This window comes from Apium graveolens, chromosome 8, assembly GCF_009905375.1.
Source record: "Apium graveolens cultivar Ventura chromosome 8, ASM990537v1, whole genome shotgun sequence".
NCBI classification, from domain to species: domain Eukaryota; kingdom Viridiplantae; phylum Streptophyta; class Magnoliopsida; order Apiales; family Apiaceae; genus Apium; species Apium graveolens.
In genome coordinates, this window is record NC_133654.1 from 61,531,085 (window position 1) to 61,589,465 (window position 58,381).

The 58,381-nt window shown below is 35.1% G+C and overlaps 3 protein-coding genes across 3 annotated transcripts; 1 reads left to right on the forward strand and 2 right to left on the reverse strand.

Moving 5' to 3' along the window:
• Window positions 1–11,639: 11,639 nt before the first annotated feature.
• Window positions 11,640–13,394, reverse strand: LOC141679628 (uncharacterized). The gene is made up of 4 exons (XM_074486079.1): window positions 13,042–13,394; window positions 12,644–12,744; window positions 12,410–12,511; window positions 11,640–12,013 (listed from the first exon to the last, which is right to left on the reverse strand). Exons 1-4 carry the CDS (start codon window positions 13,392–13,394, stop codon window positions 11,640–11,642), a joined length of 930 nt encoding a protein of 309 aa, XP_074342180.1.
• A 29,808-nt stretch (window positions 13,395–43,202) lies between these two features.
• LOC141678265 (uncharacterized protein At2g34460, chloroplastic) lies at window positions 43,203–47,120 on the reverse strand. The gene is made up of 5 exons (XM_074484543.1): window positions 46,954–47,120; window positions 46,641–46,835; window positions 45,236–45,355; window positions 43,832–44,104; window positions 43,203–43,720 (listed from the first exon to the last, which is right to left on the reverse strand). The coding sequence occupies exons 1-5, from the start codon at window positions 47,056–47,058 to the stop codon at window positions 43,556–43,558; spliced, it is 858 nt and encodes a 285-aa protein (XP_074340644.1). The 5' UTR covers window positions 47,059–47,120; the 3' UTR covers window positions 43,203–43,555.
• Window positions 47,121–48,579: 1,459 nt separating this feature from the next.
• On the forward strand, window positions 48,580–48,930 carry LOC141679629 (uncharacterized). The gene has a single exon (XM_074486080.1). It carries the CDS (start codon window positions 48,580–48,582, stop codon window positions 48,928–48,930), a length of 351 nt encoding a protein of 116 aa, XP_074342181.1.
• Window positions 48,931–58,381: the final 9,451 nt, after the last annotated feature.

The window sequence follows — 58,381 nt, forward strand, 5'->3', positions numbered from 1 at the left end:
GGTTACTATTCCTAAAGGTCTTTTACTGACGTCAAAAATTTGGGTTCTTACAGATGTACTCACCTCTCCGACCTTATTCTTAGGGCTTCTTTAATATTCACCTTGTCCCTCACTAGGCTCACTTCCTTTCACACTCCCTTCTTGGTTTTTAGTGGATTTTACAACTAGTTTCTTTTGAGTGAAACTAGAGGGGGCTTTCTTTGACTTGGATTTGAAAACTTTTGATTTTGTAGCTTGGGTAGGCACTTCTTTGATCACTGACAGTGGCGGATCCAGAAAGTTTCATACTAGGGGGCACAAAAAAATTGAACAAACATATTAACACCAAAATATAAAATAAAATGTACTAGTTCAGTAAGAAAAACATGGGTCATGGCTTAAACATACAATAATCACAACGCGACTCTTTTAGTCTTCATTTCTTGAAATTGTTTGATAATTTCTTCGGTCGAGACCTATTCAAATATTTCCTTCTCAATATAAGTAAATAAACAATCATTCATCCAACGATCTCCCATTCGGTTTCGTAATGATTATTTGACAATTTTCATTATTGAAAAGGCTCTCTCAACGGTAACGGTAGCAACCGGCAAAGTTAAAGCCAACTTTAAAAGATTAAACACCAACGGATATACTAGATCTTTTTTGGTTTCAACCATTTTCTGAGCAAATCCATTGATACCATTCACCTCAATAAAATTTGTATGACTTTTACATCAAAGATATAATTGAGAAGTTGATTTTCTAGTATTATGAGATCAGGTGTAGAAAAATCAGCAGGATAGAACTCGGCAAATCGGATGAGCTTGTTCTTATCAAAGGCGGAAAAATAATTTGATGGACTGAGACATGACATACACAAAAATAACTATGTACTTATCAATTAAATTATATTTAGCCTGTAGGAAGAGGGATTCACATTCACGAATTTGGGATTTTATTTAAGAAACTAGGTTTTTGGAATTCAAAATTAAAGTACACAAACAAAGTCATAAACATAATAATTAACAAATAATTCGGAAGCACGGAGAAAGTTACATATGAATATATGATATCCAGATGCTCATCTTTTACAATCTTTATCTTCTTCTTGTTTTTGAGTTTTAACCCCAAAGTCATACCCAAATTGATTTCCTGTGTTCACGTGTTTGCCTCGGAGACATTATCTATCACTTTTTTAATAAAAGATACGGTGGCAATACAGATTTTTATGTACAGAAAAGTAAAAAAAATATTAAAATACTATGTGGGCACGTGACCCCAGGGGCCTTTCTGTATATCCACCTCTGGTCACTGACACAGGTGTCATGGCCATAGTTGTTGGCAAAGAAGCAGGTGGTTGAGAAGTAGTAGGGACAGAAATATTTACCTCACTTACCTGAGGTTGTTCCATGATTGGCATGTAAACCGGGGGAACCTCACTGAGATGGTTTGCCCTGTTCAAGTCAGCAATAACCCTTCTTTCTTGAACCCGACAATCAAGCTTGTTGGTTGGGTTCTCAATAATAAGATCTTCAAAAACAAAGTTAGCCAGTAACATAAAGAATCTAGCATAATATATGTTTTTAGATCTTTTCTTAATGTCTCCTAACTTAAAACCTAATTCAAACAAAACATACTCATTAAAGTTATGATACTTATCACTAAGCAGCATATATAACATGTTTACAAGTGAGTAAGTCACAACATCAAAATTACTAATTTTTCCAAAAAATACTTTAATAAAAGAATCACGGGGAAAGCTCCACTCCTTTCTGAGATCTTTTCTCCTAACATCACCTAGCTTGGTGGGGTCAAGAGCATAGCCTATTGAACTGATCATAGAACTCACATATGTGTCTGTGTGTAGAGTTAGTATATTATTCTCAGGCAATTGAAAACAGGCACGAATTATATCACCTTTTATGCAGTAATTTGAACCTTTGAGAGAAAAGGTAATGGTTTTGTCACTTGAGTTGTCAACAGCAGTGGTCCATATCTCTTCAACCACTTCACAGTAGATAACAGGAGACTCTAGCATAACATACTTCATTTTGTAACTTTGAATGAAATCCATCACTTTATGGTAATCTCCAGAAGCAGCAATCTCCTTATTTACTAATGCAACGAAGTTGTTCTTTTCATACACGAACCCGGATTGGGATATGATCTTGACTACTGGTGCCATTGCTGAGAATGAGAATAGTTTGCAGAGAGAAAAAGATTTTTCTTTGGAGAAGAAAGAGTTATGGAAATTGCTTGAGAAAGATAAAAGTAAAGAATAAAAATGAAATTAGCTTATATACTTTCTCAGAAATAAACTGTCAAAAAGTAAAAAGTAAAATAAAGTAACCAATCAAATTAGCCCAAAATAGCCGTTTAAAAATAGAGAAAATTGTCAAAATTCTAAGATTATCCGTTGAAATATACATACAGGCTGTAAGTAAATTCGACGGATAATGCTCAAAATTAACGGCTAAGATTGAGTGCAATTCGATGGATAATGATAAAAGTATCCAGAGTAATAATTGATACTTCGACGGATGATATAATTCAACAGATATTCATTCTCAACGGATAATGAACATCCGCCGAGATACAAATTCTGACTTAGCCAAAATTTATCTGAGACAAGAAATATCAACTTCTACTCTGGCTGCATTTCAATTTATTTAGACATTAGAATATATTAAGAGTAATTAAGCATACCTAACTCACTTACCAACCTAATGAAGGTGGATTCATCAAGTGGCTTGGTAAAGATGTCTGCAAGTTGTTTTTCACTTGGTACAAAATAAAGTTCCACGGTACCATTCTTAACATGCTCTCTAATGAAGTGGTACTTGATGTCAATATGCTTGGTCCTTGATTGATGTACTGGATTTTCAGTGCTTGCAATGGCACTTGTGTTATCATATAAAATAGGAATCTTATTCACCTGTAGACCATAGTCCAACAGTTGATTTTTCATCCATAAAATATGTGCATAACAACTACCAGTAGCAATATATTCATCTTCAGCTGTAGAAGTGGAAACTGAATTTTGCTTTTTACTGAACCAGGATACTAGCTTATTTCCTAGAAATTGACAGGTTCTTGTTGTACTTTTTCTATCAATTTTACAACCTGCATAATCTGCATCTGAATAACTAGTTATATCAAAACCAGAATCTCTAGGATACCAAATGCCAAGTTTTGGTGTTCCTTTGAGATATCTGAAAATTCTCTTAATAGCTATTAAATGAGATTCTCTAGGATCAGCCTGAAATCTAGCACAAAGACAAGTAGCAAACATTATATTTCACCTACTGGCTGTTAAATATAAAAGTGAACCAACCATGCCTCTATAGTTTGAAATATCCACAAACTTTTCAATAGTGTTTAATTCAAGTTTAGTTGCAGTGGTCATGGGAGTTTTTGCAGATTTACAATCCATTAAGTCAAACTTCTTCAAGAGATCATAAACATATTTGGTTTGACTAATGAATATACCGTCACTAACTTGCTTAACTTGTACACTAAGAAAGTAAGTTAGTTCTCCCATCATGCTCATTTCATATTTACTTTGCATCAATTTGGAAAACTTTTTGCAAAAAATTTCATCTATAGAGCCAAATATAATATCATCTACATTAATTTGAACAAATATACTAGAGCCATTAACATTTCTATAGAATAAGGTTTTATCAACAGTACCTCTTATGAAATGATTTTCTAAGAGGAATTTTGACAAAGTATCATACCAGGCTCTAGGTGGTTACTTCAGTCCATAAAGTGCCTTCAAAAGATAGTAGACATATTCTGGAAAATTTGGATCTTCAAAACCAGGAGGCTGACTGACATAGACTTCCTCCTCTAAATCTCCATTCAGAAAGGCAATTTTGACATCCATTTGATAGACCTTGAAATTGGCATGGGTTGCATAGGCTAAGAAAATTCTGATGGCTTCAAGTTTTGCAACAGGAGCAAAAGTTTCATCAAAATTAATTCCTTCTTATTGACAATAGCCCTTAGCAACCAATCTAGCTTTGTTTCTAACTACTATGTCATTTTCATCCATCTTGTTTCTGAATACCCACTTGGTGTCAATAGGATTCTTTCCTTTAGGCTTGGGTACCAGCTTCCATACTTTATTCCTTTCAAATTGGTTTAGCTCCTCCTACATAGCCTAAACCCAATCAGGATCCAACAGAGCTTCCTCTACCTTTTTAGGCTCTTCTTGATATAGATATTCCTCTTGAGTTGTTTTTCTTGTTTGCACTCTTGAGGATGCATCACCAATAATTAATTCAAATGGATGATCTCCAGTCCATTTTCTATATTGTGGTAGATTAGCTCTAAATTAAGAGGCATCATCGTTGTCTTGATGTGTGACAGAGTTTTGATTAGAAGAAACTCCCCCTGAGTTTGTGGATCTTTGACTTGTAGTTGGGGTCCTTTCTGATTGTGATCTGTATTGGCCCTCAATTCCTATTGATGGTTCAACGGATGTTGAGTTTTGCCTTTCGACGGATGATGCAGATTGTCTTTCAACGGATGATGCACTTGGTCTTTTGACGGATGTTGAATTGTGTGCTTCATTAGTTGTAGATTTTTCTGCATTATCCTTAGATATTGGTTCTTGATCACCTTTATCATCACTATCATCACAAATTATCTCATCATTATCAAATTTGAGGCTTTCATGGAAATCTCCATCTTGCAGTCCTTCAATCTTTTTATCATCAAACACAACATGTAAAGATTCCATAACAATGTTGGTTCTGAGATTGTAGACTCTGTATGCTTTTCTAACTGCATATCCAACAAAAATTCCCTCATCAGCTTTGGCATCAAACTTTCCATATTGATCAGTTTGATCCCCTTAAGATATAGCATTTACAGCCAAAGACATGAAGAAAGTTCAATGTTGGCTTCCTGTTCTTGAACAATTGGTAGGGTGTCATGCATTTTACTTGATTAACCAAAGAAATATTCTGAGTGTAGCATGCAGTATTTACAGTTTTCGCCCAAAAATATGTTGGTAATTTTGATTCTTCCAGCATTGTTCTTGCAGTTTCAATAAGAGATATGTTTTTCCTTTCCACCACTCTATTTTGTTGTGGAGTTCTTGCTGCTGAAAACTCATGCATGATCCCATTCTCTTCACAAAATAAACTCATCATAGAATTCTTGAACTCAGTTCCATTATCACTCCTGATTCTTCTTACTTTGAAATCAGGATGATTGTTAACTTGTCTTATGTGATTGATAATGATTTCACTAGCTTCATCTTTGGACTCTAGAAAATATGTCCAAGAGAACTTTGAGAAATCATCCACAATTACTAGACAGTATCTTTTCCTTGAGATGGACAATACATTGACTGGTCCAAATAAGTCCATGTTCAGTAGTTATAAAGGTTCTTCAATTGTTGAATCAAGCTTCTTTCTGAATGATGCCTTAATCTGCTTTCCTTACTGACATGCATCACACAGTCCATTCTTTGAGAATTCCACTTGAGGAATACCTCTTACCAAATCTTTTCTGACCAGTTTATTCATAGTCTTGAAGTTAAGGTGGGACAGCTTCTTGTGCCATATCCAACTTTCATCTTGACTTGCCTTGCCTTGCTAAATAGAAAAGTGACATATTCTGCATATGATGAGTTGAAGTCAGCTAAGTACACATTTTATTTTCTTACTCCAGTAAGAACCACTTTGTTGCTTTTCTTGTTGATCACAACACAGGCTTCAGAATTGAATGTTATTGAGTTGCCCTTATCACAAAGTTGGCTGATACTCAACAAATTATTCTTGAGTCCATCCACTAGGGCAACTTCCTCAATGATGTTATTATCCTTTGAAATCAAGCCATATCCCACAGTATAACCCTTTCTGTCATCACCAAAAGTGATACTTGGGCCAGCTCTCTCCTTGAACTCAGTGAGCAGGGTAGAATCTCCAGTCATGTGCCTTGAGTACCCACTATCGAAATACCAAAGATTCTTTATGTTTCCCTGCTTACAACAAAATCAAATCAAGTTGATTTTGGTACCCAAGTTTCCTTGGTTCCTGTTTTGTTAGCCTTTTTCTTAGGTTTATTAGGCTTGTCCTCATTTGACTTAGACATTTGAAGTTCATCCTTAGTCAATTGAGTAGAGCCCTTAAAACCATTCATCATTGCAGAATTATCATGCACAAGCTGGTTAACATGGAAAGGCATATTATGTGCAAACATGTTATTCCAGTATGGCATGCTAAATGACATTTGTGGCGTACTAAATGTTGCATAGTAAGGGTGTTGTGCAAATGGCATATTAGCAAACTGTGCATTCAAATTATGTGCAAGCATAACATTCACAGGCATTGTAGGCATACTGGGATATGAAGGAGGTGCAGACCTGGAAGCAGGCATAGCAAGTTTGTAATTAACAGACAAATAATTAACACTACCACACTTAACACGGATTTTTCTTGGTGCATATTTATCAGGCGTGTAGTTGTTATGTTTGTTAATTCCTACTTTCTCATTTCTATTATTATTTCCTTTTAGACTCTACTTTCACTTCAATTCTTTCTAATCTGTCATTTAATTAGCTTAATGGACAGATGCCCTACATTGACTCTTTTGTTCTGTTTCACTTGACTTGTTTCTCCTGGAATAAAGTTCTTAGAAACTGATCCATATTTTTCATTTAATTTAGCTAGCTTGGCTTTGCTGACTGGTTTGCTTTCACTCAACGGATGTGGCTCATTGTCTTTCGACGGATAATCCTTTTGAATATTCGACGGATAATGTTCATCATCCATCGAATCCACATCCGTTAAAAGTCCTTCAACCAAATTAGAATTAAGTTTCTCCTTGCTCTTTTTCCAGGCTGCATCACAGAAGGATTCTATACCTTGAACTTTAGTAATTTGAGCATGGACATCTCTAGATGATTTCCATGCCTTAATTACTTCATGTTCTCATTCAAGCTGCTTTCTTAAAATATCATCTTTCTTTAATGATTCAGTCAATTCATCTTTGGCAATCTTGCACTCTATTTTCAATTTTTCAAACTCAACAAATTGAGTTTCTAACACAATATTTCTTTCACTTAAAAATAGATTGTTCTCTTTAAGTTTAGTGTTTTCTTCAGTGAGAGACTTGAGTATAACACGCAGATGATATAATTCAGTAGACATGTCATTTATGGCATCATTACACTCAGCTTTAGATAAATGTGCTAGATTAGTGATGATTACCTGATTACTTGATGAATTGACCTTTGTTTCATCTGATTTGGCCATAAGTGCTAGATTGACGTAGCTTGTATCTTCATCCTCTTCTAATACATCTGCAGCCCAGTCATTTTCATGTCTGATGAAAGCCCTTTCCTTTTGTTTGAGCAACTCAAAATATTTATGTTTATAATCAACAGGCTCAAACTTTTTTTTACTAGAATAAGACTTTCTGCATTCCCTAGCAAAATGACCTGCCAAGCCACACTTGAAACAATTGAATTTAGACTTATCAACCATGTTTCTGTTTGACTTGGCTGCTCCGAAATTCTTCTTAAATTTGAGCTTGGCAAATCTCCTGGATATAAAAGCAAGATGCTCATCTATGTCATCCATGTTATCTTGACTAAGATTGTCTTCATGTTCACCTACTAGCCCTTTTCCCTTGCCTTCACAAACTCTAGGGTTTGGTGCAGATTCAACAGCTTCAACCCTTATCTCCTTCTCCTTTCCTTGCTCGCCAACTAATGCAATGGAACCTCCTTTATTTCTTCCTTTCTCCAGCATCTCATCTTGCTCTATTTCAAGCTCATAGGTCTTTATGATCCCATATAGTCTATCCAAGGTGAACTCTATGTAATCTTGAGAATTTCTCAATGAAACTGTCATAGGCTTCCATTCCTTTGGCGGAGATCTAAGGAATTTGAGGTTTGAGTCCTTAGTTTGATAGACCCTTCCATGCAACTTCAGAGCATTCAGTAATTTTTGAAATCTACTGAAACTGTCAGTGAGTGACTCACTCTCTTCACTATAGAAATGCTCATATTGTTGAATCAATAGTTGTATTTTGTTTTCCCTTACCTGCTCAGTTCCATCACAAATAACTTGTATTGTGTCTCATACCTCCTTGGCAGTTTTGCAGTTAATGATGTTATCAAACATGTCACCATCAACACCATTAAACAAAATGTTCATGGCCTTCTTATCCTTATGAACTTGTTCAATATCTGGATCAGACCATTCTGCTCTAGGCTTTGGGACAGATGTTTCATTTCCCGTAGCAGCTCTCATAGGGAGATGTGGACCTTTCTCAATACAGTCCACATATGCTTCATCTTGAGATAGGAGATGCAGGTGCATTTTCACCTTCCAATGGTGATAGTTGTCTTTGTCCAGAAATGGAATCTTTACTCCAACATCTTTTCTGCTCATCTTGTTAGTTATTGTTATCTTTAAACTCTTTGCTCTTCAAGAGCTTGCTCTAATACCAATTATTATTCCCAAACAATCTAAACAAGAATTACAGAAGGGGGGTTGAATGTAATTTTGGCTTCTTTTTAATTTTAAGAATAGTTCTTCAATAAATATATAACTGTGTTTGATTTAGCAGTGATTTAGAATGAAAGAAGTATAGAAATCAAAACACAAAGTATTTAAATACAAGTACTTAAAAACTTTCTGGTGGATTGAACTTTTCCGCTATAGATATATATTAATATGAGAACTCTGTGATGCAATGTTTGCACACAGCTGCTTACAAGTTGAATACACAAAGAACAGAGAAATTCTTTACAGATGTAGTTTTTTCTATTATCTGGTAATTGCTTACTTACTTGGATAATTTTCAACTTGCTACACTTGGTTTACATATATCACCAAGTTACATGATAAGAAGATAAACAAATAAGACAAAATGTTTCTAGTCTAACTTCATGCTGCTTCACTTCCCTTTCCAGCATCTTTGAATATCTTCAGTTTAGCATGGAAATGGAAATGTTTCTTTGTTCTCTAAAACCTGAATTAGGCTACCACATTCCATTTGCATACAACCAACACATGTGACTGTCAAGTCACTATCAACTACTCTTTTGAATTTGATCATCCGTTGAAACTCAGGTTGATCATCCGTTGAAACTCAGGTTGATCATCCGTCAAGACTTAAGTTGATCATCCGTTGAAACTTTGTGAATTATCTGTAGAGACTGTCTTCTTGGAAGTTGACTCTATTTAATTTATACAAGATTACAAGGCATCTAATATTTATAATTAACCAACATATCTTGCATATCAATCTAGTAGTCAACATGACTTAAACATTCTACAACATCTAGTTCACTAAGCTATTTAAGTATGCAGAAATGTGCTACTAGTCTTATTGTTACATAAGCTACTCTTTCAACGGATGTTGAATTGATCGTTCGTTGAAAGCTACAAATTCACTTAAATAAAATCTACTAAGTGTTTAGTTCAAGTTATCATCAAGTACACAACATATTCCTAAAAATTCACAACAAGCAATGAAATCCATGATTTCCCCTAGTTTAAAAACTAGCGTTCCTACGTCATTACGAGAATAGCGAAAATTCTAAATATAACCAAGTGATTAAATTCTAACAAACAAACAAGTATGATCATGATCTAGTTCAAAAGCAACCTATAAGACTTGTGAAAAGACTTCATTTCTGGGCATGCAAATCAATTCATTAGGACTTAATCATCCCTCTATTCGACATCACTACACTCAAATTAACATCAACCAATCAATCATAAATAGCTCAACCTAAGGGATCATGTTATATGCATGCAAATGAAACTAAATGGACTCACATACAAACACGAACAAATATGCAAAATAAAAATGCAAATAACTATATGAAAAATCTTGTAAAAATATGAATGAACTACACTAAACATGCAATATGAATCTATATGGACACAACACACACTAATCCTTACATTATCACCCCCAAAATTAAAATTATCAATATCCTCATTGAAGGTAATAATAAGTATACAAGGCATACCTAGTCGTCAGTAGGATCACCCTCCTCGGGGGGAGAATCAGGCGGCGGATACACTGTGTTAGCTCCAAAACTGGCCAATCAACCTCGACACTTTTGTTTTTTAAATGACAATACTACAGAAACGTGTGGGTTGCCTCCCACGAAGCGCTTGTTTTACGTCTTTAGCTTGACGTGAAACTTCAAAATCAAGTTGTCGCAAGAACGGCGCTCACCACCTCACGGTTCGCTGTATCCCCATAATAATGCTTCAACCTCTGACCATTTACTTTGAACGCTTAGTCCGTATGCTTATCAAAAATTTCCACGGCTCCATATAGAAACACAGTTTTGACAATGAATGGACCTGACCACCTCGACTTAAGCTTTCCTGGAAAAAGTCGGAGACGAGAGTTGAACAATAGAACTTGCTGACCAGGCATAAATGTCTTGTGCACTAACCTCCTATCATTCCATCTCTTGACCTTCTTCTTGTATAACTTATTATTTTCATAAGCCTGTTGACGAAATTCGTCGAGTTCATTAAGTTGGAGCATTCTCTTTTCTCCAGTAGCTTCCATGTCAAGATTCAGCTTCTTTAAAGCCCAATATGCTTTATGTTCTAGCTCTGCATGCAAATGACACGCCTTACCATACACCAACTGGAAAGGAGACATGCCTAGAGGAGTCTTGAATGCTGTTCAATAGGCCCAAACAGCTTCATCGAGTTTCAAAGACCAATCCTTCCTTGCAGGACTCACAACCTTCTCCAAGATGCGTTTGATCTCTCGGTTAGAGACTTCAGCTTTCCCATTAGTTTGAGGATGGTTGGCTATGGCAACACGATGATTCACGTTATATCTTTCCATTAATGTAGTGAACTTGCGATTGCAAAAATGTGATGCCTCAGCACTGATTATGACTCTTGGACTACCGAAACGTGTGAATATCTGCTTATGAAGAAAATTTAGCACCACCTTAGCATCGTTGGTTGGCAAAGCTTTAACCTCAAGCCATTTGGACACATAATCCACCGCCAAAAGAATATACTGATTGCTGCATGATGAGACAAATGGCCCCATGAATTCGATTCCCCAAATATCAAAAATCTCAACTTCAAGAAGAACATTGAGAGGCATCTCTTCTCTCTTGGACATATTTCCAACTCGTTGGCAGCGATCACATCTCAACACGAACTGATGAGTATCTTTAAATAATATTGGCCATAAAAATCCCGCTTGAAGAATACGGGTAGTTGTCTTCTCTCCACCATAACCACCATACACAGTGGTGTGACAATCTCGCATAATACCCTTTGTCTCACTATACGAAATGTATCTCCTGATAATTTGATCTGCTCCCTGCCTGAACAAGAACGGCTCATCCCATCGATACTACTTCACCTCATGTAGAAACTTCTTCCTTTGAGCATAAGAAAGTTCTGGGGGAATGACATTACTCACAAGATAGTTCATAATGTCTGCAAACCATGGTTATTCTTCTTGCACCAAAAAAAGTTGCTCATCGGGAAAAGATTCATTGATTAACGTGTATCCTGTGAAGCCTTACCTTGATCTTCCAGTCGTGAGATATGATCCGCTACTTGATTTTTTGTACCTTTCCTGTCTTTAATTTCTAACTCGAACTCCTAAAGCAATAGAATCCATCAAATCAATCAAGGTTTTAAATCTTTCTTCGAAACCAGATATCGAATAGCAGTGTGATCAGTGAAAACTGTCACTTTTATCCCAAGCAAGTAAGATCGAAATTTCTTGAGACCGTAGACAGTTGCCAAAAGCTCCTTCTTTATAGTAGAGTAATTCAGCTGAGCACTATTAAGGGTTTTACTAGCATAGTAAACCATATGGAATATGTTCTTCTTCCTCTGGCCAAGAACAGCTCCAACTGTAAAATTACTAGCATCACACATCATCTTGAAGGGCCCATCCCAATCAGGTGCAGTAATAACATGTGCTGTAGTCAAACTCTTTTTCAAGCTCTCAAAAATAGCTAGATATTCTTCATCGAATTTGAAAGGGACATCTTTTTCTAACAGATTGCACAAGGGTTTAGAGATTTTTGAGAAGTCTTTGATGAATCGCCGATAAAAACCCGCATGACCAAGAAAACTGCGGATTCCTTTAACTGAAATTGGTGGAGGAAGATTTTCAATGACCCCCACCTTGACCTTATCCACTACAAGACCTTTTCTAGATACCTTGTGCCCAAGAATGATACCCTGTTACACCATAAAGTGATATTTTTCCCAATTGAGCACCAGATTGGTCTGAACACATCTTTTCAGCACCAAACCAAGATTATGCAATCACTAATCATAAGAAGTGAAGTCCCGAACATATAAAAGTCATCCATGAACACCTCCACATTAGTACCAATTATCTGAGAATATGGCCATCATGCATCTCTGAAAAGTAGCAGGTGCACCACAAAGTCCGAAAGAAACTCGACGAAAAGCGAAAGTGCCAAAAGGACAAGTAAAAGTGGTCTTCTCTTGATCTTCCGGGATAATGCAAATTTGATTATAGCCTGAATACCCATCCATAAGACAATAATACTCATGACCACCCAACTTGTCAAGCATTTGATCAATGAATGGAAGCGGGAAGTGATCCTTCCGGGTGGCTTTATTCAGCTTCCGATAATCCGTGCATACTTTACATCCTGTGACTATCTGAGTAGGAATGAGCTTATTCTTTTCATTAGCAACAACTATAATGCCTTCTTTCTTAGGCACACACTGCATCGGGCTCACCCACGAACTATCAGAATTAGGATAGATGATCCATGCATCCAGCCATTTAAGAATTTCTTTCTTCACTACCTCCTTCATGATAGGATTGAGCCTTCTTTGTTGTTCAACGGTTGGTTTACTTCCCTTCTCAAGCAGAATATTATGCATGCAATAAGAAGGGCTGATTCCCTTGATATCTGCTATAGTCCATCCAATTGTTGATTTAAACTCTCTCAGAATTTGCAAGAGCTTGTCTTTGTCACTACCTGAAAGGTCAGATGCAATAATAACAGGTAAAGTAGATGCATCGTCTAAAAAAGCATACCTCAACTGATCAGGCAATGGTTTGAACTCAAGTGTTGGAGCTTCCTCAATAGATGGTTTGAGACGCTTCTGAGAATTTTTAAGCTCTGATAATCCAAGAGATTCAAATGGCAAATCCAATCTCCTTTTCCACGGAGAAGCATTCAAATACTGCAGCTGCTCTACCCCCTCTTCATCTTCATTATCAGATTCCCCTGTTAAGGCTCTCTCTAAGACGTCATTCCTTAGCATTTGATCAAGCTTCGAAGTCACTACAGAGTCGACCAACTCTACTTTAAAGCACTCATATTCATCATTAGGGAATTTCATGGCATTGAAGACATTAAAGGTAACGTCCTGATCATGAACTCTCATGGTAAGCTCGCCCTTTTGCACATCGATTAAAGTTCAGCCAGTAGCTAAGAATGGTCTCTCCAAGATAATGGAAATCTCTTTATCTTCCTCGAAGTCCAGAATGACAAAATCGGCATAGAAGATGAGTTTATCCACCTTAACCAAGACATCCTCCATTAATCCTCGCGGATAAGTGATGAAACGGTCAGCCAGTTGCAAGGACATGTTTACCAGTTTTGGATCAGGCAGACCAAGTTTCTTGATAACGGACAAGGGCATCAGATTGATGCTAGCTCCCAAGTCACACAAAAACTTGTCGGAAGATAGATTGCCAATGGTACACGATATCGTGAAGCTTCATGGATCTTTAAGCTTGGGAGGAAGTTTTTGTTGCAACACAACACTCCACTCTTCCATTAGAGCAACAGTTTCCAACTCCTCAAGTTTTAGCTTCCGAGATAAAATACCCTTCATGAACTTAGCATAGCTCAGCATTTGTTCTAGAGCTTCCGCAAAAGGTATGTTAATGTGGAACTTCTTGAAAACCTCCAAAAACTTGGCAAACTACTTGTCAAACTTCTACTTCTGAAGCCTTTTGGGATATGGAAGAGGGGGATAAACTTGTTTATCCCCTGTATTATCCTTAGGAGTAGTGTTTTCAACAATATTCTTCTTCGTTCCCGCTTCGAACCCCTTCTGTACAACTGAATCAGCAAAAATTTCATTTTCTAGACATTGAGAGGGCGCAGGCACGCTCCATATGGGCACGGGGGCGCTGCCCTTCTGGAGAAAAAATTCAGAATCTTCGTTTTGATGATTTTGGGGGCTCGCAACCTTTCCAGACCTCAGGGTTATTGCCTTAAGCTATTCCTTGACTTTCCTCTTTCCTGGATTAGTTTTCGTATCACTTGGAAGAGTTCCTTGTGGTAGGTTCAATACGGCATTAGCAATTTGCCCTATTTGATTCTCCAGAGTCTTGATCGAAATCGCTTGGCTTTTTGCACATAAGCCTTAACTCCTCCAATTTAGATTTTTCATTCGAGGATGGACCGGCACCTCGGTGAGATTGTTGTTGCATCCCCTGTGGCTGAAATTGCTACCTTGGTGCAAACTGTTATTGAAAACCAGGAGGATTGAATTGCTTATTTCAAAACTGCTGGTATGGTTATTGTGGCTGTTGCATACCACCCTGATTATTGCTCCAGCTGAAGTTAGGATGGTTGCGGTTGTTATGATGATAAGTAGTAGGATCAGGTTGTTGCGACCTCTAAAAGTTGCTCACAAACTGAGATGATTCACTAGATATAGCACATTGCTCCGTCACATGCGAACCTGTACAAAGCTCACAAACACTAGTTATCTGATGAACACCATAGTTGGTCAGAGAATCGACCTTCATAGTCAACGCCTTTAGCTGCGCAATGATAGCCGTAGTTGTATCCACTTCCAGAATTCCTGCTACCTTGCCTTGTGGTAGCCTCTGAGTTGGATTCTGATATTCATTCGCAGCCATCATCTCAATTAGCTCATAAGCTTCCTCATAGTTCGTAGCCCATAAGGCTCCACCTGATGCTGCATCGAGCATTAGTCTTGACTGTTCTCCCAAACCATTATCAAAGCAATCGATCACCATCCAGTCAGGCATTCCATAATGAGAACACTTCCTAAGCATCTCATTATAGCGACTCCAAGCTTCACATAAAGATTCACCCGATTGATGCGTGAATTGAGTAACTTTTCCATAGGGAAGAATTTAGTAAGGAATTTATGAGCAAGATCTTTCCATGTCGTAATAGAACCTGGTGGTAGAGAGTGCAACCAGCTTTTAGCTTTATCCCTCGGAGAGAATGGGAAAAGTCTCAATTTCACAGCATCTTCAGAAATATTATTGAACTTGAAGGTGTCGCAGATCTCGATGAAATCCCTAATGTGCATATTGGGATCTTCCGTTGGAGCACCCCCAAACTGTACTGAATTTTATACCATCTGAATTGTGACAGGCTTCATCTCAAAGGTATTGGCTGTGATAGATGGCCTGACAATGCTAGATTGAATGTCATTAATTTTTGGTTGAGAATAATCCATCAACACTTTCGTTGCTGCTACTGGTTCTCCCATTGCAATAATTACTTCTTCTTCAACTTTTTCAACTTCTTCAAAAACTTCTTTTTCCTCTTCTTCAACTTCGTCTAGTATTTCCTTATGAGATTGAGAATATTTTCGCATACACGCTCTCTAGAGTACCTGAAACACATGAACAAATATACCTTGTAAGAGAGAGAATCCGAGTCAGTGAACTTTAACGACCATTGATGACAAGCACATAAACTAAATTTAACACCGATCCCCGGCAGTGGCGCCTAAAAATTGTTCGCAATAAAATACACGCAAAAATACGCGCAAGCGTACACGATCACAAGTAGTATAAGATTTAAGTCAATTTCGTTCCCACAAAGACTGGTTTAGGTTAAGTTTATATTATGCACTTATGCAACAATGTATGATTATCCTTCACAGCTAAGACAAGTAACAAATTTGAGTTGATTAACTACTTAAGAGATTATACTAGCATGCATTAACTAAGAGATTAAAAGTGAATTACTTATATGAGAATAAAACATGGGATTCTAACTTCATTAAATACTTCATTCAAAGTTTATGTCTTTATCAATAGAATACGATGGTGATGATAACTAATCATACAACAGGAAATTAGTATACGCTATCTTTTGATATACGTATACCCTACTACTGAGGATCCACAATCAAGATAATCCAAATAGACACCAATTATGCTTAGACCCTATATGTCTATAGAATTTAAAATGTTAGATATATTTGATAATGTCATGGCTAATATGTTTTATGTTTAGATTTCAGATCTTATTTGAACAGGACAAATCAGTACTTAACTGATCAGTACTTATACTGGACGTCAGGACTTAAGGGATATCAGTACTTATGTTATCAGGAGATAAACATCAGGAGATAGATATCAGAACTTAAGTGCTGAAGGACGATCAGATAAGGACAGCAGCTGATTAAAGTTAAGAAGATCAAGATAAACATAAGAAGAGATATGCATGAAGAAGGAATTCTATAAAGAATGGAATACTTGGAAGAAAAGATATCTGATTGATATATATTAGGAAGCAGAATTATATTCCATATCAATTAGCGATTATCTTGTAACTGTGTAATATATAAACACAGACATAGGGTTTACACTAAAAGTGTTATTATTATCGAGAATATTATTTACTTAACCCTAGCAGCTCTCGTGATATTTTGTTCATCACTGAGAGATAACAGTTCCAGATTGTAACAGAGTTTATTGTTTCAATAAAATTTGTTTTCTGTTACTTAAGTTTTTGAAGTTCGATTTGATTGTAATAAACACTGTATTCACCCCCTCTACATAGATAGTGTGACCTAACAAGTGGTATCAGAGCCTTCTATAAACACACATACAGTTAAAGATCCAAACACAATCATGTCTGACACAGAAACTCCAACTAAGCCTACCAAAACTGAGGAATCATCAAAGACATCAATTCAGAGTCGATATGAGACTATCAGAGTTCCCATATTGAGACCATCTGAATATCCCATATGGAAGGTAAGGATGACCATGTTTCTGGAAGCAACAGATCCAGAATATCTTGATAGAATCAAGGAAGGGCCTCACAAACCTACCAAGCTCGCTGTTGTAGTTGCAGGTGAAGCAGCAATGACTGTACCAAAGGAAAAAAGTGATTACACTGCTGAAGATATAGCATCTATTGCTAAGGATGCCAAGGTACGACACTTACTGCATAGTGCCATTGATAATGTAATGTCAAACAGGGTAATCAACTGCAAGACTGCCAAGGAGATATGGGATGCACTGGAGACAAGGTGTCAAGGAACTGAAACAGTTAAGAAGAACAGGAAGACAATACTCACTCAAGAGTATGAACATTTTGACTCAAAATCTAATGAGTCATTGAATGATTTATATAATAGATTTGTCAAACTTTTGAATGATTTGTCATTGGTTGATAAAGAGTATGATCTTGAAGATACCAACCTAAAATTCCTGTTAGCTCTTCCTGAATGCTGGGATTTGAAGGCAACAACAATAAGAGACAACTACAATCTTGATGAAACAACTCTTGATGAAATCTATGGAATGCTCAAGACTCATGAACTTGAGATGGAACAAAGAAGCAAGAGGAAAGGAGGAAAGTCAAGGACAGTTGCTCTCAAGGCTGAAGAGGAATCCCCCAAAGCACCTTCCTCAAAGAAAGACAAGGGTAAAGCTCTTTTCATAAAGTCTGATACTGAGTCATCAAGTTCTGAGAATGATGATAACTCAGATTCTGAAAGCTTGCCTGAGACTGATGTTGATGAGGAGATGATGAAGCTGTGTGCTCTTATGGTGAAAGGAATCACAAAGATTGCATACAGGAAGTTCAGGAAGGGAAAGAAGTTTTCCAGGAAAGGCATAAGTTCTGATAAGAAGAATTTCAGAAGATCTGAAGGAAGAGGAGGAAAGTCTGACAGAGGAGATTACACCAATGTTAAATGTTATAATTGTGGTGAGAAAGGCCACATATCTCCTGATTGCAAGAAGATGAAGAGTGACAAAGGCAAAGCTCTTGTCACAAAGCAGAAAAGCTGGACAGACACCTCAGACTCTGAAAGTGAGGAGAACTATGCATTGATGGCAAATGCTGATAAATCAAGTTCTGAGAGCAGTTCTGAAGCTGCTGAAACAAAGGTACCTCAGACTACTTATGCTTTTCATACTGATGATATTAATGAGTTGAGAAGATATCTTAAAACCATGTTTGTTAGTTATAGAGATCAAACTTTAACATGTGAAAGATTAACTTCTGAAAATCTTGCTTTTAGGAAAAGAAATGATTTCTTAGAAAAAGAGTTAGTCATGTTCCATCAAACTCAGAAGGATAGAGATGATGCTTTTTATGTTAGGGATGAAGTGCTAAAAATGAATGAATCTCTAAAAACTGAGTTAGAAAAGGAGAGAGAGATTATTAGGACTTGGACTAACTCTGGCAAAACAACTCAAAATTTGCTGAGCAGTGGAAACTGGAAAGAGGGCTTAGGTTATGGAGAAAATAAAAATGAAAAAGGAACTGTAGAAATTAAGCCTGTTGATAAGCAAAAGCCGAAGTTAAAACCTGTTAAGTTTGTAACTGAAAAATCTGAAAATGAGAAATCAGAAGTTAAAAAGGAATTAGCTTCTGACAAACTAAAACAGGAAAAGACAGCTGAAGTTAACATAGGCTTAATGACAAAGAAGCAGCTTAAGCATAAGCTGAAAGATGTTAAGAATGCAAACAAGGTAAAATCACCTAGGAAAAACAGGAATGGAAAGGAAGGTGTGAATAAAAACAATAACTATAAATCTGTTCCTGATGCTCCTAGGAAAGCATGTCATAACTGTGGAAGTTCTAACCATCTGTCTTCTTTTTGCAGGAAAAATAAGAATATTAACTCCTTATCCTCAAAATCAGGAGTTAAGAGTCAGTCTGTTAGATACAAACCACAAAATCCTTGTTTTCATTGTGGTAGTTTATGGCATTCCATTTATACTTGTAAGGAATATCATAGTTTGTACTATGATTATTATCAAATAAAACCTTCTTTAAAGAAAGTTTCTGTTGTTCCTTCTAGTGTAAGTTCTGATTCAAAGTCTGGTAGTATAAGTTCTGATAAGAAAACTGTTAACATAAAATCTGATGCTAAATCCGCTGCAAATGTTAACAAACTTAAAAAGGCCAAAGGATCCAAGCAAGTCTGGGTCCTTAAAACTAATAATTAGTGGTCTTTTTTATTGCAGGGCAACAGGAAAAATATTTTAGTTCTGGACAGTGGATGTTCAGGACATATGACTGGAAATAAGGCCCTGCTATCAGACTTTGTGGAGAAAGCTGGCCCAAGTGTTTCTTATGGAGATGGCAACATTGGAAAAACCTTGGGATATGGCAATATCAATCTTGAGAATGTCATCATTAAAGATGTAGCTCTGGTCTCAGGACTTAAACACAACTTACTGAGTATAAGTCAAATCTGTGACAGAGGTTATCATGTTGATTTCTTTGCAGAACATTGTGAAATAGTTAGTAAATCTAAAGGAAAAGTTGTTCTGAAGGGATTCAGGCGTGGTAACATTTATGAAGCTAAGCTTTCAACAAGTTCTGATGGTTCTGCAATCTGTTTAGTGAGTAGAGCCTCAATTGAAGAAAGCTGGAATTGGCACAAGAAACTCTCTCATTTAAACTTCAACAAGATAAATGAACTGATCAAGAAAGATCTTGTGAGAGGACTGCCAAAATCAGTGTTTGCTCCTGATGGTCTTTGTGACTCATGTCAGAAGGCCAAACAAAGAAAATCTTCATTCAAGAGCAAGACTGAATCATCAATTCTTGAGCCTTATTATCTACTTCATGTTGATCTATTTGGTCCAGTGAATGTCATGTCTATTGCAAAGAAGAAATATGCATTGGTCATAGTAGATGAGTTCACCAGATACACATGGGTGTATTTCTTGCACACAAAAAATGAAACTGCATCTATCCTGATTGATCATGTCAAACATCTGGATAAATTGATCAAAGATTCTGTGAAAATTTTGAGGAGTGAGGAGTGATAATGGCACTGAATTCAAGAATCTGATAATGGAAGAGTTCTGCAAAAATCATGGAATAAAGCAGGAATTTTCTGCTCCTGGAACTCCACAGCAAAATGGAGTTGTTGAAAGGAAGAATAGAACTCTCATTGAAGCTGCACAAACAATGCTTGAAGAAGCAAAGGTTCCAACCTATTTCTGGGCTGAAGCTGTGCAGACTGCTTGTTTTACTCAAAATGCAACACTCATTAACAAGCATGGAAAAACACCATATGAGATGGTGAAGAACAAGAAGCCAAATCTGAAATACTTTCATGTATTTGGATGTAAGTGTTTTGTTCTCAAGACTCATCCTGAACAGCTATCCAAGTTTGATCTAAAAGCTGATGAGGGAATCTTTGTTGGATATCCACTTTCCACAAAAGCCTTCAGAGTCTATAATTTGAGAACAAAAGTGGTCATGGAATCTATCAATGTCTCTTTTGATGACAAGAAGATCACTGGACTTGAATATTGCATTGATCATGATCAGCTAAGATTTGAAAATGAAGATTCATATTCTGATACCTTAAGTCCTGACAGTCTAAGTCCTGATACTGTAAACTCTGATGGATTAAACTCTGATATTATTGAAACTGTGGTGACTACGTCAAAGGAAGATGCACCAATACAGGGGGAGCATACTCAAGATATTATCACATCTCAAGAAGCATCAGAACACACAACTGGCTCTTCAAGTTCTGATTCGTCAAGTTCTGATAAGCCAAGTACTGACAGTGCTGAAAATCTAAATGCTGAAGGATCCAACTCGGAGAGCATAGTTTCAGGGGGAGCATCAGAAAATGAAAACGAAGACAGCATGAATCATGGGGGAGCATCCAGTTCTAGAGAAAACCTTCCATCTGCAAGGAAGTGGATAAAATCACATACACCTGATTTGATAATTGGAAATCCTGATGCAGGTGTCAGAACTAGAACAGGTACTTCTAATGAATGTCTTTACAATTCTTTTCTCTCTCAGTCTGAGCCAAAGAAAGTGGAAGAAGCTCTTCAAGATGCTGATTGGGTGCAAGCAATGCAGGAAGAGTTGAATGAATTTGAAAGAAACAAAGTCTGGACCTTAGTGCCAAGACCTAAGAATAGATCTGTTGTTGGTACAAAATGGGTATTCAGAAATAAAACTGATAGTGATGGCATAATTATAAGGAACAAGGCAAGGCTGGTTGCAAAAGGATATTCTCAACAGGAAGGAATTGACTATGATGAAACATTTGCACCAGTTGCTAGGTTAGAAGCCATAAGGATATTCATGGCTTATGCTGCTCACAAAAAGTTTATTGTCTTTCAAATGGATGTGAAAAGTGCTTTTCTCAATGGAGAATTGGAGGAGGAAGTATATGTTGAACAACCTCCAGGCTTTGTAGATCTCAAACATTCAGATTATGTCTACAGGCTTGATAAAGCACTTTATGGACTTAAGCAAGTTCCTAGAGCATGGTATGAGACTTTAGCTCAGTTTCTTCTGGAAAGTGGATTCAACAGAGGAACTATTGACAAAACACTGTTCTATCTCAACCATGGCAAGGACTTACTTTTGGTCCAGATTTATGTTGATGATATCATTTTTGGGTCTCCAAATGACAAACTTTGCAAAAAGTTTGCCAAACTAATGCAGTCAAGATATCAGATGAGTATGATGGGAGAACTTAGTTATTTTCTGGGCCTTCAAGTCAAGCAGAGTGAAGAAGGCACTTTTATTTGTCAATCTAAGTACACCAGAAACTTGCTGAAGAAATTTGGAATGCAAGACTGTTCAAGTGCATCCACTCCCATGGCCACTGCAACAAAACTGGATAAGGATACTGGTAATTCAGTAGATATTACTGATTACAGAGGTATGATTGGCTCACTTCTCTATCTAACTGCTAGTAGACCAGATATCATGTTTGCTACCTGTCTTTGTGCAAGATTTCAAGCAGATCCAAGAGAACCTCACTTAACAGCTGTAAAAAGAATCTTTAAGTATCTTAAAGGAACAGCTGATCTAGGATTATGGTATCCTAGAGAATCAGATTTTAAATTAATAGGTTACTCAGATGCAGATTTTGATACGCATTGATAAATCCTGATAAATATTCTGTTGATCGTCTAAATTGTGTCTGACTTTAAGTTCTGATAATGTTTTATCAGTACTTACTTAACTGATTGATATTATTCATTCTCACACAGTTTTTGTAATATCCCATATTTTCAAATATTATTATTATAATTATTTGGAATTATTTATGTGATTTTACGTGAATTTTGGTGAATTATCTGATAAGTGGAATTGATGTTTGGATGTTTATATGTGATATTATTTGAGTATTTGAATTATTATATGTCCAGAATAAAATATAGATAATTGTGATATTTTTCTGGTAATTTTTGGACTGTTAGATTATTTTATATTAATTTATGAATTATTAATTATTTTATGAATAATTACCAAAATTATTTTATAAAGCCGGGAATCATCCGACTTCAATCGTTTTTGCGTTTTTACAACCCGAAACTCTTTCGAAAACTCCTTCCTAACCTAATCTGGTAATTCCGGACATTTTCCGTGTTTTGACTTTTTCGATCCGGATTACGGTGTGACCCGTGCGCGGCCCGGCGCAATATTTTCGATACGATAGTTATTTCGGTAATCAATAAAACCCGTATTCTCGAAAGACGGGATATTTTTACGTTATTCTCGTATATAATATTTTATAAAAAGCTCGGTTTTGATAATTATCCAATTTTGGTATTGAAACGGATCGTTATTGCAGTTACTTAGCGGCTAAGCAACTAATTTAATGATCCAAAATGATCCAAAACGATCCAGAACGATCCAATATTCCATAAATATAAATAGCCTATTTCTTATTTCGTTTATTCCGTTTATTCATTTGCAACCAGTTAAAACACCGTAAATACAGAGAAAAACCCGAGAAAACCGATACGTTCCCGAGAATCAAACACACGAATGAAGGCGTTATCGAACTCCGATTCGGGCGTGCAGCATATCAAAACGAAGCTCTCGGAATCCTCTATCTGAATCAATCATCAGTTTTCATCCAGAAATCACAGTAATTTTCTTATTTATTTATTTATATTCGAATTATTTGATAATTAAATTATGAATTTTTGTTCTTGATGTTGTTGATGTGATTTGATGCTTCCATGTTGTAGAGCATGTTTTTCTGGTCAATTTGGTATATTATATGTCAAAAATAGAGTTCAGTATCATGTAGTAATTAAGGTTTTAATTTCTGAAAATTTCTTTGAATATGTGTTCTTGGTGTTCTTGAAAAGTTCTGAGAATCAAACCCAAATTTGAGGATGATGCAGACTTCAGAATTTGAAGTATGAGTAACCAAAATGTTCAGATTTTCATGCTCTTTCTGTTTATGCCATCAAATCATTCAAACGATTAGTAATGTTCAAAATTCGATTCTAGGGTTCTTGACCCGAATTGGGGGTTTCTTGTTCTTGAATCGTCTGATGATTTGGATGAGTAAATAAGCTTTATTATCGAATTTGCAATCAAATGGTATATCCAATCGATGATTATAACCCCTGAAAGTGATAGATCGAGTTCATGGGTTTTAGAATATTTATTTTTGGATTTTCTGAATCAATCACTGATTGTTTGTTGATTATGAATATATAGATTGATTGTATGTTTTACAAGCATCATTTTCGTATATATATCATCGAGTTTGAGTTCCGATTCTTCAGAATTGTGTTTTCGCCGGACATGGCCGACGTTTCAAAAGGTTTTCGCCGGAATCGATGATTCCGGGATGTGGGATAATTCAGGTTGCTAATTATCACTTCCTGGACTGATTTCCAACCTGTTCGCGTGAAAAACAGAATCAAACGGAGTCAAGTTGAGCCCCGTCGGAGCTTCGCCGGAATCCTGGTTTTCGCCGGAATCTGGTGAATTTCCGGTAGGGTTCATTGTTTTTCATGACCCATAAACCCGTTTCTTTGACCCAGTTATGACCCGTGTTTGATCTGGAAATCCCCCAAACCCGTTTCCAATTTATGTTTCTGCAATTTTATTTTTATAAATAATTCAAAAATTTTGTTTTAATTTCTAAAATTCATTATTTATTTCTGAAAATTATTTTTAACGCTAAAATAAATTTTAATTATTTAATTAATTAATTTTAGTTGATAAGTAATTATTTAATTAGTCAATTAATTTAAATATTAGTTGATTAATTAATTTAATTAGTTATTAATTAATTTTAATTGATTATTTAATTAGATTTAATTATTTAAAATTGATTTAAAAATTCTGAAAAATAGTTTCGAGGTTTAAAATATTATTTTAAATTATTTTCCAGGCTCGATAATTTTTATAAAATTATTTTCGAGTGTTCGAGCCCTATTATTTAATTATTAAATGATTCGGAGATCGTTTTTATTCCGAAAAATGTTCAAAAATTCATAATAAATCAACCGTTTGTCTGTTTAATACGAAACGAACGCGTACAGAGTCAGAAAAATATTCCGCTTTCATTAAAAATACTTTCGAGACTCAAATCCTTTTTGTTCGAAAGGTCGTTTGTTTTACAAGTTATTCTGAGTCGATTATTTATCGATAAATCATATTTTTGACCTGATTTTAGTTTTAAACTTATCGAGTCGAACTTTTTGACGAACCGAGTCATATGTGATATGAATTATGTGATACGTGAGTTATGTGTTTACGTGCTACGTGAATTATGTGCATACGTGGGTCAATGGTCTTGTGTTTGACTGTCTTCTTTATATGCGGGTTGTCGTATGGGTAGACAATAGGGTTTTGACGCGTAGTTCGTCGAGTGATTATCGTTTAGACAATTAAAGTTCTATATTTTAATTATAGATGCGGATCATTCGAGTTGATCAGGACAAGGTGTTGGATAAAGAGTGAGATGGAATAGAAGTGGATATCTGGCTTCTAGCAATCACAGGAGCAGCATATCAGTAAGGTGTTGAAAAGCAAGACGGTGATGCTTTGAGACAGAATGTCAGAATAGATGCGTTATTGCGAGTGTGACTAACTGCTAAAACCCAAAGGCAAGTACACCAACCTCACTTATCATTCAAGTGACGTTTAATTCGAATTATATTATGCAAGTATTGTTTTCCCTATTCTCTGTTCGGAATAGATAAATGTTTTACATATCGCTAAATTAAATAATTCTGTTTATGCAAGTATTCTTCCGTTATTCTATATTCAGAGTAGCTAAGTGATTTTACTTATCCAATTATCGGATTTACAAATATTTTGGATTTTGAGAAAAGTGATTTGGTTGCGAATATTCCTACCCAAGAATTGGGGGAATAAAATTATTTCGGGTGTCGAGTATCATGACCCCATTTCAATAAAAGGTTTTAAGATTGGATCATAATTGCGTAAGTGACCGGGACGGACGGTCCAGCGGAGGGCTATTTCTAAGTGCCATATGAATATTATGACACCATTTTGCCACAGGCTAGTTATGCCTTTTTGTTTGAGTACTCGTGTTTTTGGGGTCACGTTTCTATGAATCATGACCTTGTGCTATCACACGGGCTGATCAGCATGTGATAGTACGTCCGTCGGAGAATGATCCTAATCTAAATTATCATATCATTTTTGATATTCATAGAATAAATAATTTATCAACTGATTCTTTTTGGATTAAAAGTACTGATTCTGTTTTGGATTAAAAGTGAATTGTGGCTTTGATTCAGTTTCTGATTTTATGGATACTTACGTTGTTGTTAAATATCAAAGGTGGTATTAGTATAGATGATTGATGTTGATTTCAGTATGGGTGTTGTGAGCATCAAAGTTCGTATTGATATCTAATTTGATATGACAACAAAATAAGTATTAATATCAAGAGTTGAGTTTTGGGTAAAGTTTTATGATTCATTCCATGATCATTGTTTCATGTTATTATGGTTTACGATATTTCCGTAAACACTGTTTTTACGAGTTTTATTCTCGTCAAGATTCAAAGTATTGCTGAAGCATGTCGCTCAAGAATATCAAAATAGTTTTGAATACAATTAAGGAATCAATTATGGGGTTCCTCAACTAAAGTTTTATGATTCAGCAATTATGATTTTAAATATTCTGCGCTGATGCAGATGTCGGTTTTATATCAAACGACCCTATATTTACTATAATGATCTTGCTGAGCATTTCTTCCGCTCATACTTGCCTGTTTTTAAATTTAACCTCCAGTGAGGATTAGCTTGCGCTGTTTAGCTGCGTAATTCGAGGAAGCAAAGGAGAAGCTCTTGGAAGGTGGTTGATCCAGGGTTTGCGGGCTAGTGTAAGTTTTATTGTGTAAAGTTGTTTATATTATATTATATTATAGTTGTATATTTTATTTGGGTCTAGTATACTTCATTTCGAAGTTATACTAGTGGGTTTAATTGTGAGTTGGAATTTATTGAAAAGAGATTTAAAAGAAAGTGTGAAAAATTATTTGTGGAATTTGGAATTCTTGTTTCTAGAACTGTAACCTTAAAAGATCTTGGAGTAGTTTGGGGTCATTTATGATAAATATCTTCCGCTGGCATTTATTTATTGATTTAACAGGTTAATTTGGATTGAAGTTTTATAGTGACGACCAAATCCCTTGACCCCGGATTTGGGGGCGTTACAGTTTTTTTCTCAGAATATTGATATTGCAGAGTAAAATATTTGAATTAGTGGGAACGGTTTCAATTTTAAATTAAACTGATTCACCTTGATTAATGGAATCTAGGTAAGTGGAACGGTTTTTCCTTGAAAAACTGCAAGTGGATGGTAATTATTCCTTATTTACCGTGCCCATTACTTTTTGCCTTCTCTATGTATAACAGGTGTCAAGGTATTTACCACTACTTTTAAATGCATGTCTGCCATGTGTCCTCAACGGTTACTTTTTGTGTATAAGTAAAAGAGAGCAAAGATTGTCAAATCTTTTAATTTAACTTTATATTTTATCTCTCCCTTTACTTTTCAACTCTCTCATCTACTGACGATTTTCTTTTAAGAGGCATTTTCTCAAACACATTACAGGTTACCGATTTCTTTTCAAACATAATGGCACCCAAGGACATTCTCTTTGATGGAGCAAAGTTTGTTCCTAATAACTTCTCTGCGATACTCAACACTACAGAGGCACCCTCTGAACTTCATTTCATTCAGGACTTTCTCACTAGTTCTGATATTGGGTTTGCTCTAACTGAGCCTACATCCATTTCTGGAGTTCAAGTACTGGAGTTTTGGAGGAGTGGAGTATATGACAATGGTGGTGCTCAAGGGTCCCCAAGTATAATATTTTCATCAGGGGAAGATGAGTATGTTGTGACTTTGTCTACAGTTAGACAGGCATTACAGCTACCTGAGGACTGTGTTTATTCTACTGTTGATGACTCAGTTCTTCAAAACATGATGGTTAGTCTGGGATATGAAGGAACATTGACCAAGCTTGGACAGTTGAAGAGATCTTTCATAAGGAGGGAATGGAGTTTCTTCTTTGATTGCATTACCAAAGCTTTCGCCAACAAATGTTCAAATTTTGATGCAATTCCCATATTCAGCCAACAAATCGGGTATGCACTTCTAAATCACACTGATTTTGATTATGCACGAGCAGTCTTAGGTTTTATTGGGGATAGGATGACAGAAGATCGCAATACTGTATATTTTGCAAGATTTTGTCAGCTTATTTATAGTTTTTGTTGTAATCAGCCCCAAAATTTTGGTGATCTAATTCCATCTTTCAGAATAGCTAAGAGAGCTTTTACTGATTTATTATCTTCTGATAATAAAAAGGCTGTGTTAAGACCCCTCTTAATACCTTTATCTGTCAAACAAGCCTTAATCACCTATGATCCTGTGAAGTACACTGCACTTTATCCTGATGTTCAAACATCAGAACCTGGTTCATCAGCACCTACCACCTCTACTCAGCCACCTCAAACCTCTCAACCATCTCTCAGAACATATCTCAAGTCCTATGTGAAGCCTACATCTTCTAAGTCAAAGAAAACAAAGACTGTTTCTCAAACAACTCAGAAGAAGAGGAGGATTACTTTGAGAGATGAATCAGATTCTGAGGAACAGATTCTTTCTTCAGAACCTGTGGTAAATGAAGCTGAGAAAGCAACTTCTCAGAAGGATTCTGATATTAGGGGTTCTAAGCTTCTCAAAAGGCTTAGACGAATGACTGTTCCTGAAACTACAAAAGAATCCAAATCAAACAAGAAATACAAGAAACAGAGGGCACAAAGGCCAGTTTCAGATGATGAGGAGGAAGCAGCTAAGGAAGGGGATCAGGAATCTCTGATCTCACAAGAAAAAGAATGTGCTCCAGTTACTTCTTCTCCATCCACTCCATCTCAGGAAACAGTATCTGACAAGGCTAATTCCCCTTCTGTGTCTCTTGGTAATCAAGGCACAAGTGCTGATAATGCTGATCAACACTTAGTTGTGCCTGGAGTAATTTTCTTAGAAGCTCCAACAGCAACAAATCTTTTGCCAACACCTGTTACTGATGCTATTCAAACTCCGGAATTATCTAAGTCACCTTCTCTGCATCTAGACACTGATGATCAGACTTTAGGTGAGCATCAGGATATGGCTGTTGATCAGAACTTAGCATCAGATCAGCAATTAGAGGATGCTGAAGTCTCCATTGCTACTCACACTGCTATTATATCAGATGATACTGATTCTATAAGTTCTGATGCTGCACATGCTGGAGATACTGGTGATGCTGCTCCAACTGCAGATACTGATGCAGCAGGTCCTTTAGGACATATTCCTCTTTCTAAGTCTGAACAAGTAAAGAAGTTTGTTACAGAGGAACCACCAGTGCCTTGGAGTGAAACTCCTGCAGGTCAGGAGTGGACTAAGGAATGGAACTCAGTTTCATGTATTCCATCTGCGTTACATCTTACTGAGCACTTGACTAAAGCTGATGAAATGTTAAATTCTGATGATTTCAAAACCCAGCTTCGTGTCACTGCATTGAGTACTAAACATCTACAAGGTCTTCATTCAACCACTCATGAAGAAATACACCAGATTCAGGAGAACTTAATCAAGTAGGAACAAGTTTGGAAACTTGATAAGAAAAAGTTCTTTCAACCTTCTATTGACAGGATTGCTTATATTGAGAAGACTCAAGATCGTCAACAAGCACAGATTGATCAAATTCAGCAAAATCAAGATTCTCAGCAATCACAATTGACTGAAATCCAATCTTCAGTGGAATTGCTTATCTCTCTTCTACTTCCTGCTGATGCCAAAAAGGGGGAGAAAGTAATTAAGTCCAAATGCAAGGATGACAAGACACTGCAAGGAAAGGATGATGAAAAAGATGACCAAGGAAACTCTGGAGTGGGTGGAGGTCATAGTCAAGGTAAAAGATTCTCATCAAGAAATGCTGAAATTGCAAGTCACAGGATAAGTTCTGATACTGGGAAGAGAATAAGTTCTGATACTGGTAAAAGAATAAATTCTGATGAACTTCTAGATCTTGATGAAGAAATGTCAAGACAGTTATTTCTTCAAGAAAATCCAGGAATGGACTTGGAAAGTTTAAAGGAAGAAGAAGCTAGACTTAAATCAAAGAAAGCCACATCTAAATCTGAAGCTTCTGGTAAAAAGTCACTTCCAAAACTGAAAGGTATTGTGATTAAAGAAAAGGCACAAACTGAAGCAACATTTGCTAAATCACAACCAAAGATAGATCCAAGATCCAAGGGTAAAGAAAAGGTTGGTGAACCTGTTAAAGTTTATGTACCTCCTGAAGATGAAGAAATTACTGATGACAAAGATAATCTTGCTCTGACTTCAAGAAAAGTTCTTAAAACAACCTCTGACATGGATCAAGTTGTTCAGAGTCAAGAAATTAAAAGTTCTGATATTCAAAAGAAGCAAGTAACCTCTGACACAGCTCAAGTTAACTTGATATCAGAAGGAAGATCAAAAACACTCCTACCAGGATTCACTAAAGCAAAACAAACTCAACCTTTGAAGACTACTGCAAGTCGTTTTGAAGCTAGAGTAGTTACTGGAAAGGAAGCAAGAGATAAAACTGGATTGGGAAGTGTTGATGAAAGAAGAGTACACAACACTACCAATGATCCAACTTCCTTGAGTGAACCAGGTATTGGAGCAACTCCTGAAAGATTGAATCAACTGGAATCTGTACAAATGGTTTACCATACCTACTTGAAGGAACACATCTTGTTGTATTTCATTACAGATGGTAGGGTATATCATATAAGACAAAATGCCATTCCATTGAAGTATTTTGAAGAATTGGAGCATATATTATTCTTACTTCAAGTGGATGACAGATTGACAGGGACTGCTGCAAACTATTTGAAAGAACAGATTCAGAGACAGAAAAGACTTTATTCTGTTAAGTCTGACAGCATATATGTTCCAAAGTACAGAAATCATAATGGTGATATTGTTGATATGAAGCCTAATACTGCACAGATCAGAACATATCTTGGTATTAAGGGGATTGAGTTTAATCTAGAGTCTGACAAAGCCTATGTCATAAGACTAGATCAGGAGTTGAGAAAAGCAAAGATTAATGATCTCAGAGCTGCAATATTTCAAACTGGTGAAGATACTGCAGAGCTTAAAGATGTCAAACGGAGAATGATTGATGAACTCAGATATGCTGAGAAATGTTTGTTGAAGAATTATCTCAGAACAACTCCTGACATCAGAGAGATCAGAAAATGATGAAGCCAAGTCGAAGATCTACAACTGCTTAAATTCTGATGTGTATACAGACTAAAGTTGTTATCAGAAGTTGAATTGGTAAAAGCTTTAAGGACTGTAAGTTGTAGTTATCTTGTCTAATTCTCATGCATTTGTACTTAATGTTTTTGACATCATCAAATATCTGTTAAACTTGTATATTTTGCTAATTTACAAGTTGGGGGAGATTGTTAGATATATTTGATAATGTCATGGCTAATATGTTTTATGTTTAGATTTCAGATCTTATTTGAACAGGACAAATCAGTACTTAACTGATCAGTACTTATACTGGACGTCAGGACTTAAGGGATATCAGTACTTATGTTATCAGGAGATAAACATCAGGAGATAGATATCAGAACTTAAGTGCTGAAGGACGATCAGATAAGGACAGCAGCTGATTAAAGTTAAGAAGATCAAGATAAACATAAGAAGAGATATGCATGAAGAAGGAATTCCATAAAGAATGGAATACTTGGAAGAAAAGATATCTGATTGATATATATTAGGAAGCAGAATTATATTCCATATCAATTAGCGATTATCTTGTAACTGTGTAATATATAAACACAGACATAGGGTTTACACTAAAAGTGTTATTATTATCGAGAATATTATTTACTTAACCCTAGCAGCTCTCGTGATATTTTGTTCATCACTGAGAGATAACAGTTCCAGATTGTAACAGAGTTTATTGTTTCAATAAAGTTTGTTTTCTGTTACTTAAGTTTTTGAAGTTCGATTTGATTGTAATAAACACTGTATTCACCCCCTCTACAGTGATAGTGTGACCTAACATAAAAACATAACGGTTTAATAACAAGTTATCTATTGTGATTATATAGAGCAGGTAAGATGGTTAAAATTACTCCACGAATTATGCATGTCAATTCATACATAAACCTATGCTAGTATGACAACTTCTAAACCTCTATATTCATTGTAGCTTCAATAGAGATTAATAAACAATCTTAGATTTTAGCTACGCATCAAAGACGAATAAGCACAACCAAACTAGAAAATCATAAATCACCACACACTAAAGATTTAGAACAATCAATTATTGAAATTCATAAATAAATCCGCTAGAACCCCATGACAACGATTAGTTCATGATCGACCGCATCGTCACCATGGGTTCCAATGAAAGCATGATACTAAATAACTTCAGAATACTATGCAAGATTATATAAAGTACTAGGGTTTAGAACAAATCAAAAATAAGCATCCAAAAGTATCTCCTCAATCGAAGAAATAAAAGTATAAAACTATATCTTCTTCTCCTTAGCCGTCTCGTGTGCTCTAGGTCTTCTTTTTTCTCTCCCTCGCTTTCTTCTTATTAAAAACGTCTTCTTATCATTATATATAAGCCCCCGATTGACCTGGACTCTTTAAATCACCCAATCAGACTTAAATCAGGATTCCGCAACAAGTGTCAGGCGCGGGCGCGTTTGGTTGGGCGCGGGCGCGCTCCCTTACTGACATAGCTGGCGCGGGCGCGCTCCATAACCTTTCTGTAGAAATTTTACAGTTTCTTGTTTTGCGCTCTGATCTTCTCAAAACCTTCCGCAACTCCATTCCCTAATCTCTTATCAACATAAAATCATTTGAAATCTCAATTCCATCTCCAACTAGTGCCATGTAACAACTAAACACAAAACACATCAAAAATACCAAATACTTGAGTCTAAAACACCAACTTAAGCCCATATGAAGTGTTCCAAGTGGATATAAATTCCACTTATCAGTTCTAATGAAAACATGGTTATAAATAAGTTCAGAATACTACGATAGAATATAAAAGAACTAGGGTTTAGAACAAATCAAAACAAGCATCCAAAAGTATCGCCTAAATCGAAGAATACAAAAGTATGAAACTAAATTTTCTTCTCCTTAGTCGTCTCGTGTGCTCTAGGTCTTCTTAATGTTCTCCCTGGCTTCCTTATTATTAAAAATATCTTTTTTTTATTATATATAAGCCCCCGGTTGACCTGGACTCTTCAAATAACCCAATCAGACTCAAATCAGGATTTTGCAGCAATTGTATGGCGCAGGCGCGCTCTACCTAGCGCGGGTGCGTTGTCTTACTTGATTAACTGGCGCGGGCGCGCCTGCTTTCTATAGAAAACTCTGCAGTTTCTTGTTTTGTGCTCTGATCTTCTCACAAAATTCTGCAACTCCATTCCCTGATCTCTTATCAACATAAAATCATTTGAATGCTCATTTCCACCTCCGACTAGTGCCCTGCAACGACTCAACACAAAAACACATCAAAAAAACCAAACACTTGAGTCCAAAACACCAACTTAAGCCGATATGAAGCGTTCCAAGTGGACATAAATTCCACTTAGTACAAGGCACATGGATCGCGGACAATGTCAGCGATCCGTATGGACGGGCCGCGGTCATTATTTGTGGTTGATGTTTGTTTCCTTATCTGCGACAGTCCACTCTTCTCCCTCATTTGTGCTTAATCAACCACACAAAAAATCTACCAAAAAGCTTCAACATTTAGGCGATTTTGATGCTCTTTTTTGAAGAAATTTAAACAACTTTCTCAATTTAAGGTATATTTCTTCTCTTCAATTTTAATTTTATCATGGCGTATAATTTATTTGCTCATATATTTCTTTATAAATGTAAAAATGAGAAAAAATAGGTGTTGGTCATGTTTTAGATATTGATGATTTAAGTAATAATGAAGAACCTAGAACTCCTCTATTTATTGAAGATGATGAGTTTGTAGATAATATTGGGAAAAATGAAGAATTTATTAATTTGGATGAAGATTTGGTTGACGTTGAGGAAGATGAAATCTTAGAAAGTGAAAATGAGCTTGAAAATGATTACGTTGAGGGTGAGAATGAAGATAATAATGTAGAGGATGCAAATATGTATGAAAATATTGATGGTAATGGAGTTTCATATATGAATCAATTTTATCAAAGTTTGGATGAGGCCGATAATTTTTTAGGGCTTATGCTTTAATAAATAGATTTGCCATTAAAATTCAAGCAACCCATCGTAATAAAGAAAATGATATATATGGTTGTCTATATGTTTGTACGCTTTCGGGGAAAAGTGTCATCGCCGAGAGTAGAAAATATAAACGGTATCGAGAGGTTCTTCCTAAAAGTTAGTGCAAAATGAGGATGTATGTGAATTATCAAAAGAATAAATATTTTTGGGAGATAACTAGCCTTGAGTTGGTACACAACAACGGTCTTATTTCCCCTAGTAAGATGAATTTGGTACAACGCGAAATACATGTTAACAGCGCTCCCGTAGTTTGATTAAAACTCTTTATGGTTCGGGGTTTGTAATTGTCAAGTGATGAATGTCATCGGTAACATTTATGGAGATAATCATAAAGTTATTTTCAATGTTCAACATGTTAGGAATGTGGTTCTGAGCATTACATAGGTTGAATGAAGAAAGTGGTTCTGAGTATTTTATTAGGATTAGAGTTGATGAAGAGAATCGTTTGAAGTGTCTTGTATGGATTGATCTCAAATGTTTAATGATCTAACAAAATTTTGGCGATGCTGTTATTTTTTATATGACTTATCGGACACATAGATATGCAATGCCATTTGTCCCATTTACCGGAGTGAACCATCATTATCAATCTGTAATGTTTGGGTTTGCACTAATACGGGATCAACACGCATCGACTTTTCAGTGGATTCTTCGTACTTGGCTTGAAGGTGTGGGGAAAACCTCCAATGACTATAATTACTGATCAAGGTCAAGCCATAGTAAGCGCGATTGCGGATGTACTCCTGAATACTACCCATTTATTGTGTTCTTGGCACATAAGTCAAAATATCCCCCAAGAAATTAGCTCATTATTATTCCGCTTTCCCGGAATTCAAGAAGGACTTCAACCATTGTATTTATAATTCCCTTACCGAAGATATTTTTTAGGCTAGATTGGAATCATTTGTGGTAAGTATCACTTGCAAGAGTATAAATGGTTAAATGGGTTATATGAGTTAAAGCGCAAGTAGATTATTGCATCTACTGGAAACACATTTTTCACTTTACTTACTTTATTCCATGCCTTCTTCAATGTATCTCCACTAATCCTAGATGTTCTTCTGGTTTTCTTCATATGTTCTTTCACAAGTACCATGAAATAGGGATCCATGAAATAATAGACTGGTTTCCTCTCCCATATACCTGCAGTGTGAATCTCCTCCTCCCGACTCCTTAACAATTCCTAAAAATAAACGATTTAGCAACAAGTTAAATGTACTAGCAACAAGTTAAATGTATGCATTTGCTTAAAAACTAAGATGCACGAGTAACGAATAATATCATATAGGTGTATATGATCATGTCATCAACCTATATTCCTGGAGCCAGGCTTTGTATCGCAAACGCGTGTACATGATAGCCCTGAACAATAAGACCATCCAGGATCTTTGGCTTCATGTCAAAGCCTCATCCTCAATCTGCATATAATAATATGATTATGAATATACTACATAAAATGATAGGTGATTCTGTGTTTTATGCCGATAATTGGAAGCATAATTTTGATTATGTTTTGAATTAATTGATTATTATTTTTGCTAAATAATTAATTGATGATTTGCTTCTTAGTACGTATTATTATATTTCCTCTCTCTTCTATATATAATAGTCCAACATGACTATGAAATTAGTAAGATTTTTATTTTTGGTGAAATGACGGATTTGCCCCTAAATCTATTATAATTAAGAAAAATTGTACAGTTTACCCATTAAGTCTAACACTACAATACCATTATGGCACTATGTCTTTTATGTTTTCAATCGAACACTTAATATATGTGTGTCGCAAAAGAGTGAAATTTTATTTTTTTATTGTAATTGATGAGATAACTTTTCTAATCATGTTTTTCTATTCATAATATTGATTTAGTTAGCTATATATATTTCTAAATAATTAAAGTTGTAATTTAGATAATAATTTTGATAAATATTTAACTTATAAAGATAACCATTATATGAAAAATATAAATAAATTAAGAAATGACATGTATTTAGTAAATAATGTAATATATTTTCAAGTAATCGTCTTGTTAGAATCTACAACATTATATATAAGAATTAATTAAAATGTCAAATAATCAAGTTAACATTAAAACGAAAAATAAACAAATAAATTTTATAATGCGTGTTTATTCAAAAAAAATTATATTGTTAGAAAGTATACATAATATATTTCTAAGAAAATAAAATGCTATATTTTAGTCATTTGACCAAATTGACTACAAAAAATCAAATAAGTCAATAATTATGTGATAAATAGAATATTGTTAGATGTACACATAATTCATAAAATTATTCGATTTTTGATTTAGACCAGCATTATTTAGGTTTATTTCGAACTTAACATCATAATCTACTCGATTTAAAAAAACATCAAAATTTGACCATTTTTCTGGGAAAAATGAAAAGTAACAGAAAAAACTGATTGTCACTATCTATCTAAATTACAAGAATTTAATTCGTACGAACACGATCGATTTTGCTTCAAATATGGTCAAAATTATTCAAACTTCAACTTCTCATTCTCCCGAAATTCTAAATTATTCAATATCTTAAAATTTCAGAATGCTCATCATTCTCACAAAGTTCTAAAACTTTATACCCCAAATTCTGATATTGCTAGAAAATAACCTGTGTCTCGCACTATATCTAAAATTTAGCTAAAAAATGTATTGTTGGTTGGAATCGAACTCGAGCCTATACATTCGAAAATAGATGTTCATATCACTACATTATATTGCCACGTATGTTATTAATAATACACGTAATATGTGTGAGTCGTAGATGGTAGGACATTTTATTTTTCACTTCAAACATAATTGGTAGATAATTTGAATGGTTAATTTAAAAAAAAAATTATCTATATGATCTATCTTCGTACATCCACAAGTATTAATGTATTAAGGACTTTATAAGGCCAAATCAGTAAACAATGTATATCAAAATTATTGGCATAATTTATTATGATTTGTCATGTACTTGACGTGATTTTCGAAAAGTACTCGTATTTAGTTCAGATTATCACACGATTGCATAAAACTACCAGCTTTGTACTCAACCAACTTTCTTAAAGAGCAAATTTTGAATTCTAATTTATATTTCATACAAAATCAAAAGATTTTTTTTACAATTCTATATAAAAAAAAAATTGTAGCAGTTAATGTAATTTGGAAAATGTATTGACTTAAACGATTTTTAACAAAACTCTATTTACAAAAAAATGTAAATTATATATTGTTTCATATAATTAAAATTACATATATTTAGAAGTCTATGAATGAAACACGATATTTCTTGCAATTGTTTATTTGGTACGAAATAGTTAAATTTTATTATAGGACTTTTTTCATATTTAAATTTTAATATATGAATAAAACTTATGCACACACTAAAAATATGACTTTATTCGATCTATTGTAAATTAAAAATAAAAAATAATTATAATGATCACAGAGATTTTCATACTATTTCTTTCATAATAACATTAAAATATTAGAAATTTAAGTACTAATAATTATGAAAATTTTATCGAATTTTAAAAAGTTTGGCACGGGAAGTCAATATATATTATTATTGAATTTGTTTATGAAAAAAGGTTGAAGTTATTCATGAACAAAATAAAAAACGATTAAAACAATGGTACATTAGATTCTCTCATAAAAAATAATACGTAGTTTGACACGAACACTACCACACACCATAACATATCATAAAGTACATGTTTCATGCATAAATAGTACATATGTATATATTTGCTAAACAAACATCGTCGCAAAGAATTTAAAAACATTATACTAACACTTCATATGCAATAAGTTTTCATCATCTTAGACACATATATATTGAAACTACGAAAATTATAATACACAACAACATATTTAACTCATAGATCACATACAATAAAAAATTTTGAAATCACCATAATCGTCAAATCATGAAAAAGAATAAGAATAAATGTAACATAATAAATCATCAGTGTTTAAATAATCATTAAGTCTAAACTACTTATGTAGTTATTTTTTTGTGCACTTTAACAAAAAATTATTAGGGATTATATATTTTATTTTTTAACCGTAAAAAATGACATTTTAAAAATTATATACACTATATTTTCATATTACTTGTAAACGGTCCGTGTCTCGCACAGACTATTATACTAGTTCAAATAATACGCGTCGGCACTACTTTAATGAGAAATATGTAATCGTATGGAAAAATAAAAATGTAAAGTATAATTGGTCGTAAAGATCGATACATTTATGTACACCTATGCGAAGTAGCCCAGTTACAACAAAATAATTTGGGTTTGTCTGACGACATCTTGATGAAAGTATCAACTTTCTCGTAAATTTGAAAAAATGTGCTAAAATATATAATTAAAGTGATAGTTGCAAGAACAGCATCTTCGGCGAACCAGAACGAACTAAGATAGCCTAATAAATGCTAACATATATCGGATGGTGAACATGCACCGTAGGTAAACTTATTTAAAGATAATTGTGTGACCTTACTGTTGTGTTTTATGTGTTTTATGAATGAGTTTTTACATAATCAAAATACCATGGGCAGAATATATAAATGTTTTCAAGCTTCTCTGGAATTACCCATAAGTTATAATATTAAAAGATCTGCTTATATAGGCAGACTAATACATAGGAAAATGAACAGGTTCCATGAACCTTCCAAACTACAAGGCTAGTAAATAAAATACCTGGTGAATAGATGAACAGACTTGATTCATATATTTAGATTTTCAAGAGATAAATGAAATAGATTTGAGATTATAGTCAACAAATTCCTCCCTTAATCTCGAATCTGACTTCCATTCTTTATTCCAATCTTCTCCATGAATTTGTAGAGCAAAAGTTTTGATAAAGGCTTTGTGAACATATCTGCTATTTGATCACGATTCTTTACATGAGTTAGCGTCACCTTCTTTTCAGCTACCTTCTCTCGAATAAAATGAAACATCGCGTCAATATGCTTGCTTCGTTCATGATGTACTGGATTCTTTGTTAATTCAATGGCTGATTTACTATCCATCTTGATCTCTATTGCTTCGTCTTGGGGTAGATCAATTTTCTTCAATAAATTCTTTAGCCATATTGCATGACAAACACACCAGGAAGCAGCTACGTACTCCGCTTCGCATGTTGACAAAGTCACTATGGGCTGCTTCTTCGACTGCCATGTAAATACAGTATCTCCGATATAAAACACATAGCCAGACGTGCTTTTCCTGTCATCTATGTCTCTACACCAATCTGAATCAGAATATGCCCTTAGTTTGTATTCTTTTGACTTTGAGTAAAACATGCCCATTCCTTTGCTTCCTTGAATGTATTGTAAAATTCTCTTTACTGTTTTCCAATGTGAACTCCTTGGTTCTTCCATATATCTACTAACCATGCCAACACTGAAGGCTAGATCAGGTCTGGTGCAAAACAAATATCGCAAACATCCAATGAGACTTCTGTATCTGATTACATCCTTTGTACTTTCTCCTTCCATTTTTGACAATCTTGCACCAGGCTCCATTGGAGTAGAAACTGGTTTACAGTTTTCCATCCTAAATTTTCTCAAAATATCACCGGCATACCTTTCTTGAGACATAAATATGCCAGAAGCAGTCTGCTTTATTTCCAAGCCCAAAAAATATTTTAACAAGACAAGGTCTGTCATCTCAAACTCACATGTCATACCATTTTTGAACTCTTCAATAAGCTTTTGACAATTACCCATAAAAATCAAGTCATCAACGTATAAAGCAACAATTAAAATTTTACCTTCAAACTTCTTTACATAAACTGAATGCTCATAAGGACACTGTTTAAATCCCATTCTCTTGAAGTATCCATCTATTCTGGAATTCCAAGTTCGTGGCGCTTGGTTTAAACCGTATAATGCCTTCCTTAGCTTTAGGACTTTTCTTTCTTCTCCGATTTGTATACATCCCGGTGGTTGGTTAATGTACACCTCCTCTTCAAGATTTTCATTTAGAAATGTTGATTTTACGTCCATCTGGTAAATAGGCCAGTTATATTGAGCAGCTTGTGAAATAAGTAGTCTGATACTTTCCATCCTTGCCACTGGAGCGAAAACTTCGTCATAATCTATTCCTGCCTTTTGTTTGTAACCTTTCACTACTAAGCGTGCTTTATGTTTCTTTATTGCACCATCATTTTTCTTTTTATAAACCCATTTTACATCTAAAGGCCTGTGACCTTTTGGCAAATCGACAAGCTCCCATGTCCCGTTCCTTTCTATTGCTTTAATTTCTTCATCCATAACATTCTTCCAACTTTCTTCTTGTACAGCTTCTTCAAAGCCTAAATTTTCAGCATCTGCGATAAAACACATTAGTTGCACTTCATTAGTCTCATCATAGATATCTTGCAAACTTCTCATTTTTTGATTCTCTTCTTCTTCATCAGATAATGTTCCCTCTTCTGTATCAGCATCTGAATTTGTCATTTCATTTATTTCTGTATCGCAAGAAGTTGACCTTTTTTGTAATGAGACAGACACCTTTTCTGATGCAGCGTTTTTTGTCTTCTTCCAATCCCACAAGTCTTCCTCGTTTATGAGAACATCTCTGCTGACTACAACCTTCTTTTGATCTGGATCAAAAAGCTTGTATCCCTTTGTCTTCTGATCATATCCGATGAACACCAATTTTTTGCTTTTATCTTCAAGTCTGCTTCTTTTCTGATCAGGTACATGCATATAAGCTATACTACCAAACACCTTCATGTGTTTAGCGGTTGGTTTCCTTTTATTCCACATTTCTTGTGGTGTTTTATTTCCAAGCCTGGAATGTATACTTCTATTTTGAATATAAACAGCACACTGCACTGCCTCTGCCCAAAACTCCTTTGGCATTTCCTTGTTTTTCAGCATAGATCTAACCATATCCATGATAGTTCTATTTTTTCTCTCTGCAATTCCGTTTTGCTGAGGAGAATATGGTGCCATCAAAAATCTTCTAATTCCATGCTCCTCAAAAAATGAATTGAATTGTTTGGAAGTGAACTCGCCACAATTATCTGATCTCAAAGCTTTAATATGACATCCAGACACATTCTCTACCATAACTTTAAATCTTTTAAACACTTCAAAGGCTTCTGATTTTTTATTCAAAAAATATACCCAGGTACGACGAGAGAAGTCATCTATGAAAGTAATGAAGTACCTTTTTCCGCTAAAAGATCCAGGAGTAATGGGTCCGCATATGTCTGAATGTACCAGATTTAGTCGCTCCCTTGTTTTATATGTCGTTCCCTTTTGGAAAGAGTTCCTCCCTTGTTTTCCATATGTGCAGCTTTCACAGAACTCACCGTCGAACATAATATTAGGTAGTTCGTGTATCATCTGATTTTTTTCCATTAACTTCAAAGCTTTATAATTAAGATGTCCAAATTTCTTGTGCCACAAAGCTGCCTCACTTTTTTCAATTTTCAAACATTTTTCTTCAGAATATTTTATGTTCACCTTAAACATTCTATTACTTTCCATATCAGAACTTATGACCACCTTACCATCTTTGTCTCTTAATTGCATCTGCTGCCCTTTTGTATGAATTTCATAACCCTTTTGCAGCAACTGTCCAACACTCAGAATATTGACTTTAATATCTGGAACATAGTATACATCCTCCACTGCTCCAGTTTTTCCATTCTTCTGTAGGAATTCAATTCAACCTTTTCCCATCACTTGCACTTTCAATGCATCTCCAAATGAAACACTTCCGCATACTCCTTCTTTTAGACTTTGAAACAGATGACGGTGCCAACTCATATGATTGCTTGCACCTGTGTCCATGTACCATGTGGACTCATTATCTATTGCCACTCATTTGTTTGCAGTCAATAACAAAATTTCTTCATCCTCCTTAGTCACGAGATTTTTACATTCTTCATTCTTCTTGTTATGCCAACATTCTTTTGAGATGTGTCCAAACTTGTCACAGGTGTAACACTATTTTCCTTGAGTTGTTCTTCCTAATCTGCCTCTTCCACGACCACCTTGACCTCGAAAATTATTTTGAAAAGTTGGTGCTTTATGTTCTGGTATGTACAGGCCGCGTCTATTGCCCCTTTCATATCCATTGTCTCTTCCATAGCTACTAAAATTTCTTCCTCCTCGGGCTCGGCCTCGTCCTCGATTTTCTTTATATTGTTGTGTGTACAGCATCTTTTCTTTATCTTCGACTTTTACTTGCAAAGCTTCTGCCATAAGCTCTTTTTGTTTTAGCTTCTTCCGCTGTTCATGAGCTTCAAGGCTTTCAACTAAATCATCTACCTTCATTTCCGAAAGATTTTTTGATTCCTCTATTGCACAGAAAATATTTTCAAATTTGTCTGTTAAAGATCTAAGAATCTTCTCTATTATTCTTGCTTCAGTTATCTCCTCTCCATTGCTCTTTAACTGATTTGTTACCTTTTACACCCTTGTGATGTAATCAGAAATATTTTCTGTCTCCTTCATTGTCATAGACTCCATTTCACCTCTAAGTGTTTGTAAACGCACTTGCTTTACCCTGTCCGCACCTTTGAACGTCTTAAACAAGATGTCCCAGGCTTCCTTCGACGTTTCTTCGACGTTTCCGCTCCTGCAATCTTCTCAGAAATTGAATCTTCCACTGCATTCTGCAAGGCACTTAGAGCTTAGTTATCTCTCTTTCTTTCTTCCCTTAATTTATTTTGTTGAGCTTGTGATAAAGCTCCCAGATTTTCAGGTTCCGTAAAACCATCTCTAACCATCTCCCAAGTTTCTTCATCCTTCAACCAAGTCTTCATTTTTATACTCCAAGTATCATAATTGATCTTTGTAAGTTGTGGAATAGGATTCTGTGTATGTGATGAGCCTCCAGCCATTTTCTTAATACTTTTGGTGTAGTAACACTCTTTTTGTTCTTGATGCTCTGATGCCAATTTGTTGTGTTTTATGTGTTTTATGAATGAGTTTTTACAGAATCAAAATACCATGGGCATAATATATAAATGCTTTCAAACTACTCTGGAATTACCCATAAGTTATAATATTAAAAGATCTGCTTATATAGGCAGACTAATACATAGGAAAATGAACAGGTTCCATGAACCTTCCAAACTACAAGGCTAGTAAATAAAATACATGGTGAATAGATGAACAGACTTGATTCATGTATTTAGATTTTCAAGAGATAAATGAAATAGATTTGAGATTATAGTCAACACTTACATAGCTAGAGAACTATTTCACCGCTAATTAGCCGAGGATCACTTTAAGGAGAAGAATTTGTTTCTGCAGAAGACATACTCAAAGATATTAAGACTATCTCGGTAGAAAATTCATAAATTCGCATATTCTGTTATACCTAATAGGCAGTAGCTAAAGACTGGAATCGGAGGCAGTACAGTGTAAGTTTTTATTCTCACTTGTTGGATCTTCCATGAGTTATAATTCTTTGTCACCTAGTCTTGTTGGTCTATTGAGAGTGTTGAACCAGCACCAAAATGGCATTCTAATGTCACAAAAGTTAGTCACTATATGAAACAAGAGTATTACCCGTGTCCACAAATGAGAAGACTAAATTATACTTTTAGAAGTAATAAAATATAATGACACGAGTGTACAAAAATTGCTCAGAAAAGAACAAACACCAAAGTATTAGATATACTATCATTCTTTATGCCAAGAAGACCAGGATCAGGCATATATATATATATGTCACCGTTGCTTTATAGAACCATAGAGTTCCTTAAATGACCGCTTAGGAGCTTCAGTACGGGCAACTATTTCTACCACTTTGTAAGAAGACTCTGGTTGAAGCAAAGCTTCAACAGCAACTTCAGCAACTTGATCTCTGGATATAGATCCATCATATAGTGTATCCTAGACCAAAATAGGGCACAAGCAATATAAATATATGAACATGTCATACACAACTAACAAGTCTGATATAAATGAGTTTGACTCTCAACTAAAATATCACCACAACTTTACCTCTGGTTCCATGACTATATTTCCTTTAGGGGGGTCATTGCGTAAACCACCAGGTCTGACTATAGTATAGTTTATACCAGATTTTCTGATATATTGTTCTGCTTGGAGCTTTGCTATCAACGTTAGTCCAAGCACATTCAGAATAATGTAAGCGGGATTCAATATCTGCCCCATTGCAGCACCATTCACCAAAATGGAACTTACAAGGACAAATCTTTTAACGCTGCACTTGTTGCAAGCATCAACAAGATTAACTGTCCCAAAATTATCAACCTGCAACAAATTTACTAAATCGATGAAGACTACTCGGGAGAAGAATGCTTCTTTAAAATAATTTACAAGAGAGATTAAAATTTATTGCTGCAATCAATCATATTTGCAACAACTAATTTCTGCACAAAAAAAGACCGAGTAATACTAGCAGATAGCACATTAAATTTTACAGGGGAGTAATATGTTCACCTAGACCTAGTATTTGTAAATTCAACATATGGGTTCCGCAAACAAGCACTGCACTTGTTCTTTGTCCACTAATTCATGTGTACGGGACTTAGATGGACTAGTGGAAACAGCTCTGGAATTCTTGAGATTTCCAAATTAATAAATCTGTTGATAATGATAAAATAAGTGTATCACGGTTTCCCTATTTAAGTAACAATTATAGGTATGTACTATAAGAATAGTAGAGTACTTAGAAGAATGAGACCTAATGTTGAGGATACTGGGAGGTTTTACTTGTTTTGAGCCTCATAACTTTCCCCAATATATATTATACGTCTACAGTGCTAGCGAGTCAGTTTATGATGAATGCTTGTTGGACTGTTTCACTATTAATATGCATAAAACATGGAAGAAAGTAAAAAGATAGATAAAACGATATACCAAAGCCTTGGGCCTTCAGCACACTAAACCCTTACCTTTGGGACTCTTCAGCAAGGACCTTTTATAGCATGCAATCAGTTCTATCGATAAATTATTGTTCCGACTTTCAAAGTACATTATTTACCCAAGCTTATGACATGCTATAGCTATAGTCATTTCAGAAAGTTGTTTTAAAAGCTTACTCTTAACTAGAGTCTAAAGGAAGCCTTATTTGTGGTCACGTCAAAATTTGTGTTGCCGAAACTATAAGAGTTTCTAGATTCTTGGAACAATATTCGAGAAGAAACTTTATCTTCTCTATATTAGAGAACAGCAACATAAACATTCTGCTAGATGTAAACAACATCACTGCTTTGTTAAGATAGGAACATTTTTGCATCTCTCATATCGACTGTGAGTGTAAACACAGCTCTTAATACATTTCATCCTTTTTATGCAGTGCATTTGAAGAGTTGAAGGTGGAACTGTACATATCATTATTTATGTGCAAGAAATATTAGAGAAATAGGCACGACTACTAACCTTCCATGGTGCCAGTAAATCCCATGAACGTCGAAAACCAGTGGCACATACTACAGCATCCGAATCATCACCGATAGCTTCCGCTAACTTATTTGAACCCTCGGTTACATCTGCTTTCACCTGCAAAACAATATATCCTGATGACTCAATGCCTGATCAAACTTTAGTAATCTGAACAACGTCCCCTTACTCTGAATTGATGAGAATTTTGGGACCATTCCGCTATGTACAGAATTCAAAATCAGTGTTTCATTAATTGTAAATCAATTTATAAGTTCACAATTCATCATGGACCATAAATCTTTTACAATAGGATGACTTTGTAAGGGTCAATAACAAGAACTTCCTGGAGTCAAGAATCAATGAAAAACATCACTCATCACAACTCACAATGATTGTTGAGAGTATAGATTTGATAGCCATGTAAACACAGTTTTACAACTTAAGGAGTAAGTAGAATTTAGAATTTGTTTTAGGCTTAATTATAATCTCGCCCTTAAAGTATAACACATTATACACATGAACCCCTAAATAAAAAAGTTGTATATTTTAACCTCTTAACTATAGGTTTTGTACACTTCAAGCCTTTTGCTAAAATATTTTCCAATATTACCCTCACAGTTGTATTCTTTTGCCCCTTAACTACGAGTTTTGTATATTTTTGCCCCTCAACTATTAGTTTTGTACACTTTAACCCTTTAGTAAGTTTATCATAATATTATAATATTGTTTATCATATTAATTAGTTTCAAAAATATAAATATTTAATCAATATATAATACACAATTCAATTTTTTTAAAAATATTATTATTTGATAAATAAAAAGGGACAAGAAAATGATTTACAAACAATGTTGCCCTTGAATTATACAATGCGAACATTATAGCCATCGAGGGTGATTTCGGTAAAAAAATTAAGAAAATGGTTAAAGTGTACAAATCTCATAGTTGAAGGGTTAAAACGTATAACTTTTTTGTTGAGGGGTTTATGTGTCCATCGTGTAATACTTTAAGGGTTAAGTTATAATTAAGCCTTTGTTTTATTGTAAAATATACGAGATGTAACAATTTTAACATTGTTCCACTATGAGACCATCAATAAAAGTGTGTGAACTACTTGAGGTATATTAATGCACCATAAAGCATTGATACTACCACTGTAACCGCAATAGCACATACGTTATGATAATGAAATTCAACAACTTGCCTAAGAGTCTTAGCATAATCAAAGCTGGGATATGCTAAAAAATTCCAAAGTGCGCGCTACAATCACCTCAATCCAACATTTTCTTGCCTATTCATTGGTTTTAAAAATAGAACAATAAAGCACAATTAACCAGAAAAGGAAACACAACACCTGAAAATCAAATTAAGTTGAACACAACAAGCAATAATTAGTACTCACAAATTCAAGAAACTGGTTGTTAGCAGAAAAACTAGCTTTGGCCTTATCGACATCCCGAACACCAGCCTTGACAGCAAAACCCTTAGCCAGAAGCTGCTCAACAATCCTCTTCCCAGTGCCTCCAGTAGCACCACCAACAAATATCTTCTTCCTTTCACTCCCACCCACTTCTTCTTTAATTTCACTTTCCCCCATCTAAAAACAAACATAGATTAGCATTGAAGTTCGGGTTTTTTGGTGATCAAGAAAAATAATACAAATATTTAATGCAATACACACACAGAGGAAACTATAGTTGGGAAAAGAAACATACCATGGTGGCTTTGAGGTGAAAAGAGTGAGGAGCTTTGGCAATTGAAGAGAAGGGTGTAGAAAAAGAGTGAAAAAGAGAGGAGGGTCGGAGGAGAGTTGTGGACATGGTTAAGTGGTCTAGTTAACTTGGGAGATTACCCGCCACAATTATGTTGCCCATGTAAATGTAATGACAACAATTGACGTGTATCAGTGTATCATTACATACAGATTCACTTGGTCTGTTTCTTTTTCACAATTACACATCTCACAAATATATATTCCATTTGTTTATTTTTATCAATAATAATTAAATTGTTATGTATTAATAGATATAATAATTAAATTGTTATGTATTAATAGATTACTCCTAGTCTTTCATATAATTATCTTAATTACTATCAACATTTCGCTGTCCATTTTTCTTGTAACATCCATTTTACTAGCTTTATATAAGGCTTGTTTGTACTTTGTTTATGATAGAGAATTATAGGATGATCTCTTTCATTATTATATAACTCTCTCTCAATCTCTCTTATATATATTGTATATAACACCACGTTATCAGCACGACAGTGTAAATAGGTGTTGAAAATCCAAGAAGAATAAGGATTCTATGAAACTTTTATTATTTCAGTTTGTCCATCAGATAAGTACACTATTTTTAGTTTACTTTGCTTCTCTTATTTGCTTATTATGTGTCTGATTCTTGTATATTTTGTATCTGATTCATCATACATCGAAATTTATTGAGTTTATACTCGTTGTAAAGGTTTTTTGATTATCTCCAATCTTTCTTTTTTGCGTTTTTCTAAAATATGCTTACAAGTATGTCAAAATCTGCATTTTGTATAATCTGATGGTATGATTCAAGGTGATATACAGTAATTTCTGAAATTCATAGTAAATTGAATATTTATTCAAATATTATGAGTCATGCCATTCTGGGAATCTCTTTTCGATATCTACCTTTTGTCTTTACATTACATTACCATATACTGTGATTCGATGTCTTAAATATCAAAATGCTGTCATAATCAGGAGCTGATTCTGATTCTACAGTCCACAAATATTTATTTTCTGAATTCGTTACTTGTTCGTTTTCAACGATCCTTACCATTTTGGAAAGGTCCCGGAATTTTCTACATTTTTCGTATTTTATACTTTTTCAGATAAAATCATCTTTATAGAGTAAATTGGTATTCTTTGAAACTGATCAAATTTGACTTTAACATAATTAGCCATTTTGTAAGATATTTGTTTTGGGATATTATATCAATATATTTCATCATTGCTTTGTTTAGTAGTTCCCACCTTCCTTGCATTCAATGTGCCAGTAGATTGAATTCAATGTACCATTATCATGTTATATTATCATGAGTTTTTAAATATTAATGCATATGTGTTTTCTTCGCGTATTTAAATATTGACCGAATATGCTTATTATAATTGATTAATTATATTATATTTATTATAGTAATATAAGAAATGTTGAATATTAAAAAAGTTGAGTTTAACGCACTTGATGTCACCGGAAAAAAATTACTTGACATGGATTTTGGATGCGGAAATCCATCTTAGCGTTATGGGTCCTAGTGCCACAATTAAAAAAGGGAACAAAACTTCTGAGTAAGAAAAAGTAAAAGCTATGATATTCCTCTGCCACCACCTTGATGAAGGATTGAAAACCGAATATTTGGTTATTAAAGATCCAACAACCCTTTGGAAAAATCTGAAAGAAATATATGATCACCAAGAAACTATTATACTTCTTAAGGCTCGCTATGATTGGTTACACTTGCACTTGCAAGATTTTAAAAGTGTAAGCGAGTATAACTCTGCAATGTTTAAGATTACTTCTCAGCTAAAATTATGTGGTGAAAATATAACTGATAAAAATGTGTTGGAGAAAACTTACTTCACATTCCACGCCAATAATAAGCTCCGACAACAGCAGTATCGTGAAAGAGGGTTTCAAAAATATACTGAACTTATATAAGTCTTGCTTCTTACTGAGCAAAATAATGAACTATTGATGAAAAATCATCAAGCCTGTCCAACTGGTTCAACACCATTCCCTCGAGTGAATGTTGTGACCAATAATGCTCTTGGGCCATGTAAGCAATTTGGACGTGGACAAGGGCATGGGCGTGGATTTGGGTGTGTTCGTAGATATACTCGTGGCCATGATTTCTTACATGGATGAGGTCATAATAATCAAAAATTCTCAAATTTTAAAAGAAAATCTCACCACCATAAGTGGACGAAAAATGAGGAAAAACCTAAAGTAAATATGATAGATAAAAGGGGTAAAAGTGTTTGTCACCGCCGTGAAATGAAATATCATTGGAGTCGTACATGTCATACCTCCAAGCATCTGGTTGATCTTTATCAGGCCTCTTTGAAAAATGTTGAAATTAATTTCACTGAAGAAGTTGATCCTTTGGGAATTTCCCATCTTAAAGTCCACCTGGGAGGTGAAGGCCAAGTTGATCCTTCGAACCTTACACATATGGAAGTTGGTGATTTCTTTGATGATGGTAATGCGGAGATGGCCAAATCTGGCGGTGGAAATAATTAAGTCATATATTAAACACCTTATTTTATTTATTTAAATATTAAATTGTTTATGTTTGAACACTTGAGTGGTTGGTTTATGTTTGCTATATAATGTTTATGTTTGCTATGAAATTTTTGAGATAGTCAAAACTTTATATATTATGGTTTGAAAGAGAAGGCTTATGCGCACACAATATGTCACTTGTATTAAATTGTCTTACTCACATATAAGAGTGTATTACATATTATGCATGCTTCAAATAAGTGATATATCGAAATCTTTATATGATATCTTGGTAAATGATAAAAACATTATGTGCCTCTGTGATTTAATCTTAGAATTTGTAAAAGTGATTTTTTATCCCACTTAAGGTAAATGATGTTGGTATTATCGACAATCCTATTTGACGTTGTTTTTAATAGATTGACTGTATATGATTGCAACCAGAAGTTGCATCTAATAACAACCAGAAGTTGTCCCTACATAATAAAATTCTTTTATTTTTTTTATCAGACATTTTGATATGTTTAAACAGTTGTTTACATTCCAAAAGAATGATATATTAGTATAATATTCAAATTATGATTTTATCATAAATGATATAATCTCCCTAGAGGATAAATCTATATAAAGAATAATGTGATATTTGGATATAATAGATGATAACTCCGGTGAGCGGGCGGCTCCGTTCGACGCCATTCCTGGACCTTCTGGGTGTAAATAAGGTGTAGCTGCTGGTTGGGTATCTACAAAACAACACCGGAAGGGGGGTTTGGCTCTCACGGCGCCTCCGGTGTAAGAATAAGAACAGGGTTTTGGAGAAGATGAAGATGTATGTATGAAATAGGGAACCACGGACTTAGGGTGTTACTACGTTTTACGATAAAGATTACGAAAAGAGGATTACGTTGTTAATGATTGATTCCACGCTCTTTTATTGTATTCTCAAATTCCCTTGAGCGAAGTGTGGCCTCCGTCTTCTCAAGTTATCCTCTCTTCTTGCTCCTTGGTGGCTACAATATGTTTTCACACAATCCCAAGCAAGAAGAGAATAAGAATATATATATAGGCTACAATAGGGACCATGGATAATTAGGTTGGGCCTTCTAATTACATCTTGAGCCTAGCCCAATGTAATTAAATATTAATTCAATCCACTAAAGAATTAATATTTGCACTACCTTTCCTAATACCGTAATTTAATTAATTCGGTTCCAATATTATTTGCTTATTAAATTCCCCATGTTTAAAATATCATATGTCCATTAATTAAATAAATTACTGATAATTTATTTAATTAATATCTTTTATCCTTGATCATCCACTCAACCTTTATTTAATTATGCCAAAATAAATTCCACTTGCAGGGTTTCACATAATTAAATCTTTTTGAGCTTTCAAGGGGACATCATTAACCCGAATATTATCAGGACATGGATTCCTTCAATAAATAATATCCACCATGTATATAATTCCATCACCCAAAATATAATGATATAATTCAAAAGAATTATTTCATATATAAATCAAAGCATGTAAATAATATACACGTGTCAATTACTATTTCCGGATTAAGAACCTAAGCATTAATAATAACATAGAATCTTAGTTCTCCTTCTTAATCAGTATTAAGGGAACAATTCTAAATTTGATCATGTTCAATATACACAAAGTATACTAGTATTATTTATTAGTCAATATAAACTAATCTAAATAATACTACAGCCATACCAGTGGATTGTCCAACACCACCTGTGCTGTGAACCTTATTATATTATATAACCGTATTTAACAATCTAATATTTTGTATCCCATTTGATACTAGATTGTTCACAATATATAATATTAGACAACATGTAAACATTCAAATGATTCTCAAATAAACTGGCCATAAATAAATGTACATACTTCAAATAAATATTTTCAGTATACACTAACAATCTCCCACTTATACTCAAAATATTCTATGTGTACATTAGTGTTTATTTAATCCACTATTACATAAAAATCTATGTGTCCATCCATATGACTCCTATCGCTTCCACATGCTTGTCAAAAACCTTGGTTGGCAAGCTCTTTGTGAAAGGATCTGCTCGGTTGTCTTCTGATGATATGTGAGCCACAACTATATCCCCTCGCTTTACGATTCCTCGTATGAGATGATACTTACGTTCAATATGTTTAGCTGCTTTGTGGTCTCGCGGTTCCTTTGAATTTGCCACAGCACCAGTGTTATCACAATACACCGTCAAGCTCCTAGGCAAATTAGGTACCACATCTAAGTCCAAAAGGAAGTTCCTGAACCATACAGCCTCCTTGGCAGCCTCAGAGGCCGCCACATACTCGGGCTCCATGGTGGAGTCTGCAATGCATTTCTGCTTACACTCCTCCATATAACGGCTCCACCTCCCAAAGTAAAAACATATCCCGAGGTTGATTTCCTCTTATCCCTATCTGATTGGAAATCTGAATTAGTATATCCCAAAGGAAATAGATCTGAGGCCTTGTAAATTAACATATACTCCTTAGTCCTTCTCGGGTACTTGAGTATAGTTTTTACTGCACTCCAATGTTCCTGACCTGGGTTCGACTGATATCTACTAACCATGCCTACAGCAAAGCAGATGTCAGGCCTCGTACATAACATAGCATACATTAAGCTTCCACATGCTGAAGCATAAGGAACTGCTTTCATGCTCTCTATATCCTTAGGTGTCGAAGGACACTGCTTCTTAGATAGAGCAACTTCATGCTTAAAAGGTAGAAAACCTTTCTTGGAGTTCTGCATGTTAAAACGAGCTAATACTTCATCAATGTAGGGCTCTTGAGATAAAGCCAACATCCTTTTCTTGCGATCCCTTATAACTTTGATCCCAAGGATGTATGCCGCTTCACCTAAGTCCTTCATGTCAAATTGTTTGAACAACCATGCCTTTATTGATGACAACATCTCAACATTGTTTCCAATGAGTAAAATATCATCTACATATAGTACTAGAAAAACCACTGCATTACCTTCACTTCTCTTATACACGCACGATTCGCTTGGACTTTGATCAAATCCATATGACTGGACTGCCTGATCAAAACGAATATTCCAGTCTCTAGAAGCTTGTTTAAGTCCATAAATAGACCTCTTAAGCTTACATACCAGATGCTCTTGGCCTTCCTTAATGAATTCTTTTGGTTGCTGCATATAGATGGTTTCTTCAAGACTTCCATTAAGAAAAGCTGTCTTGACATCCATTTTCCAAATCTCATAATCGAGATGAGCTGCTATAGATAAAAGAATACGGATTGACTTAAGCATGACTACCGGTGAAAAGGTTTCCTCATAATCGATACCTTCTTTCTGAGTATACCCTTTCACAACAAGTCTTGCTTTCCAGGCTTTCACCTTTTTATCTAATCCCCTCTTTTTCTTGTAGATCCACTTACATCCAATAGGTTTTATACCTTTGGGTGGTTCCACGAGCTCCCAGACCTGATTAGAATACATTGATTCTATCTCAAATTCCATCGCCTTTTGCCAAAGATCTGCATCTTTGTCTTGTGTTGCCTCTTCGTATGTACGGGGATCATCATCATGTTCACCAGAGACCAAGTCTGAAGACTCACCCAAAAACATGAATCTATCAGGCTGTTGAACAACCCTCCCACTACGACGAGGCACTGGTGCGGTATTAGTGACAGGTTGTACATTATGTTGTGGTTGTTCTACTTGTACTACAGCTTCATGGGTATTATTTGTCCCTCCCACTAGTTCCTCTAAAACAACACTAGTCATGGGTTTGTGATTCATTATATATTCCTCCTCTAAGAATCTTGCATTGGTGCTAACAATGACATCCCGATTATTCGGACTATAAAATAAATATCCTTTCGTTCCCATAGGGTAGCCTACAAACAACCTTACTTCTGTACGAGATTCTAACTTAGTCGCGTTCTTGTTCAGCACATGTGCTGGACAACCCCATATTCGAATATGTCTTAGACTTGGTTTATCCTCGGTCCACAATTCTAAGGGGGTTTTAGAAACCGACTTAGAAGGTACTGAGTTCAGAAGATAAGCTGCTGTCTCTAAGGCATGTCCCCAAAACGACTTGGGTAAATCCGAATAACTCATCATCGATCTAACACTCTCTAAAAGAGTCTGGTTCCTTCTCTCTGCTACACCGTTCTGCTGGGGTGTGCCTGGTACAGTTAACTGGGATTCTATCCCATTTTCTGATAAATATTCCCTAAATTCTCCAAGCAAGTATTCGCCACCACGATCTGATCGTAGTGACTTGATACTTTTATTAAGTCGCTTCTCCGTTTTAGCTTTGTACTCTTTGAACTTATCAAAGCACTCAGACTTACGGTGCAACAAATAAACGTACCCATATCTAGAATAATCATCAATAAAAGTGACGAAATATTCATAACCACCTCTTGCTTGGATATTCATGGGTCCACATAAATCAGAGTGAACCAATTCTAACAGTTGTTTGGCTCTATTCCCTTTTGCCTTGAAAGGCCTATTAGTCATTTTACCTTCCAAGCAGGATTCACAAACTGGAAATGGCTCCACTGCCAATGAGCTTAAAGGCCCGTCTACTACCAGTCTTTGAATCCTCCTCAAGTTAATATGACCTAATCTCAAGTGCCAAAGATATGTTTGGTTCAAACTAGAAGGTTCCTTTCTTTTAGTAGAGTTAGAAGATGTGTTGTTCAATTCCCTAAATTGCAGTTGCAGTGCAGGTTGACTAGGATTAATTATATACAAATTGTCTTGCAATGTACCAGAACATATAATTCGTTTATTCATCATAATAGAAACATTACGATCCAAACAAACATTATAACCATCCAAAGCAAGTTTAGAAACCGAAATTAAATTCCTTCTAAAAGAAGGTACATAAAGACAATTGTTCAAAACCAAAATCCTATCAGAACCATAAGATAAATGAATAACTCCTACTGCAACTATTGCTACTTTCGTAGCATCTCCCATTAACACGTATATCTCACCATCTCTAAGCATTCTAGATAGTTGGAACCCCTGCATAGAATTACAAACATGATCAGTGGCTCCTGTATCTACACACCAAGTGCTCGTAGATATAGCCGCTATAAATGTTTCTGTAACTAGAGAAAGAGACATACCAGTATTGTTTGTCTTCTTAGGAAGAGGACAATCCTGTTTCCAGTGACCTGACTGTTTGCATCTGAAGCACTTTCCCTTAGGCTTTTTCACACCACCCTAAACTCCCACTGCCTTCACAGCTTTCTGTGTCTGAGCCTTTTTCTTCTTCTTAATACCTTTCGGCTTAGAGGAAGAACCTTTCTCAGCCACATTCACTTGAACACACTGCCGAAATAATACTTCAGCTGCCTGAAGTTCTGTCAGCAGTTCCGCGAGACTATACTGCCTCTTGTTCATGTTGTAATTCAAGCAGAACTGCTCAAAACTCTTGGACAAGCTCATAAGGATAATGTCAATCTGGGTTTCCCCGTCAAGTTCAGCACCAAGGATCTCTATCTCATTCAGATGCGACATCATCTTGAGAACATGATCCCTTACAGGTGTGCCTTCAGCCATCTGAGTGTTCATTAAAGTCTTCATGGCTACTTGCCTAGCAGCCCTATTCTGATCTCCAAAAAGTTCCTTGAGATTAAAGAGCATATCTGAAGCAGTGGCCATAGACTGATGCTGATGCTGCAAAACACCCGCCATTGCTGCCAGAATGTAACATCGCGACATCTCATCAGCCTTAATCCACCGTTTATAATACTCTTTCTCATCTTCAGGAGCATCAGCAGCAGGTTGTTCAGGCTTGGGTTTATAAGTGCAAAACTTGTACTCCTCAGCAGTCAACACAATGTCCAAATTTCGTTTCCATTCAATATAGTTAGGTCCGGTAAGTTTGTTGTCCTTAAGTATGGTGAATAGTGGATTAAAGCCCATTTTATCCTGAGAATCATGCATAAAAACATCACATAAATAAGGGTGCATTAATTATTAAGATCTAAATTATTAAAATTTAATGCACTAACATCTAAACACCATAAGCTTCTGGTACGCCACGATGTGTGACATGTATACCACCTAATTTTGTTTAAATGTTACTTCGGTCCTATTACTAAACAATATGCCACGTTGGGGTGGACTATATTATTTTTCATAGCTAAGTGTATACCATCATCAAATCTTAAATTATTTGAAATCTATGGAACTTGGTACGCCACGATGGGTGGCATGTATACCTTCCAATATTCGTAATTTTGCCTTGAATAGAATACTTCAATTCAATATTCATCAATGGTTTGATTTTCAGGTAGTGGAGGAGTCACATCGGTCTCGCTTAAAACCCACAGCCTTACAAGTTCGATGAACCCGTTTTTGACAAAATCGCCCCAAATCAGAAATAAAGAAAATCCGTATTTATTCCTTTCAAAATTTATTAATTTAAGAAGTTTGTTCTAGTAATTTCTATAACATTCTAGACACCACAAATTACATGCCACGATGGGTGACGTATATATAATTTATATTCGTCTTTATGTTAAATTACCTACAACCAATAATGGAGACCATGGGATTTAATTTCATATTAATTCTCTCTCCCACTTAGAATTTTTTTTATTAAAATTGAGGAATTTTAAAATTAAATGGGGCCCTATGTTGTTATAATTATGTCTAATCATGCATTCAAAATACACACATAATTTTAGCAACATATAACATTTAATTAAAGCAATAAATAAATTTTATGTCCATGTCGTCCTAATTAAGTTAAACATGCAATTTTAAAAGAATTACACACATAATTAACGACACACATAATTAATAAATTAAAGCAATAAATAAAATTTAATGGAAAAAATTAAAATAAATTTTTCACTATTATGGCCCTTGAAAAAAATCCAGCTCTCAAAAAAAATCTGCCCCAAGCGCGCCCCGACGCCCCCAGTAGCCCCAGCAGCCCCAGCAGTCCCAGCTGCCGCAGCAGCCCCAGCAGTCCCAGCTGCCGCAGCGGCCGCAGCGCGCGCGCCTGTTGCTTTTCTGTGAGTTTTGTTTTGATTTTGTTCGATCCAAACATCAACAGCAGCCCCTTGTAATCGCACAGCGGAACAAAAAACTACCGGAATTGATTTCTGATCGCACATAACTATTACAAAATACCCGAAACAATTACAAAAAAAATAGATCTAATACAAAACTAATTTTGTAAAATCTATTCTAACACGATCAACCCTCGTGTAAATTACAACCACGATTAAACCACGTGGAAACCAAAATAAAAATTAACCACGATTAAACCACGTGGGATCCAAACACATAATTAAACGCATAGTGGAATAACAACCTGCATCAAAACCAATCCAAGCAAAACACTATATACACGCATATATAATTACGACATGGACATTATATCATAAAACGTAGAACCCATTACCAGGCTCTTGATACCAATTGTTGGGAACCACGGACTTAGGGTGTTACTACGTTTTACGATAATGATTACGAAAAGAGGATTACCTTGTTAATGGTTGATTCCATACTCTTCTATTGTATTCCCAAATTCCCTTGAGCGAAGTGTGGCCTCCGTCTTCTCAAGTTATCCTCTCTTCTTGCTCCTTGGTGGCTACAATATGTTTTCACACAATCCCAAGCAAGAAGAGAATAAGAATATATATATAGGCTACAATAGGGACCATGGATAATTAGGTTGGGCCTTCTAATTACATCTTGAGCCTAGCCCAATGTAATTAAATATTAATTCAATCCACTAAAGAATTAATATTTGCACTACCTTTCCTAATACCGTAATTTAATTAATTCGGTTCCAATATTATTTGCTTATTAAATTCCCCATGTTTAAAATATCATATGTCCATTAATTAAATAAATTACTGATAATTTATTTAATTAATATCTTTTATCCTTGATCATCCACTCAACCTTTATTTAATTATGCCAGAATAAATTCCACCTGCAGGGTTTCACATAATTAAATCTTTTTGAGCTTTCAAGGGGACATCATTAACCCGAATATTATCAGGACATGGATTCCTTGAATAAATAATATCCACCATGTATATAATTCCATCACCCAAAATATAATGATATAATTCAAAAGAATTATTTCATATATAAATCAAAGCATGTAAATAATATACACGTGTCAATTACTATTTCCGGATTAAGAACCTAAGCATTAATAATAACATAGAATCTTAGTTCTCCTTCTTAATCAGTATTAAGGGAACAATTCTAAATTTGATCATGTTCAATATACACAAAGTATACTAGTATTATTTATTAGTCAATATAAACTAATCTAAATAATACTACAGCCATACCAATGGATTGTCCAACACCACTTGTGCTGTGAACCTTATTATATTATATAACCGTATTTAACAATCTAATATTTTGTATCCCATTTGATACTAGATTGTTCACAATATATAATATTAGACAACATGTAAACATTCAAATGATTCTCAAATAAACTGGCCAGAAATAAATGTACATACTTCAAATAAATATTTTCAGTATACACTAACAGTCCGGACCAAGGAGCGGGCTAATAGAGTCTTTAATTGCTACCCATCTTTTTCTGGAGACGATAGTGAACCGGATTCTTCTGGGAGGGAACAGATCTGGGGTGAGATGGTGAAGAAGGGGTCCGGGTCTGTGGGAACAATCTCTAGTTTCCGGTTTAAGCGGCTACCGGAAAACTCGGTTATCTTTACACCTAAAGGTCGTTGGTCCGATACATATTAGTTGAATAAATATATATTAAATAGTATCATGCAGATACAGTGTTATGAAATTGGTTTGTTACAATCATAAGTTGATATTATGACTAATTGTGATTTATTAAATTTGAATTATTGA

What these genes read in the sequence shown, in the direction of transcription:
- LOC141679628 (XM_074486079.1), bottom strand. Translation starts at nt 13,394, where the DNA reads ATGAGAGTTCATGATCAGGACGTTACCTTTAATGTCTTCAATGCCATG. An exon ending in TACTCAGATAGTCACAGGAT is followed by an intron (nt 12,512 to 12,643) that starts GTAAAGTATGCA and finishes ATGGGTATTCAG; the next exon opens with GCTATAATCAAATTTGCATT. An exon ending in AGTTTCTTTCGGACTTTGTG is followed by an intron (nt 12,014 to 12,409) that starts GTGCACCTGCTA and finishes GCAATCTGTTAG; the next exon opens with AAAAAGATGTCCCTTTCAAA.
- LOC141678265 (XM_074484543.1), bottom strand. Translation starts at nt 47,058, where the DNA reads ATGTCCACAACTCTCCTCCGACCCTCCTCTCTTTTTCACTCTTTTTCT. An exon ending in ACAACCAGTTTCTTGAATTT is followed by an intron (nt 45,356 to 46,640) that starts GTGAGTACTAAT and finishes ATTGTTTTGCAG; the next exon opens with GTGAAAGCAGATGTAACCGA. An exon ending in ATTTACTGGCACCATGGAAG is followed by an intron (nt 44,105 to 45,235) that starts GTTAGTAGTCGT and finishes AATTTGTTGCAG; the next exon opens with GTTGATAATTTTGGGACAGT.
- LOC141679629 (XM_074486080.1), top strand. Translation starts at nt 48,580, where the DNA reads ATGATATTCCTCTGCCACCACCTTGATGAAGGATTGAAAACCGAATAT.